At 39.8% G+C, this 57,194-nt stretch overlaps 1 pseudogene; it reads left to right on the top strand.

The window, feature by feature from the left end:
- The first annotated feature begins 1,212 nt into the window (after positions 1-1,212).
- On the top strand, positions 1,213-11,923 carry LOC101433444 (transcription factor 19 pseudogene; annotated as a pseudogene).
- The last annotated feature ends 45,271 nt before the right edge of the window (positions 11,924-57,194 follow it).

Raw genomic sequence — 57,194 nt, forward strand, 5'->3', positions numbered from 1 at the left:
AAGAAACAAGACGCAGCAAAAAGACACAGAAAACAGACAACCGGGGGAGGGGAAGGGAATTAAATAAATAAAAATAAATAAATCTTAAAAAAAAAAAAGATACATACTAAATGTTAATAGTGGTTAATTAGGGAGGAAAATGAGATTTGGGGAAGGGGATGGTAGTTTGAGGACTTTATACTGTTTATTCCGGTATGTTTGAACATTTTTTACAATGAATATATCAACATACTATATAATTTGTAAAGGACAATATCTAAGCTGCTGGTGATATTTAATTTAAAACTTTTAATTATGAAATATTTCAATATTAAAATATAACACACTCATGAACATACCTCCCACATTTGATGGATATTACATTTTGCCATATTTACTTGAAGATCCCTTTTCTGTTAAGTCTAAACTCTTAAAAGCTGAACTCCTTCCCCTCTTCTTTTTCTCCTATCTCTCTCTACAGAAAATTGCTATTTAATAGTTGGTGGATATCATTCCCATATTTGTTTTTTTACTTTTTCCAAATGCATGTGTATTCAAAAACATTATATAGTGTTGTTTTGTGGATTTAAAAGATAAATGAACAGTGTTAATGCTCCATGTATTCTTCTGCAACTTGCTTTTCATCATACAGGTTTTAGAAATTTATCTATATTGTTACATGAAATCTAGTTGATTAACTTTTATTGTTTTATATCATTGTAAAAATAAACCAGTTTGCTTATTCATTCTTCTGTTGATAAATGTTATTTGCAGCTTTTTAAAATATTACAAACCAAGTTGATAAAAATCTCAGTACATGGATTTTTTTTTCTGTTGTTTTGTTTTTATTTACTCAATTCATATTATTCTCTACTTCAGAAATATTGTCATGGATATTACTAAGCAATTAGTGCATAAAAAGCAGTACATGGATTCTTGCACCCATGTAAAAGTACATCTAGATATATACTAAGAAGTGGAACTGTTGATTCATAACGTAACCAGATTTTGTCTTGGTTCTTGACTACGCTGCAGAAATGACTTTCAAAAGCACGTCAGGTTAGTTAGGCCAGTAATTTATTAAGGTAGAGAGGAAAGAGCAGTGGGAGAAATAACAGATCATAAGTCCCAGGAAGGGAGGAAGGGGTTGAAAAGTGTTAAAGCGGACTGATTTACAGACTACAATTTCCCATTATAGATTATAAATGCCCAGGTTTTACTTGTGTGGCCATCATGGCGGGGGAGAAATGGCAAGAGCAGGGTGCCAGAGGGCAGGAACACGCACACAGGGCAGGCACCAGGACAAGGTGAAGGCAAGAGAGAACAAGAGACCTTGGCGCTTGCTTTTTAAACCGTTAAATATTCCACCCCTTTGCTAATGGCACAGTTGGGGTTACAGCTGTTTGCTGTTTTGATTGATTACCCCACCCATCAATCCCCCAGGAGCACCCAATGAGAAGGTCCCTGGAGAATATCCAAGGTTTCTCCTCGCTTCCAAAGAAAACTCTCATTCCGGATGGCAGAATCTCATGAGGGTCTTCCAGCAGCCATCTTGGGGATGTTGATGTCCACATGGACTGTTTGCCAGGTTCCAGATCCGTCTATTGATTTCCTATCTAGCCTGCTTCATAAGGTATTCAAATTTTCCAGTAATTTTTAAATTGCTCTTTAAAATGGTTGTACCGTTTACACACCAACTGTGTGTGAGAGGTCCCATCTTTCCACATCCTCACTGCTATTATTATGACTTTTCTCATTTTTGCCAAACTGATAGGTATGAAATGATATCAGATTGTTTTAAATTTCATTTCCTGATTTCTATTGAGATGGATCATCTTTTCATATATTTTTTGGCTATTATGATTTCTTCCATTATGAATGTGTATTCATATTCTTTACCCACCTTTCTCTGTTGGGTTGTCTGTCTTTTTCTTACTGATCCTTTATGTATTATGGATACTAATCCTTTGTTGCCTATCTGTGCTGCAGATTTCTTCTTCCAATATGCAACTGTTTTATTTATTTATTTTTTTTTAATTTTTCTCCTTTATTTATTTATTTTTTTTAAATATTTATTATTATTATTATTTTTTTAATTACATTTAAAAAAATATATGAGGTCCCATTCAACCCCACCGCCCCCGCCCCCCACTCTCCCCACAGCAACACTCTCTCCCATCATCGTGATACATCCATTGCACCTGGTAAGTTCATCTCTGAGCATCACTGCACCCCATAGTCAATGGTCCACATCATAGCCCAGACTCTCTCACGTTCCATCCAGTGGGCCCTGGGGGGATCTACAGTGTCCCGTAATTGTCCGTGAAGCACTATCCAGGACAACTCCACGTCCCGAAAACGCCTCCACATCTCATCTCTTCCTCCCGTTCCCCACACCCAGCAGCCCCCATGGCTACCGTTCCCACACCCATTCCACATTTTCTCTGTGGACATTGGATTGGTTGTGTCCATTGCACACCTATGTCAAGTGAGGGCTTAGATTCCACATGGGTACTGGATGCACTCTTCCCGCTTCTAGTTGCCACTCTAGGCTCCATGTTGTGGTGGTTGACCTTCTTCAACTCCATGTTAGCTGAGTGGAGTAAGTCCAATAAGTCAAAGTGTAGGAGCTGAAGTCTGTTGAGGCTCTGGGCCTGGGTGTCATATTATCAGTCCAGAGATTCAAATCCCCTACATATATCTTAAACCCAGCACCAACTACAATTCCAATAAAGTAGCATGCAAGTCTTGTGAAAAGAGATCCCCTCTGAGTCCATTTCCATCACGCAGAAACACCAGCTCCAAAGAAGGGCCATCAGTCATGGCAGTGAACCCCTTCTGCCATGACCATAGAACCCGTGGGTCTCTTTATCCCTCAAAAGAACCAATACCTGGGGTTGTATCTACCTTATCTGTCTCTTAGACTCTGTTCAATTGTACATAGGGGTATTCCTTCTGACAACCTCCAGACTCTTTTTTAGAGATTCACAGCCTTATAATCTCATTTCTCTTTTCCATTTCCCCCTTACATTAGGTCAAACCGCTTCCCGAAGTCATGTTATTATATGTAGATAGGTATATTCTGCTGTTCCGCATTGAATCTTTAATTCAAGGTCATTTTCTAGTTGCTTCTTCAGCTGGTATGTGGTAGTGATCCCTCGATGCCAGGGAGGCTCATCCGGGTGTCGTGTCCCACGCTGGGGGGAATGCATCACATCTACACACTGAGTTTGGCTGTGAGAGTGGCCACATTTGAGTAACATGAAGGCTGTCAGGAGGAAACCCCCAGGCACAATGCTACTCTAGGCCTTGTTCTTATTACAGGTGCATAGGCTCAAAAGTGTAGCCATTAGTATCAAGAGCCCACTGTTGGGCCCTCCTTCCTTCCTGGTTCTTGCCGTTGCACCTGGAGGATTGCCGCTGCTCTCCCATGGCCCACAACAGTGACCCCCCGGCCAGGAGCCCAGTACCCCCCCAGCTGTTGTTTTTAATTGTTTCCACTATGAGTATATATAGACATTACCATATACCCTGGGCATATGCCCTGTATAACTCCCTGTCAACCATATATATCCTGTCAATAACATCCCATATCAGTATTCCTCCGCTGCCATTGTTGAACCACTCTGTGATCCAAAACTTCCCGTAAAGTGAATCCCAACATAATGTCAGCTTCAGAAGAGTCTTAGATCACCAAAATTCATATATACAATATACAGTATTTCCCCAGATCCATCATAAAACCTTTTCCCTTCCACAGCAATAATCTTTTAACTTATTCATATCATATTTCCTGGAACTGATGTACAGATTCCGAAACTATAGTTTTCAAACAAGGTAACATTTGTGCTTACTATGTGGTCCATACTTTAGGTTGTATAGTTTTCTAAATTTTTTAGTTATCCTATGTTTTGTCTTATGGTTTTCATTATTAGTCTGTCGTCCCCAATATATTTTTGGTGTAATATTAGCTGTTTTATATTCATCCTCGTGTACTCTCACATAACTCCTCTTTTGCCCCCTTATTTACCTTTGTTCCATCCATTGCACATCCATTTTCCCCTCCCCTTAGGGCCCACAACGCCTGCCAATCTAATGCCCTGGGAGCCGTCCTTTCTCACGAGAGATACAGTTCTCTCTATTCGACGGCATTAGTCTTCCCCAGGATATGGGTCCACCCCACCCAATGGTAGAACCCACCTTGGCAAAATGAGCCTTCAGCTATTCCCTCCGGAGTCCGTCCCGCATCAGACCATACCCCCTGAGCGTCCTAACCAGGTAACCCTCCTACTTATACTTTGATACGTTTTACTCAACATTTAGTTCTCAATGAACTTCTGGCACTCTCCCATTTTTGTATGTTGCCCCTCCCTCCCACCTATTTCTTGGACCATATTACCCCTCTTCCCATCCCCAGCCCCCCTCAAACCCAGAAAACCCCACCCGAAGGTAACCCCTTGCCCCCATTTTGTCCCTTCTTTGTGCTCATACTTCCCCCAGCTCATCACAGATTCCACCCCTACAGACATTAACTCACATCCTTCCTCCACCCCCCGATTTCCAGTAAGCCACTTTTCCAGACTCTAGCTCTCTGAGGCAGTTAACTTATTTCATATCATTGAGGTCATATAGTATTTGTCCTTCAATGCCTGGGTTGCTTCACTCAACATAAGATTCTCAAGGTTCATCCATGTTATCACGTGCGATTGTAGTGTATTGGTTCTTACAGCTGAGTAGTATTCCATTGTGTGTATATACCACATTTTATTGATCCACTCATCTGTTGATGGACTTTTGGATTGATTCCAACTTTTGGCGATGGTGAACAATGCTGCTATGAACATTGGTGTACATATATCGGTTTGTGTCCTTGTTTTCAGATCTGATGGGTATATACCCAGCAGTGGTATTGCTGGGTCATATGGCAAATCTATGGATAATTTTTTGAGAAACTGCCAAACTGTCCTCCAGAATGGTTGGATCCTTCTGCATTCCCACCAGCAATGGATGAGTGTTCCCCTTTCTTCACATCCTCTCCAGCATTTGTATTCTACTGTTTTTTTCATGGCTGCCAATCTTACGGGAGTAAGATGGTATCTCATTGCAGTTTTGATTTGCATTTCCCTGATAGCTAGGGATTTGGAGCATTTTTTCATGTGCTTTTTAGCCATTTGTATTTCTTCTTTGGAGAAGTGTCTGTTTAAATCTTTTTCCCATTTTTTAAATGGGTTGTTTATCTTTTTGTTTTCGAGATCTATGAGTTCTTTATATATGCAAGTTATAAGTCTCTTATCAGATATATGGTTGCCAAATATTTTCTCCCATTGTGTGGGTTCCCTTTTTACTTTCTTGACAAACTCCTTTGAGGTGCAGAAGGCTTTAATTTTGAGGTAGTCCCATTTATCTATTTGTTCTTTTGCTGCTCGTGCTTTTGGTGTGATATTCATGAAGCCATTTCCTATTACAAGGTCCTGTAGATGTTTCCCTACACTGCTTTCTAAGGTCTTTATGGTCTTGGCTCTTATATTTAGGTCTTTGATCCATCTTGAGTTGATCTTTGTATAAGGTGTGAGATGGTAATCCTCTTTCATTCTTCTACATATAGCTATCCAGTTCTCCAGGCACCATTTGTTGAATAGGTCATTCTCTCCCAGTTGAGAGGGTTTGGTGGCTTTATCGAATATTATATGTCTATATACATGAGGTTCTATATCTGAACTTTCAATTCGATTCCATTGGTCTGTGTGTCTCTCCTTATGCCAGTACCATGCTGTTTTCACTACTGTAGCTTTGTAGTATGTTTTGAAGTCAGGAAGTGTGATTCCTCCTATTTCGTTTTTCTTTTTCAATATGTCTTTGGCTATTCGGGGCCTCTTTTTATTCCAAATAAATTTCATAGTTAGTTTTTCTAGTTCCTTAAAGAAGGCTGTGTTGATTTTTATTGGGATTGCATTGAATGTGTAGATCAGTTTTGGTAGGATAGACATCTTAATAATATTCAGTCTTCCTATCCATGAACAGGGAATATTCTTCCATTTATTTAGGTCTTCTTTGATTTCCTTGAACAATCTTGTATAGTTCTCGATGTATAAGTTTTTTACCTCTTTAGTTAAATTTATTCCTAAGTATTTGATTTTTTTATTTACTATTGTGAATGGTATTTGTTTCTTGATTTCCTCCTGATCTTGCTCATTATTGGTGTATAGAAATGCTACTGATTTTTGCGCATTGATCTTATAACCTGCGACTTTGCTAAACTCATTTATGAGTTCTAGGAGCTTTGTTGTAGATCTCTCAGGGTTTTCTATATATAGGATCATGTCATCTGCAAATAATGAAATTTTGACTTCTTCCCTTCCAATTTGAATGCCTTTTATATCTGGTTCTTGTCTCAGTGCTCGAGCCAGTACTTCCAAGACAATGTTAAATAGGAGCGGAGACAATGGGCATCCTTGTCTTGTTCCTGATTTTAGAGGGAAGGATTTCAGGATTTCGCCATTGTAAACAATGTTGGCTTTAGGTTTTTCATATATACTCTTTATCATGTTCAAAAAGTTTCCTTGTATTCCGATCTTTTGGAGTGTTTTTATCAGGAAGGGGTGCTGTATTTTGTCAAATGCCTTTTCTGCATCTATAGATATAATCATGTGGTTTTTTTCTCTCAATCTGTTTATATGGTGTATTACATTGATTGATTTTCTTATGTTGAACCATCCTTGCTACCTGGAATAAATCCCACTTGGTCATGGTGTATAATTCGTTTAATGTGTTGTTGAATACGATTAGCAAGTATTTTGTTAAGTATTTTCGCGTCTAGGTTCATTAGAGAAATTGGTCTGTAATTTTCCTTTCTTGTGGTGTCTTTGTTTGGCTTTGGTACTAGGGTAATGTTAGCATCATAGAAGGAATTAGGCAGTGTTCCTTCTGTTTCGATTTTTCGGAATAGTTTCAACAGGATTGGTGTTAGTTCTTTCCGGAATGTTTTGTAGAATTCACCTGTGAAGCCGTCTGGCCCTGGGCTCTTCTTAGTTGGGAGATTTTTAATGACTGATTCTATCTCTTTGCTTGTGATTGGTTTGTTAAGATCATCAATTTCTTCTTTCGTCAGTATGGGCTGCTTATGTATTTCTAGGAATTTGTCCATTTCCTCTAAATTGTCATTTTTGTTGGAATATAGTTTTTCAAAGTATCCTCTTATGATAGTCTTTATTTCTGTGGGGTCAGTGGTGATTTCACCTTTCTCATTTCTTATTTTGTGTATTTGCATCTTTTCTCTTTTTTCTTTGTCAGTCTCGCTAAAGGTTTGTCAATTTTGTTGATCTTCTCAAAAAACCAGCTCTTGGTCTTGTTTATTTTTTCAAGTGCTTTCTTATTTTCTATTTCATTTAGTTCTGCTCTTATCTTTGTTATTTCCTTCCTTCTTCTTCCTGTTGGGTTACTTTGTTGTTGTTTTTCTAATTCCTTCAAATGTGCAGTTAATTCTTCAATTTCTGCTCTTTCTTCTTTTTTGATATATGAATTTATGGCTATAAATTTCCCTCTCAGTACCGCTTTTGCTGCATCCCATAAATTTTGGTATGTTGTGTTATCATTATCATTTGTTTCAAGGTAGTCATTGATTTCTTTTGAGATTTCCTCTTTGACCCACTGTTTTTCTAAGAGTGTGCTGTTTAATTTCCAAATTGTCGTGTGAAGTCTGGGTCTCTGTCCCTTGCAAATTTCCAGCTTGACTCCACTGTGGTCAGAGATATTGTTTTGTATGATTTCGATCTTTCTGAATTCATTAAGCCTTTCTTTGTGGCCTAGCATATGGTCAATCTTGGAGAATGTTCCATGTGCGCTTGAGAAAAATGTATATCCTGCTGTGTTTGGGTGTAATGATCTATATATGTCTATTAGATCCAGCTCTTCTAATATACTGTTCAAATGTTTTGTTTCTTTAGTGATTCTCTTTTGAGATGTTCTGTCCAGAGTTGATAGTGGTGTATTAAAATCCCCCACTATAATTGTAGATGCATCTATTCTTTCACTTAGTTTTTCCAGCGTTTGCCTCACATATTTAGAGGCGCCCTTGTTAGGAGCATAAATATTTATGATTGTTCGATCTTCTTGACAAATTGTCCCTTTCACTAAAATATAGTATCCTTCGTCTCTCACAATTGTTTCGCATTTAAAGTCTATTTTGTCTGATATTAATATAGCTACTCCTGCCTTTTTTTGGTTGTTGTTTGCTTGTATGATTGTTTTCCAGCCATTCACTTTCAACCTCCTTGAGTCTCTGGGTCTAAGATGTGTCTCTTGTAGGCAGCATATAGATGGGTCGTATTTCCTTATCCAGTGTCCCAGTCTGAATCTTTTGATAGGTGAGTTTAATCCGTTGACATTCAGTGTTATTACGTTTAGAGAGTTATTTATGGTAGCCATATTTTGGTTGGATTTGTGTTTGTTATATTTTGTTTGTATTATTTTATTTTCCCCTTCTATTTTTGTCTTTCTTGTTGCTTTTACACTCTCCTCCATCTCTGACTGTCCTGTTTTTTCCTTTCTTCCTGCAGAATTCCCTTAAGAATTTCTTGAAGGGGAGGTTTCTTGTTGATATACTCTTTCAGTTTCTGTTTATCTGTGAATATTTTGAACTCTCCATCATTTTTGAATGCTAGTTTAGCTGGATAGAGTATTCTTGGTTGGAGATTTTTTTCCTTTAGTACCTTGACTATATCATACCACTGCCTTCTTGCCTCCATCGTTTCAGATGAGAAATCAGCACTTAATCTTATGGAGTTTCCCTTGTATGTGATGGTTTTCTTTTCTCTTGCTGCTTTTAGAATTTTTTCTTTGTCTTGAGCATTGGATAATTTGACAAGTATATGTCTTGGGGTGGGCCTGTTGGGGTTTATGACCAGTGGAGTGTGCTGTGCTTCTTGGATATGTACATCTGTCTCTTTCAGTAGATTTGGGAAGTTTTCATTCATTATTTCCTGCAACACTCCTTCTGACCCCTTTCCCTTCTCTTCTCCTTCTGGAATGCCTATAATACGAACGTTTGAGCGTTTTGCGTTATCATTCAGGTCCCTAAGTCCTATCTGGATTTTTTCTACCTTTTTATTGACCACTTCTACTATCTGTTTGATTTCCAATGCACTGTCTTCCACATCACTAATTCTCTGCTCTGCCTCTTCTAGTCTGCTGATATTTGCTGCAAGTGTATTTTTGATTTCTTGAATTGTGGTGTTCATTTCCATCATATCTGTTATTTTTTTGCGCATGTCTGCAATTTCCCCTCCAAGTGTTGTCTTCACGCTGTTAACCTCTTTCATTACTTCATCAAATTTGTCAGTGATAAATGTTCTGAGATCTTTCATTGCTTGTGCGAAGTCCTGCCCCCCTTCCTGATTTTCAGTTTGTTGATTGGATTCAGCCATGTTTTCCTGATTACTGGTTTGGCTTGTAGATTTTTGTTGCTGTCTTGTCAACATTTTTTCTTGACGGGTTTAATCAGTTCCTTAGCTTCTTTGTCTAGTCTTGGAGATTAATTAGCTGTTGTTTTTGCGTAAGTGTTATATCTTCTCTTTGTCACTTTGTTCTTCTTATTCCAATTTCTTATTGCTAGTTAAGCTCACTTTAAAGGAAAGTATTAGTGCTGGGGAAAGTCAATTGTGTAAGGAAGGAAAAAGTGTGAAGTAGTATTGGTGATATATGTTTACAAAGCAACAATATGAGTTCTGGGAGGATGGAGGTTAGATCATGTAAATTGTGTAGAGTTATAGTAGTAGGAAAGTACCTATAATGAGGTAGACGACTGAATATGGGAGGAATGTGGTACGTACTAAGAGGCTATTGTTTTCGTGAGAGAGGGAAAGAGAAAAGAAAGGTAATAGTTTCAGGGAAGAATACCAGATGGAAAACTAAACAAAGGTATTAGAAATTAAGAGTTAGACACTCTGTGGATCAAAGAAAGGGAGATGGAATATAGGAGAGATAGCAGATGGTGGAGGATATCAAGTTGTAGGGGAAAGGGGATAGTGTAGATAGGCTAAATCTATTCACAGAGAAATGAGGCAGTGGAGGGTGAGGAAACCCAGCAAATGTGAGGTATTTCCTGTAGGACCTATTGTATTGTTAAGGTAAAATAGTATAAGAAGAATATTGGGGACAAGAAAGAGAGTATTGAAAAAAAAAAAAAAGAACAACAAGAACAACAACAACAACAAAAAAAAAACAAAAAAAAAACAAACCAAAGAACAGAAACCCCGCCGCCAGGCTCGGCTGGGCTCAGCTGGGCTCCGGTCCCCCGCCCGCCGCCCGCCGCGGCTCGGCTGGGCTCGGCCGGGCTCAGCTTTCCCGCCCGCCGCCCAGCGCGGCGCAGCGCGGCTCGGCTCTCCCGCTCGCGGCGCGGCGCGGCTGGGCTCGGCTGAGCTCAGCCAGGCTCTGCCCCCCCCCCCCCGCCCGCCCTGGCTCAGCCGGGCTCGACCGGACTCGGCTACCCTGGCCGCCGCCCGCCGGGGCTCCGCGCGGTGCTAGCTGCCTCGGCTCCGCCTACCCAAGGAGGGAATCCTCCACACGTAGCTGGGATCTCCGTGTATATTTCACAGATGGATCCTCTCTGTTACCTTCCCTCCAAATCGATGTCCAGACACCTCCGGACCAGGAAAAATCCCGAAACAGCCAGTCCCAAAGAGTCTCCGACGCCTCCCAGCCAATTCCCCCCAGGAGCTAGTAACCGGGAAGTTCACTCAGCCGCCATCTTGCCTCCCCCTCCTGAAAAGTCCCAATTTATATCTTATAGACCAGTCCTTTCCGTTACCTTCCCACCAAATCGATGTCCAGACACTTCCTGCCCTGAAAAAATCCTGAAAAAGCCTGGTCCCGGAGAACCTCCAGCGGTGCCCAGCTGCCTCTTCCCAGGAGAGACGGCAAGGCAAGCTCACTCAGCCACCATCTTGCCGGAAGTCCTCGCAACTGTTTTAGTTGCCAAAGGACTGACAATGCAAAGTACCAGAAATGTGTTGGCTTTTATACAGGGTATTTATTTGGGGTAAAAGCTTACAGTTCCCAGGTTGTAAAAAGTCCAAATCAGGGCACTACAATCAGAGCACGCGGAGCTGCATGCAGAGCGCCGGGGCGATGGCTGGAGGGTCAGCCTGGAGGACCCGAGCAACCAAGGGACCTTGGTCAACAATGTCCAACTCCCAAGAGGTCACAGGCTGGAGTTGAGCGATGGTGACCTCCTGACCTTTGGCCCCGAGGGGTTGCCAGGAACCAGCCCCTCAAAGTTCTACTTCATGTTCCAGCAAGTCCGAGTCAAGCCTCAGGACTTTGCTGCCATCACCACCCCCCGGGTCGACGGGAGAAGAGGGGGCCAGGGGTGGCTTCCAGCCCATGCTGCCCTCCCGGGGGACCCCACAGAGACCCCTCAGCACCCCAAAGTCCACACTGATTCTCAACTCCATCTGCAGCTTCAACAAGCTCCGGCCCCAGCCCCTCACCTTCTCCAGGAGCGGGGCTGGGGCGGGGCTTGTCCCTGCCCACCCCCCATGGGGAAGAGGGGAGCCCGCCTTCCGCCCCGCCCCTGGTTCCCAGAAGCCGGAGGAAATCGGCCCGCCGAGTGCTGGCGGAGCTGGAAGACGAAAGGGGGTCCCCCGAAAGCCCCCCACCCGAGCACACAGAGCCCAGGAAGAAACTGCGCGGAGAGAAGTCACCGCTGACGCCCAGCGGAAATCGTCATGGCTGTCCTCGGAAGCACCCAGCGAGCACCCCTGCGTTTGGGGACGGGGATCCCTGTGCAGCCCCTCGCTGCCGCCTGCCCCGGGAGGAGCCGGTGGCCTGGCTTCAGTGTGATGGCTGTGACATTTGGTTCCACGTGGCCTGTGTTGGCTGCAGCTTCCAGGCTGCCAGGGAGAAGGACTTCCAGTGCCCGCGCTACCGTGCTGGCTTGCCGACCTGAGGCCTGCCGGCAGAGCTGGGCCTCCAGGCGGGGAACATGGGGGCACACAATGCCTTCCCTTTCCAGGAGGAAAGGACTCCAGGGAAGCAGGATCCACGGCCACAGAACAGGCCATCCCAGCCAACATGACCAGGAAGCTGGTTTCCTGTAAAGCTGTTGCCCACAGGAAGCAGGCCAGTGAGCTGGGAATTCCGCTTGCTTCTGGCTGTGGAGGCTTGTGGCCAGGGACAGGAGAGCATCCATCACCTGCAGAGGCCGTGCCTGAGGACTCAGGATTTGGGCCAGTGGGTTCCTAAATGTCCTTAATGTACCAACCCCCTACAGGACTCTGGGAAAACCTGGGCCATGGTCCCCAAACTTCCTTAGACTGTGGCTAATCCTGCCTGATCATGAAGCAGTTTTTGAGAACTTTGAACTTCCCGCTTCTGTTTCCAAATAAAGAATGAGGCAGCTTCTTTCAAAAAAAAAAAACAATTTTCATGAAACCCCAACTCCCTTTGAGCTTCAGCACCATTTCTCTGCTCTCCTTTATATTTACAAGTGTCTGTACTTACTCTCTCTACCCCTCTGCCTATTCTCTCTTGTATAGACTCCAATCAAGTTTTAATCTCAACCACTCACTTGAAACCTCTCTCATGGTTTCTAGTGACCTCCACTTGCCAAGTCCGAAGGTCAATTCTCAGTCCTTGTTTTGTTCATTCTTTCAGTAACAGTTGACTCAATTGATCATTTCCTCTTTCCTGACTAGAGACCTAGGCTCTCATTTATTGTAAAGTTTACCCTGAGTAGGATACAACCATTTATTTTTTTTTAAGATTTTATTTATTTTTATTTATTTCCCTCCCTCCTCCCGCCCAGTTGTCTGCTCTCTGTGTCCATTCACTGTGTGTTCTTCTGTGTCCACTTGTATTCTTGTCAGCAGCACTGGGAATCTGTGTCTCTTTTTGTTGAATCATCTCTCTGTGTGTGCGGTGTCACTCCTGGGCAGGCTGTACTTTCATCACATGGGGTGGCTCTCCATATGGGGTGCACTCCTTGGGACACCCCTACATGGCACGGCACTCCTTGCGTGCATCAGCATTGCACATGGGCCAGCTCATCACCCAGGTCAGGAGGCCTGGGGTTTGAACCATGGACCTCCCATGTGGTAGGTGGATGCTCTATCAGTTAAGCCAAATCTGCTTCCCAACCATTTAACCATTAAAAAGAAATTCCTGCCGTATCTTCTGTTTGTCATTCTAGACCTACACTCTGCCTGGGAAGGCTGACCCATGGACCAGCTCAGGAGGCTCCTGTGCCCTCTGCCTTTTGGGAGGACCCTGGCAGGACAGCAGAAGGAGAGAGGAGAATGAAGTCAGGTATTCATTTTCCTGGCTACATACTTGAGGCTACCTCAGACTGACAGTGTCCCTCAACCAAAGTTTCTCCCAAGGTAACCTCTATACAGTACATTACTGCAAGTTTGAGAAGGACTTCCCGTCCCTCATTTCTTCAGGCCTGGCAGGTAATAATTCATCTGCTACTGAACCCCCATGTGGTTCCCCTATACCCACAGTTTTGTAAATAGGCCCTTTGTAAGTAAATTTTCTTCAAATTATCATATTTTAAATGTGTCATCTCTTTCCTTTTGGGACCCTTACTAATTCACTGCCCTCCTGGAACTTACTTTCTTGAGATAAGAGACAGACAATACACAAAATCTAAACATAAATTAGGTGATAAGCAATACGGAGAAAGATAAGGCAGGAAAGGGGAATAGGGAAGCTGGGAAGAAGAGTGTTGCAATTTTAATACTATAATCAGAGAAGCCCTCATTTAAAAAGTGAAAGTTGAACAAGATTTGAAGCCATTCAGATATCTAAGGGAAGAGCTTTATAGGCAGAGTAAATGTCGGTAGTACAATGTCCCTGAGACACAATCCTGCCTTTTATATTTGACAGGAAAAGCAGTAGGAGATTACAGAAATGATGTAGTTGAGGGGGTCAGGGAATGGGTGTATTCATGTAAACTTCATTTTTCACTCTGAATAAAATGCAGAGCCCTTAGTTGGTTTTGAGTGGAGGAGTGATATGATCTGAGTTTAAGTTTTAAAGGTTTCACTCTGGTATTGTGTTGAGAATAGACTATGGGGAAAAGGTGAAAGCAGGGATTCCAATTAGAAGGCTCTTGCATTCATCCTGGTAACAGATAATAGTGGCCTGAACCAGAGTGGTAGCAGTGAAGGTGGTGAAAAATGGTTAAGATTCTGCATATATATATTTTTTCTCTCTCTCTCCCCTCCCCCACCCCAGTTGTCTGCTCTCTGTGTCCATTTGCTGTGTGTTCTTCTGTGACCGCTTCTATCCTTATCGGCAGCACCAGGAATTTGTGTTTCTTTTTGTTGCGTCATTTTGTTGTGTCAGCTCTCTGTGTGTGCGGCATCATTCTTGGGCAGGCTGCACTTTCTTTCTCACTGGGTGGCTCTCCTTACAGGGTGCACTCCTTGCACATGGAGCTCCCCTACACGGTGGACACCCCTGCATGGCACAGCACTCCTTGCGTGCATCAGCACTGCACATGGGCCAGCTCCACATGGGTCAAGGAGGCCCAGGGTTTGAATTGCAGACCTCCCATGTGGTAGGTGGACACCCTATCCATTGGGCCGAGTCTGCTTTCCTGCATATATTTTGATAATAGCGTTCACAGGGTTTCCTGATGGATTTAATATGAGGTGAGACAAAAAGAAAGAAGTCAGGGGTGACTCTAAGGTAGGGGCTCTTAACAGTTTCTGTTCCACAGACCTCTTTGCCAGTCAGGTAAAAACCATGGATCCTTACTAAGTCCACACTATATTCTGTATTATTTAATATATCACACCCACACCAACATGTCCCCACAAGAATAACGTTCTTTTTTTATTTCAATTCAATCTCATGAACCCCTTGTTAAGAACCCTATCTCAAAGTGTTTTTGCCTGAGCAACTGAAAGGATATCATTGCCATGGATTGAGATGGTAAAGCTGTAGGTTTGGGAAGAAACATCAGGAGTTCAGTTTGGACACGTATTACTGATGTGCCTACTAGATATCCAAGTGAAGATGTTAACAGGAAGTTGGCTATAACATTTGATAGTCAGGAAGTAGTCTGAGCTAAAGAAATAAAATTGAGAGCCATAGCATAGATAAGGCATTTAAAAATCACAATGTTGGATAAGATCACCAAGAGAGTGATTAAAGATAGAAGGAAAGGTCCAAGGATTGAGTCCTGAGGCACTCCAGTGTTAACAGGTAAAGGAAGTAAGGAGTAACAAGCACAAGCAACAGAGAAATTTCCAGTATGTTAGGATAAAAACAAGGAGAATTTAGAGCAGAGATCAGCAAACTGTGGCTCACTGGATCCAAATCTGACCCACCACCTGTTTTCATAAATAAGATTTTATTGGGACATGTGGTGGTTTGGAGCTGTATATACCTCAGAAAAACATGTTCTTAAACTTAATCCATTCATATGAGTATGAACCCATTTTAAGTTGGACCTTTTGATGAGGATACTTCAATTATGGTGTGGCCCAGGATGGGTCTTAATCATATTACTGGAATCCTTTATAAGCAGAATGAAACTTAGACAGATAGGGAGCCACAGAGGGAGCAGCCAGAAGCTGAACATTAGCAGAACCTGGAAGAAAAGGGAGTGACAAGAGATGCCAACATGTGCCTTGTCATGTTACAAACTTAGGACAGAGCGTCACCAAGAGCCCATGCCACAGTCTTCGGGGAGAAAAGATAGCCTTAATGATGCCTTGATTTGGACTTCTGTCTTAGCCTCAAAACTATGAGCTAGTAAATTTCCACTGTTTGAGCGGAACCATTGCATGGTATTTGCCTGAGCATCCCAGGAAATTAAAACTGAATACTAACAAACTTATCTGTTTACATATTGTCTGTGGCTTGGTTCACACCACAAGAGCAGAGTTGAGTGTTTGCAACAGAAACCATATGGTCCACAAAGCCTAAAGTATTGCTGTCTGGACTGTTACAGAAAAATTTTGCCAACCCCTCATGTAGTCTTAGAAGCCAAGTGAAAAATATTTCATAGAAGAGGAAGTAATCAACTTTGTCTGATGCTGCTAGCAGTTCAAGTAAGATTTAGACTGAGAATTGCCTGTTGGATTTACAGCATGTTAGTGACTTTGGCTAGAAAGTTCCAGTGAAATAATTAGAGAAATAATCTATGCTCATCTTGCTCATGTTGATTTTCCCCCAGTTGATCTGTAAATTCATTGTAATTTCAATAAAAATTCCAGTAGGACTTTTTGAGGAACTGATTTTTAAAAATCTGTTTTAATGAAGTATATCATTCATACATGAACATACATAAATAATAAGTAAAGATTCTGAACTTACAAAATAAACATACATAACATCATACAGGGGTCTCATACATCACCCCTTCATCAACACTTTGCTTTGTTGTAAAGCATTTGTTACAAACTAACCAAACGCATCATCAAAATATGACTACTAACTATAGCCCTTATCTTACATTTGGTGTGTTTTTCCCCCAATCCACCCTATTTTTTAAAGATACATATTTTTATTACAGAGTTTGTGAACTTGCAAAACAACCATTAACATGTGTAGAATTCCCATACAACACTCCTTCACCAACATACCACACTGTGGTGGAACATTTGTTACAGATTATGAGATAATATCAACAGACTATTACTACCAACCATGGTCCATACATACATTTGGCACACTTCCATACACCTCCATTATCAACACAATACATTTTTGGCACTGATGCAAAAAATATTATAGTATTGCTGTTAACCACCGTATATGGTCACAACAATTGTAGTTTTCCCATGCTTCTCCATATTCCCACCACCCTGCAATAGCGATGTACATCTGCTCTAGCTTACAGAAGGACACTCTCACTTTTGTACCCATAATCATAATTCTCCTCCACCTCTGGGTTCACTGTTATTCAGTCCTTAGATTATTCTTTAGCTTTCTTTCAACTGACATCTACTTCCCTTCACTACCCTTTTCAGCCACAATCTCATTTATAAACCAGTTGCTACTAACTATAATGTATTACCATCAACTCTATCTATTTCCACACTTTTACAGTCAAGTTCATTAAAACATCTACACACATTAAGCATCGGTAGTTCTTCTCAATCCTCCTCTTATCTCCTAATAACCTATGCTCTAGGTTTTAATTCCATGTGTTTATTCTTCATATTTAGTTCATATTAATGAGATTGTGCAATATTTATCCTTTTGTAACCCCAAATAAATACCCTTTATAAAATCCAACAGATTTATGGTACCCCTTTGACTGACTAATATAGTGGTTTCCAAATATTTTCTACCATTGAATGAGCTGCCTTTTCACCTTCTTGATGAAGTCCTTTGAATCACAGAAGTGTTTAAGTTTGAGGAGGTCCCATTTATCCATGTTTTCTTTCATTGCTTGTGCTTTTGGTGCAAGGTTTAAGAATGCACCACCGTGTGCAAGGAGTGCCGTGCCATGCAGGGGTGTCCCCCACATAGGGGAGCCCCATGCACAAGGAGTGCACCCTGGAAGGAGAGCAGCCCAGAGTGAAAAATTTGCAGCCTGCCCAGGAATGGCGCCATACACAAGGAGAGCTGACACAACAAGATGATGCAACAAAAAGAAACACAGATTCCCAATGCCACTGATAAGGATAGAAGCAGTCACAGAGGAACACACAGCAAGTGGACACAGAGCAGACAACGGGGCGGGGGGGGGGCAGTTGGGGGAAAGGGGAGAGAAAAAAAAAATACACCACCTACCACCAGGTCTTGAAGATGTTTCCCTATATTCTCTTCTAGTAGCTTTATGGTATTTGCTTTTATATTTTGATCCATTTTGAGTTTAATGATCCATTTTGAGTTTAATTTTTGTATAAGGTGTGGGTTAGAGGTCTTCTTTCTTTTAGCTGTGAGTATCCAGTTCTCCTAGCACCATTTGTTGAATAGACTGTTCTGTCCCAGCTGGGTGGGTTTGACAGGCTTCACAAAAATCACTTCACCATATATGTGAGGGTCTGGTTCTGAACTATAAATTTGATTCCACTGGTCTATGTGTCTATCTTTATGCTGGTACCATCCTGTTATTATCACTTAGCTAGGTAGTATGATTTACAGTCTGGAAGTGAGAGTCCTCCAACTTCACTTTTCCTTTTTAAGCTATTTCTGGCTATTCTAGGCCTCTTACCCTTCCAGATAAATTTAATAATTTTGGTTTCCATTTGTTTTTTAAAATGCTGGTGGAATTTTGGGGGGATTGCATTGAATCTGTATATCAATTTAGGTAGAATTTACATCTGAATGATATTTAGTCTTCTGATCCATGAGCATAGAATGTTCTTCCAATTATTTAGGTTTTTTTAAAATTTCTTTTAGCCAATGCATTATAGTTTTCTGAATACAAGTACTTTACATCCTTGGTTAAGTTTATTCCTAAATATTTGTTTCTTTCAGTTGCTATTCTAAATGGAATTTTTTTCCTGACTTCCTTCTCAAACTGCACATTACAATTGTATAGAAACACCACTGGTTCTTCTGTATTGCTCTTGTATCCTGACACTCTACTGAAATATTTTATTAGCTCTAGCAGTTTTGTTGTAGATTTTTCAGGACTTTCTAGATATAGGATCATATCATCTTTGAATAGTGAAAGTTTTACTTTCTCCTTTCCTATTTGGGTACATTTTATTTCCTTGTCTTGAAGGATTGCTCTAGCTAGAGCCTCCAGCACTATATTGAACAATAGTAGTGACAAAGGGCATCCTTATCTTCTCCCTGATCTCAATGAGAAAGCTTTCAATATTTCACCATTGAGTACAATGTTAGCTGTGGGTTTATCATATATGGCCTTTATCATGTTGAGAAAGCTTCCTGCAATTCCTATTTTTTGTAGTATTTTTATCAAGAAAGGATGCTGTATATTGTACAATTCTTTTTCTGCATCAATTGATAAGATCATGTGATTTTTCTTTTTTGATTTATTAATGTAGTGTATTATGCTGAATGATTTTCTTGTGCTGAACCACCCTTGCATGCCTAGTATAAAACCCGCTTGATCATGATGAATAATTCTTTTAATGTGCTATTTGATTTGATAGCAAGTATTTTACTGAAGATTTTTGCATCTGTGTTCATTAGAGAACTGTGTCTGTAATTTTCTTTTTTCATAATATCTTTATCTGGCTTTGGTATTAGGGTGATATTGGCTTCATAGAATGAGTTTGGTAGCATTCCTTCTTGTTCAATTTTTTTGAAAATCTTGAGTAAGATTGATATTAAATCTCCTTTGAATGCTTGGTAGAAATCACCTGTCAAACTACCTGTCAAAAAGCCTGGTCCTGGGCTTTTCATTTGGGGGAGCTGCTTGATGACTGTTTTAATCTCTTTACTTGTGATTGGTTTGGTGAAGTTTTCTATTTCTTCTAGGGTCAGTGTAGGTTGTTTGTACATTGCTAGGAATTCTTCCGTTTCATCTACATTGTCTAGTTTTTCAGCATAAAGTTGTTATGATCGCTCTTATTTCTGTGGGGTCAGCAGTAATGTTCCCCTTTTCATTTTTTATTTCATTTATTTGAATCTTCTCTTTTTTTCTTAGTCAGTCTAGCTAAGGCTTTGTCAATTTTGTTAAACTTCTCAAAGAACCAACTTTTGGTTTTGTAATTCTATTATTTTTTTGTTCTCACTTTCATTTATTTCAACTTTGATTTTTGTTATTTCATTTCTTCTACTTACTTTGGGATTAGTTTATTGTTCTTTTTCTAGTTCCTCCAACTATATAGTTTGATCACTGATTTTAGCTCTTTCTTCTTTATTAATGTAATCATTGAGAGCTATACATTTTCCTCTCTACACTGCCTTTACTGCATCCCATATGTTCTGATATTTTGTGTTCTCATTGTCATTCATCTTGAGATATTTATTGATTTATCTTGAAATTTCTTCTTTGACCCACTGATTCTTTAAGAGTGTGTTGTTTAATCTACATATATATGTAAATTTTCCCTTTTTCTGCCACTTGTTGATTTCCAACTTTATTTCATTATGACCAGAGAAAGTATTTTGTATAATTTCAATTTTGTTGAATTTATTGAGATCTGCTTTGTTACCCAACATATGGTCTATCCTGGAGAAAGATCCATGAGCACTTAAAAAGAATGTATATCCTGCTGTTTTGGGGTGCAATGTTCTGTATATATTTATTACATTTAGTCCATTTATGATATTATTCAAGCTGTTTTTTTTATTGATCCACTGCCCAGATATTCCATCCAATGCTGAGAGTGGTATATTGAAGTCTCCAACTATTATTATCAAGATGTCTGTCTTTCCCTTCAGTTTTTTCAGTGTTTGCCTCACGTATCTTGGGGTATCCTGGTTAGGTGCATATATATTTATAATTGTTATTTCTTCCTGGCAAATCATCCTGTTTATTAATATGTAAAATCCCTCCTTGTCTCTAATAATAGTTTTGCTTTTAAAGTCTAGTTCATCTGATATAAGTATAGCTACACTACTTTTTCTCTTGGTTACTGCATATGCGGAATATCTTTTTCCACCCTTTCATTTTCAATCTCTTGGTATCCTTGGGTCTAAGGTGAGTCTCTTGCAAACAGCATATAGATGACTTATATTTTCTTATCAATTCATCCAGGCTGTGTCTTTTGATTGGGTAGTTTAATCCATTAATATTCAATGTCATTACTATAAAGGCAATTCTTACTTCATCCTTTGGATCTTTGCATTTTATCTGTTGTATTAGTCAGCCAAAGGGGTGCTGATGCAAAATACCAGAAATTGGTTGGTTTTTATAAAGGGCATTTATTTGTGGTAGACGTTTACAGTTACCAGGCCATAAAGCATAAATTACTTCCCTCACCAAAGTCTTTTGCCATGTGTTGGAGCAAGATGGCTATTGACATCTGCCAGGATTCAGGCTTTCTGGGTTCCTCTCTTCACAGGGCTTGCTTCTCTTTCCTCACAAACAAGCTCCTCTGTGTGATACTTCCTGGGGCTCCACATCAAGAATCCAGCATTAAAACTCCAATATAAAAGCTCCAGCATCAAAGCTCCAAGTATCTTCTTTTGCCATGTCTTTTATCTGTGAGTCCCCACCCACCAAGGGGTAAGTAACTAAACGCCTTACTGATGTAGCCCAATCAAATCCCTAATCATAATTTAATTTAAGTAAATGTGAGACTTCAGACAGACCAGTTTACAAACATAATCTAATATCTACTTTTGGAATTCATAACTACACCAAACTGCTACATCATTTTATTTTGACATTTTTAGTTACTGTTTCTGATACAGTCATCATTTCTAGACTCTCTTCCAAGCCTCTCTCCTTTCTTTTCTTTTCAGGTTATAACATTCCCGTTAGTATTTCCTGCAAAACTGGTCTTTTGTTATAAACTGAGAGCAGTTTCTGTTTATCTGTGAATATTCTAATCTTGCCCTCCTTTTTGAAAGATAATCTTGCCAGATATAAAATTCTTGGCTGGCAGTTTTTCTCTTGCAGTATCTTAAATATATCATACCACTGCCTTCTTGCCTCCATGGTTTCTAGTGAGAAATGAGCATTTAATCTTATTGGGTATCCCTTATATGCTATGCATTGCTTTTCTCTTGTTGCTCTCAGAATTATCTCTTTGTCTTTGGCATTTGACATTCTGATTAGGATGTGTCTTGGAGTTGGTCTATTTGGATGTATTTAGATGGAAGTACGTTGTGCTTCTTGGACAAGGATATCTATGTCCTTCAATAGGGTTGGGAAATTTTCCACCATTATTTCTTCACATATTCCTTCTGCTCCTTTTCCCTTCTCCTTCTGGGACACCTATGACACATAGGTTTGCACATCTCTTGCTGTCATTTAGTTCCCTGAGACCCTGTTAATTCTTTCCGTTCTTTGCTTCATCTGTACTTTTGTATGTTCGCTTTCAGATGCCATGTCCTTGAGTTTAACTGATCCTTTCTTCTGCTTCCTCAAATCTGCTGTTATATGCATCCAGTGTGTTTTTAATTTCATTTGTTGTACCCTTCATTCCCATAAGGTCTGCTATTTTTCTATGTATGCTTTCAAATGTCTTCTTAATATCCTTAATCTCTTTAACAATCTCATTGAATTTATTAAGGAGATTTGTTTTAACACCTGTGATTAGTTGTCTCAATTCCTTTATGTCATCTGGAGAGTTATCTTGCTCCTTTAACTGGGCCATATCTTCCTGTTTCTTGGTATGGATTGTAATTTTTTGTTCATGCCTTGGTGTCTGGCTTATGAGATGTATTTATTCTGGTTTATTCAGTTTCTCTCATTAATTTAGGGCTGTCTAGCCTTTCTCCCTTTCTGGTTGTATAGTAGGAGCTGAAGATATAGTAGATGCTGTAAACTGTGGAAGCTGAAGCTGCCCTCATTGCCCCAGGAGCTGATGAAACTTCTCCCACCATTCTCCCCTACCAGAGGTAAGGACAGAGCTGCAGCCATGTATAATAATCCAAGTTGTGCAGGACACGAGTGTCTGTATTTGCCCAGAGACACTGATGAAGCTTTATACCCCTTCCTTCCCTACCTTGGGCAGGGATGGAGCTATAGTTGTGGGCAGCAATCTATGTCGTGTGAGTCCAAAATGACCACAGTTGCCCAGGTAAACTGACGTAGCACCAGATTCCCTCCCTGCTGTGGATGGGAATGGACCCTCTGGAGTGTCCGACAATCTAATCTATGTGGGCCAAATATGCCTGAAGTTGCCCTGAGAGGCTGAGGGAGTACTGTCCCTTCTGCCCTTTAGGTGTGGAAACGGAACCACCAATGTCCAACAGTTCAGGGCCTGTAGGCTGAAAGTACCCACCCTTGTCCAGAGAGGCTGAGGAAGTACCAGTCCCATCCTGTCCTTGTGGATGATGAGGGTGGTTCTATGAGCACCCAATAGTTCAGTCCCTTTAGGTCAAGAATACCTGCCATCGCTGAGAGGCTGAGGAAATATCAGACCTCTCCTATCCTATTGGGGGTGGGGGTGGCTCCATAGGCATCCAACAGTCCAGTTCATGCAGGCCAAAAATGTCTACCCTTGCCAGAAAGGCTGTGGAAACACCAGTTCCCTCATTTCCTACTGGGGGTGACGGTGGATCTACCAGTCTAGGCTGTGTGGGCCAAAAGCTCCTGCAGTTACCCAGAGAGGCTGAGCAAATACAGTCTGTCTCTTGCCCTATTGGGGATGGGGGTGGAACCACAGATGCTCTATGGTCAGGTTTATGCAGGCCAAAAGTGCCTGCGGTTGCCCTGAGAGGCGGAGGGAACAACAGCCCCCTCCTATCCTATTGGGGGACAGAAGTGAAGATGGACTTGAAGAACTCAACAAACCATTTTGCAGGGGCTGAAAACTCCTGCTGTTGCCCAGAGAGGCCAAGGATACCCAGCACCCTCTCCTATCCTACTGGGGTGTGGAAGTGCAGCCCCAGGTGACCAATAGTGCCTACATAGAGCACTTGCAGTGCCTAGAGAGCCTGGTGAAAGTCAAGCTTCCTCTCTGCAGCTTCCTCTCTGCTGGAGGTAGGGCTGGAGCCTAGGCTAGGGCCACAGGCCAATCTTAGTGTAAAGAAACCAGTCCCTAACTCCACTGAATTTTCAGTGAGCCAGGCTTCCCCTCATGCTGGGGGCAGAGTCAAAATGGCTGCTACTGGACTCTTTCCAACTTGAGCAGGCTCCAACCCTAGCTGTTTCAAGGATTATACTTTAGCTGGCCAAGTCCACTAATCAGTAGCTTAGGTCAGTGAACAACTGTCTCTTCCTCCACCATTTATGGAAAATGGAGCTTCTAACACCAGCCACAGAATAGTTCCTGAGGTGGCTTGTACCCTAGAGTAGGATGGGCACCGGCCTCTGCAGTGTGACTTGCAATTTCCCAGAGAGTTGGTACAGGTCCCCCCAGCTTCCTCCCTGCCGCAGGTGGGGCTGGGGTTTAGGCTAGACCTGCAATCTAACCTGGGTGGAAAGAAAGCGATCCCTATGGCAGCACTGTAATTTTTAATCAGCCCCACTTCCCCTCACGCTGGGGACTGAGTCAAAATGGTGGTTACTGGCCTCCTTCTGACCTGGACAGGCTCAAAGTTTAGCTGTTCATAGGATTATATATCATCAGCCTGCAGAATCTACTAATCAGTAGCTGAAGTCCATGTCACACCACGTCTTCCTCTCCCGTTTTTTTTGGAAATGGAGCTTCCAACTCCAGTCATGGAATAGCTCGCAAGGTGGTTTGCATGAGGGGCACCAACTTCTGCAGCATGGAAAGGGGCAAGACACTCCCCCTTTTCCCAGCTCTCTGCTTTTGTTATGCACCCTCCTGAAGGGAGGAGGAGGAGAAGGTAATGGTGGTGAGTTCTAGGTTGCTAAAAATGGCTTGAAAAGAACCTTTTAGGTTCAGCACTTTCCCAGGGAACCCCCCATCCCCACCCCCCGCAGGGCCATGATTTAAATTATTGGTTTTTTCAGCCATCCTGACTGGGGCCAATTTTAATAAACTTGGGTGTGCAGTGCAGACACAATCCCTGCGCCCTGGCAAATGGGACAGACCCAGATATGAGAAAGCAGAGCATGCACAAACATTCAGACTTTATGATTTTGCCTTATAAACTACAATTATTTTTCTCCTTTGCTAATGGAAAGGGAGGGTTCCAGCTTAACCAAGTTCACCACTTTACATAATTCCACAATTTAACACCAGCACCAGACAGACACAGACAGAAGCACAAAGCCTATTAATCTGACTCACAGTTTCTATTTTCCCGACATGACTGCCCATGCAACCATTACAAACCTTAGAAAGAGAGAACTTTCAATACTAAAATTTAACAGGATTTTCTGTTTACCCTGGCTGTTTACAAAGCAAATTTATCTGCAATTCAGCACCAGAACAAAAGACTCTGGCTAAATCTTTTCACTGTTTACCTTTACACCCAGACCAAGCTTCACTAGAAAGCCAATTCATTTTCCTGTAACTAAGATTTTCTAAATCCAGACCAATTTTTAGGATGTTAGGACTTGAACCTATAAACATCCTTTCCTATTATAATCAAGCCGTCACTACCTCAGTGGAGACAAGACAAGAACTGAATGCTAACATGCAGCTGGCCAAATCCAAACACCAGGCTTTTTTTCTTTTCTTTCAGACCTGGAGGAGATGGCTTCCCCCCAATTTCTGGAGGTAATGGGGTCTCCTGGAAGTTGATCAGACTTCCTTTCCTAACAATTAAAGCTAGGGTTTTCCTTACACTATGCTCCCCTGGGGGAGTCTTACCTTTTTCCCCATTTAGAGTCTTTTCCCAGAATTTTTCTCCAGACCTTCCATTGCCCCCGATTTTCATGTGGAGGATTCTGGCAGAGCCCACATCTTTTCTGGACTAAACACCCAGAAAAGGGGTGCCCAGATTTGGGGTCACCTGAGTCCTCCTGGCTTCCTTGGGGATCCGGAACAGGTAGTGAAGTGCTACCTTCTCTGGCCTTCATTTGCAAATCCCAGGAGAGCCCCCAGATGTTGCAGACACTGAGAGAGGTTCAATTATTTGCGCATGGAAAGGCCAGAACTCAGTAATAACTTTGGAAGGGAAAAGAGAATTTATTTACAACAGGCGGGCTTGGGACCTTTCTGTTTAAAACCCGAGCCCTGAATAAGATTTTTTAGTTTCTTTTATACAGAGGAAGAGTTAAATGGTCCTTTGTTTCAGTGCTTAATAAGTTTGAATTAACACATAACCCCCACATTCTAGGTAAGCTTTTAGCATGAACTTCATACATTCCATGTAAGCTTTTTAACACATTTGGTTTGCATTTTCCCTGAATATTTAAAGTTTATAGAGTTTACATTCTTAATTGTTCTTCTGGGACTGGAGTTGTTGTCATGGTTACCAAGGGCAGGGCTGCAGCTTTCACTGTCTGACACATACAGTTTAGGTTATCTATGAAGAGACAAACAGCCCCCACCCATAGCCTATATCAAAAGTAAATGGGAAAAAAATTAATAATTGGTGATTCTAAGTAAACTGTACATATGGGTGTTCATTGTACCATTTTTTTCAACTTTTTTCTAACTTTGAAATTTTTTTAAGTAAAAAAAAATAAAAATCTTAGCATTTGTATCTTAGCATTTTGTTGTGGGAATGGTTGTACATTACCTTCATATACCGTGTTGCCAAACTTAGAATTCCAGATACTACTCTTTTAGAAGAAAATAAATTTCTAAAACGTCTTTCTGGCAATCTACTGATAGTATCTCTAGGCTTCTGGGGATATGAAATCTTTCATTCAATGAAATGTGATTCAGCCTTTAATTTATTGTTTTTTTTTCCTGCTATAATCTTATTCCTAATTTCAGCTGAATGCAGTCTTTTCATTTGCTCATTCAACAGTAACTGAATACTTGCCCAGGTTCAAGTTCAGAGCTAGGAGCTAGGGATTCAAAAAACAAGACAATCTAGTGGGGAAGACAAGCAAGTAAGCAAGCAATTATAGTGTAGTTAAATCAGGATTACATGTGGGGTTTTAAGAATATAAAAATAATTTACTATAAGTTGATTTCTAAAAATATAGTAATTATATATGATGTAGTTTTCATCTCTTAAAGAAGTAAATAAAGGTATTAATATAAAATAACTTGTACCTAACACCATTAAAAATAAATAAATTGAAATGAGAAAAACAGGATTCATTCATGAGGAGGGAGAACTTTGGTGGAATTTAAGCTTTCTGGCACAAAATGTCCTGTGTAGCTTCTTTTCCTTGTGTAGCTTCTTTTCCTTGCTTATCTTTTATTCTGGCAACAGAATAATGTAAAGACCACTATTTTACATAGGATTCCCAGAGAAAGAGACTCTAAGAGATTTGCATAAAGGAAATTTAAATTAAAGAGTACTCTCAAGAATAACCCCTGTGAGGGAGTGAGGACGCTAGATTGGGCAGAGGGAGTTGTTGAACTGCCAGTGCCAGCTACAGAGGGGGCTTAGAGCTGAAATGGCCTTTGGAATTGTCCTGAATAAAGGCAAAAGGACTTGGCCTTGGGTTAGGCAACTCCCTTCAGTGGGGCAACTTGTAGAAAGAGCCCTCACTATGAGCCTTCAGCAGCCAGCTCTTCAGGAGGTGAGAGAATGAGGGTCTGCCTTTGAAGAGGGCATCTGAGCAATGTATCACCGACTCCACTACACCAAAGAAGACCTTTCCATAATTAGCTAAAGCCGCTTGGGCAGGGAAAGCAGAATTGTTCTCTTCTGGGATGTAAGTACCCCAGAGACAGTTTGTTACCTATTCAGACAAAAGAAGAAGGCAAACCCATTAAGAAATAGGTAATTGCAAGCTGAGATTCAAGTGAGTCATTTGTTCATTCCACAGTTATCTAGCATCACTGGGGCAAAGCCCACTGAAGGGGGAACAAGAGGCTGGGTTCTAGTCACACTTTCGTCACTGAAAACTTTGATGAAATCATTTATTGTCCCTGGGCTTCCATTTCTGTTCCCGTACAATGAGAATGCTGGGTTAGATGCTGCGTCAGTTGGAATTATTTTAGTTGTAATAAAACCCACTGTAGCTAGCTTAAAAGGAAAAAAGAAAAATTGTGGACCCTAATTCACAGTATACTCAAAAATCCTTTCCAAATGATACATAGATCAAAACATGAAAGATAAAAGTTTAAAAGAAAAATATACGAGAGTATCTTCATGATGTTGGAGTAAGCAAAGATTTCTTATATAGGACACAACAAAGCTTTAACCATAAGAAAAAAAAATTAATTGGGCTACAATAAAGCTAAAAATCTCTGTTTGCCAGAAGATGCCATTAGGAAATCTAGGAAGATACCACTTGTGAATGTGCAAGCTACATAGTGGAAGAAGATATTTGCAATGCATATATCTGACTCATATCCAGAATATATAAAGAATTTCTACAAATCAGTATACAAAAGACAGATCATTGGAAAAAAGGGCTTAAGACTTGAATAGACACCTCAAAAAAAAAGGATCTCTAATTGGCTGATAAATCTGTGAAAAGGTGTTCAACATTATCAGTCAACATGGAAATGCAAAACTACAGTGCCCACCAGAGCGAGTAAAATGTAAATGATAGATAAAACCAAGTATTGGCAAGGATGTAGAGCATCTGGAACTTCCAGATGCTGCTAACTGGAATGTAAGTTGGTACAACTTTGGAAACCTTTTTGGCAGTGTCTGCTAAAGGTAGACATATGCATATTCCATGAGCCAGCATTTGCATTCTGAGATATGGGACTATGTTCGCCAAAAGACATGTACAAAACTTTTTATAGCATTACTGTTTGTAATAGCCCAAACTGGAAGCAACTCACATAATCAAAACAGTAGATTGAATAAATAAATTTTGGTATATTCATTCCAGCAATGAGAGTAAAAAGTATTGTTATACACATCATGGGATAATTCTCACAAACAAAATGTTGGGTTGAAAAAGTTAGACACAAAGAAATACATGCTTTATGATTCCATTTACATAAAGATTAAAAATAGATTAATCTATGGTCTTAAAAACTAGGATAGTGGTTACTCTTGAGTTTGGGGGGAATAACTGAAAGAGGACAAAAGGGCCCTTCTGGGATGCTGGTAATACTCTGTTTTTTAATCTGGGTGCTGGTTATATGAGTTTATGAAAATGTATTGGTTGTGAGCTTTTGATTTGTGCACTTTTCTGAATTATGTTATACTCTTATTTAAAGAGTTTTTTTTTTTAAAGGCTAAAAACAGTCTATAACATAGAAGTTGGACAGTGGATAACTTTCAAGAGAAGGTGAATAACAGGGAAAGGAACAAGGGTGCTAGTAATGTTCTATATTATGATCTAGGTGGGGTTTCACTGTCATGTTCACTTTGTGAGCATTCATTGAGCTTATACACTTGTGATTTCTGTTCCTTTCTATATATGTGTGTTTTGTACAGAATTGTATACATTCTGAATTGTATTGTATTTATTATACCCTTGATCTTAGCCAAAAGGCCGAAAAGCAATTGTATAGTATTTGTCATATACAATAAAAAAGGTTATTTTAAAAAGAAAGTGTGGTTTATGTTGGATTGTTAGTGTCTGTGGTCTTGGCATAGTGACAAACACAATGCATTTTATTTTATTCTATTTTATTTTATTGATAATTACATGGATTACACCAATAACTGATAAGCCCAGGATCCTGTTATATTTTGGTATTTTAAAATTATCAGTTACCATTTAACCAAGCCTGGCACTAGGAAGCTTTCTGGGAGCAGCTTATATATAAACCACATCTGTTGTTTATTCTGATTGTACCTCAGTATCCTTTCCAGAAGAATGAAATACTGACTCTTTGCACTAAAAATAAAGGCTGCCTATTTTTTTCTAGCAACTAAAGCAATTATTGCTTCGCTCCATAATAGTGAACAAGTAAGGCTGAAAAACACAATTCAGTAGGATGAGTCAATAGCTATTGTACTCAGAACTGGGTTGCTATAACGTCATTTTCAAAAACATCATGCTGTGGCTTTGATACACACGCAATGGAGGAAAAGAAAAGTTGTGGGTTGCCACAGCAACTATAATGTAGGTATTTATCCAGTTAAAGTTTTGCTTGTTTCTGCTTATGATCACTCTAATTCCTTTATACTTTGTATCAGTGTGGCTGAGTAATACTTGATATGGAATTACTTAGAAGTATTGAATTTCCGTAAATATAAGTTGTCAGTGCATAATGCTCTGGTCATATGCTTGCCTTTAATTATATAATTTGTTTTAAGAATAACCCTGGTTAAAAATACTTTTGATGTTTTTTCTCAGGAAATATTGCTAAGCAAGCAGCAAACAACACATTTCCATCTGGAACAGCACATTTAGCTAATGTGACTTTATGGCACTTTGATAGAATATTCTATTACAGATGTAGAAAATGAGATAGAAGGACAGAAGATAATAAATTATTTAAGATCACAAAGCAAATCAGGGCAGAACTATTCTTAGGATTTTGCTCGGTATAAGCCATTAGTTAGGTCGTGTTTTAGAGAAACGTGTGCTTTGACCTGGTTACTAGAGAGCAATTCTACCATTATAAAACGACTGTTCACATTGACTATACTTTCCCAGTTGTACACACTTACATGTGTGTCTCTAAGACTAAAGTGTCTCCAGGAGTACCGCACAGTTCTGCTTATGTTCTGCTCATCCAATCTGTCTCCCAGGCAAATCAGAATCTATTAACACCTCTATATATACAAAGCATAGCACTAGATTCTATGTGAAATACAAAAGTGAGAAATGTGATCCCGAGTATCAAAGATTACAACGTAATATTCCCTAATATTCCCTTGTTTGAGGCCAGTAGCAGTGGAAAAAAACCAGAGACTACCAGAGACTACTTCTGTTACAAAATGGAGACACTTCATGTCTGACAGAATATTATCTGATTTCTTTGTTTCATTTTCCCCTTTCTGCACACAATTTCTAAAGGAAAGAGGAAAATTTTCCTCCTTAGTTGCAAAATTGAATTCCTCTTTCTCATTTTTTCCCTCTATTTGCAGCCCTCTTTTTTTCCTCTCCCTCTCCCCACTTCCTATCAGCTCTTTTTGTGGTGAATTGTATAAATTTAGTATCTTATTGATTGTTAAATATTGGCATTGAACAGAACATGCCGAGTTACTATTCATTCATATGAACACTTGAAGTCAGAAATCATTTAAATAACTAAACTCTATCTGAAGAATATTCACAATAAAAATTGTATAAAGTTTTAATTTTAGTGCAGTGAGACAATTAGCAATGTGAACAAGGCATCACTCCCCAATCCTTCAAACAGCTCTGACTCACCATTTCTCATATAGATGAGTATTCCCTGAAATAGTTTGAATTTATGAGAAAGGGTAGCTAGGTTTTTCTATTACTTTAATATCTCTGGAAGACTAGAAATTTCTAGTCAGTAAAAACTGGCTAACTTGGGACGGGATATCAAAATGGATTTTTCATAAATACACACAAATAAAGTCAGTAAAGAATTCTTGATAATCCAAAAGTTCCTGGTCCTGAGACAGGCCTTAATCTATAGTGGTTGAAAGTATGGCCTTTAGGCATTAATGGTGTGGGTTGACTCCCAGCCTACCGACAAGCTATGTGTGCAGGGCAGGTTACCTAACCTCTTGGTGCCTCAGTTTCCTCATGTAAAGGGAGAATAACAGTAGTCCCTACTTGAAATTAATTGATACATTTAAACTACGTATGGGAAATGGACGTGGCTCAACAGGTAGAGTGTCTGCCTACCATATGGGAGGGTCCAGGGTTCAATCCCCAGGGCCTCCTGACCCGTGTGGTGAGCTGGCCCATGTGCAGAGCTACCGTGTGCAAGGAGTGTGCCCAGCAAGAGAGCCACCCTGCGTGAAAAAAGTGCAGACCGCCCAGGAGAGGGGCTGCACACAGGGAGAGCTGACACAGCAAGATGACGCAACAAAAAGAGAATCCCCGGGAAACGGACTTTGGCCCAGTGGTTAGGGCGTCCGTCTACCACATGGGAGGTCCGCGGTTCAAGTCCCGGGCCTCCTTGACCCGTGTGGAGCTGGCCCAAGCACAGTGCTGATGCGCGCAAGGAGTGCTGTGCTACACAGGGGTGTCCCCCGCGTAGGGGAGCCCCACGCGCAAGGAGTGCACCCGTAGGAGAGCCGCCCAGTGCGAAGGAGGGAGCAGCCTGCTGAGGAATGGCGCCACCCACACTTCCTGTGCCGCTGACGACAACAGAAGCGGACAAAGAAACAAGATGCAGCAAAAAGACACAGAAAAAAAAAACAGACAACCGGGGGAGGGGAGGGGAATTAAATAAATAAATAAAATTAAAAAAAAAAAAAAAAGAGAACCCCTGTGCTGCCGAGGGTGCAAGTGGACACAGAACACAAAGCGAATGGACACATAGAGCAGACAAGGGTGGGGAGGGGAGAGAAATTTTAAAAATAAATTTAAACTACTTAGAAAAGCACAAAGCTGTTAATATGCTAGCTCTTAGTTGCACTGTTTGAATCAAAGAAACAGAGCTATTGCTAAATGAAATTTAAAATAAAAATGAATAGAGGTGAAGACTCCTGCACATTGTTGCACTTGCTTACATATTTCTCCTGTCTGTGTATTGTTAGACGAGTACACAGCAATCCTGTTTTGACCTCAGATGGCACACTCTCTGTGGCTGGTACAGTTGTTCATCTCAACAGTGCTGTGTGCACTGGCCTAGGGCATAGAGGAGGACCTGAGTGGCAGCTCTCAGAGAGATAAAGATGACAATATCATTTTCCACCTTCATCCTATCTCTTGTTAGTTTTTGCTTCTGACTCTGCAGTTAAGCCTCCAGCTCTGGCCTACATTCAAGTCTTCAGGCCTCACTTTCTGAAAGGTACAATAAGCACTAAGTGGTTTCTTAGCTAATGTAATTAAGTCATTGTCACCCCATCCATTTTCTTAAAATAGCAGATTATTTTCTCTCCTTCCCTTTAGCACTGTTTCTGGGCTAATTTAATTGACTCATCATCACCCTATCCATATACTTAAAATAGAACATTGCTTTCTACCCCTTCTTTCTTCCTTTCTAGTCCTAAATGAAATTAAACTGACTATAAAACATAATTGTTTCTTTCCTTCCTCTATTCCCATCGTTCTTTTGAATCTCATCTGGAGCGGCTTCCAAATGGAATTTGAATGTAAGTGACCAATAGAAGGACCCACTCTTTCAGGCCTTGCCCTAAATATGGGGCATATTTTCAGTGTGTGACTTCTGACCTTCTTGAAGGTTAGCATGCCCTTCAAAAGGCAGAGAATGTTTCTGCAGGACAAGTACTTGGGAAGAATGTCCTTTAGGGCACAGCTGCCACCTTTTTTCTTTTTCTTTTTGGAAAAGTTTATTAAGAAACAAGAAAAGGTTAAGTAATAAATAATATCCTAGACATGGATGCAGGTTGTGCTACAGGTGAGATGTGCACGTGGGGCCCCAGGTTAGGCCTTTTTAAGGCCTTTCCTTCCTCCCCTTTCCTAAGGTTGGGGGAGGAGCCCCAGCTGTTTCCAGTTCTAATTGGCTGTGCCACCTGTTACCTGTCAGGGGTCAAAGGAGAGATCTTTTGTTTGGTGTTATCCTGGACCAATGGGAGACCTGTTGGAGTTATCTGGGGCTTCCCTTTGACCCCAGAAATAGTTCCAAATGGGACCTCATGGCCAGGGTCTCGGCGGTGTCTTTCCAGCTTTGTTCCTAGCAGCAGCCTTCCCTCAAGGGGTTTCTGGGTAGGGTCTAGTGGCCATGTTCTCTGCCGGGTCCCAGCTGTCTTCCCTCGTTCCCCATACTAACCTGCCTCGACTCCCCAGCTGCCACCTTTTGAGCTGACTTTCCACTGACCTGACAAACACTCTTGCTTTCTTATGAATAACATTATAAATTAGATTTTTAAAATGTAATTTTCTACATAAAACAAAAACTCCTTCAAAATGGCTTGTTACCATGGATGGCCTATTTGTGTTCTGTTGTAAAGCCATTTTCCCCACTTATTGCTCCAGTAGCTCCTGTTCTCTTTCCATATCATCAATTTTTTCACTCTCTACTAAATCATTTCCATCAGCCTAGCAAGCATGCTACTATTTCTACCATCTTTAATAAAATGAATAAAAAATTCCTCTTGACCCCACTTCATCCATTTACTGCCCAGTTTCTTTACAGCTAAACTCTTTAAGGGTTTTCTATACATTTCTGCCTCCAGTTTCCCCGTCCTCTTTCTCTTGAACCTATTCCAGTAAGGCTTTTTTTTTTAAAGATTTATTTATTTATTTAATTTCCCCCCCGGGGGTCTGTTCTCTGTGTCTATTTGCTGCATCTTGTTTCTTTGTCCGCTTCTGTTGTCGTCAGCGGCACGGGAAGTGTGGGCGGCGCCATTCCTGGGCAGGCTGCTCTTTCTTTTCACGCTGGGCGACCTTCCTCACGGGCGCACTCCTTGCACGTGGGGCTTCCCCACGCGGGGGACACCCTTGCGTGGCACGGCACTTCGTGCGCGCATCAGCTCTGTGCATGGCCAGCTCCACACGGGTCAAGGAGGCCGGGGGTTTGAACCGCAGACCTCCCATATGGTAGACGGACGCCCTAACCACTGGGCCAAAGTCCGTTTCCCTCCAGTAAGGCTTTTTAACCCATATTGCACCAAAACTGTTCTTATCAAGGCCACCAAGTGACCTCCATGTTGCTAATTCCCCTGGTCAGTTCTCAGCCCTCATCTTACCTGACCTGTTAGGGGCATTTGCCAATATTGATCATTCCCTCCTCCTTGATGTACTTTTTTCACTTGGCTTTCCGCACACCATGCTCTTGGTTTTCCTCCTAGCTCCCTGGTGGCTTCTTTGCAGTCACTGGCTGACTTTGCCTCTTCTCTTTAACCTCTTTTTTTTTTTTTTTTAAGATTTCTTTTGTTTACTTACTTATTTTATTTTCCAGTACCTCCCCTCCCCCTGCCCTGCTGTTTTTGCTGTCTGTATCCATTCGCTGTCTTCTGTCTCTATTTCTCTTTTCGTCTTCTCCTCTCGTCTTTCTCCTCTAGGATTCACCGGGATTCAATCCCGGGGACCTCTGCTGTGGACAGATGTTCCCTGTTGACTGTGCCACCTGAGTTCCTGGTCTCTGCTGGAGTGCCCCAGGCTCAGTCCTGGGCAGAGTCTTCCTCTGTCCACACTCACTCCTGTCCTGATCGCATCGATGCTCTGGGCTATAAATGTCATTTCTAATCCAACAACTCCCAAATGTATCTCTCCAGTTCAGACCTCTCTCTTGAACTCCTGCCACAGCTCCACCTGTATATCTAACGAGCATCTCAGATGGAATTCCAGATCTTACTCTTTAGGTCTGCCCCATCTGCAGACTTCCCATCTTAGTTTGTGGCCGCTCCATCCTTCCATCTGCTCAAGTCAAAAATCTTTTTAGAGTCATCCTTGACTCCTCTCTCTCTCTCTCCTCATATCCAGTCTGTCAGCAAATCATGTTTGGCTCTACCTTCGACATATACCCAGCATCTGAGTCTTTCTCATGACTTCACAGTTATGATCCTGGCCTGAGCTGCCGTCCTCACTGCCCTGAACTAATCCAGTAACCTCCTCACTTATTTCCCTTCCTCTCCCTCCCTCCCCCATAGACTAGTCTCAAAACAGCAGTTTTATGGGCTTTTAAAATGTACAACAGATCATGTCTGTTCAAAATCCTCCAAAACCTTCCCATTTTACTAAAAATCTTACAAAAGGCTCCAGGTAACTTCCTAACCTGGCACTCCATTTCCTCTCTGACCTTAGCTTTTTCTACTCTCCTCTTAATCACTGGCCTCCTTGTTGTTGCTTGCTTACCCCAGAGCACACCTATCTGAAGATTTTTGCTCTATGTCCTCTGCCTCAAATGTTCCTTCCCCAGATATGCCCTTGGCTCTTCGTCTTTTCCTTCAAGCCTTTCCTCAAATGTAAACTTCCCCCTGAGACCCACCCTGGCCCTCTGGTTTACTGCTAACACTGTGTGTGCACACACCCTGCTGATGTTCCTGATCACCCTAACTCTGTTCTACTTGATCTTTTTTTTTCTGTTGCAGTCATCACCTTGTAAGATATAATTTACTTATTTACTATACTTGTTTATTGCCGGTCCTCCCAGCTAAAATGTAAGCTACTTGAGGGCAAAGGCATATTTATTTATTCACAGATGTATTCCAAGCATCTGACACAATATATGCAGTTGATAAAAAAAGCTGTTCATCTATGTACAATAATGAAATCATCTTCTCAGGTAATGCCGAGCGAGATTTTGAAAATCCTGTGGTGAGTAACAGTCCTCAGTATTCTAATGCAGAGTGAGGCCAGTACCCACCACTAGATCTGCTTGTATTCACAGATTGAGCCATGAGTGCAGGCAGCTTCTAGGAAAAAGTATTTCAGCTATGTTCCTAGTAGAAACTCAAACTGAGTGGATGACTTGTTAAAAGAAAAGTGGATTAGACAGCTCCTGAAAAAGAGTTTATCTCAAAGAAGAATTTCAGCACCAAAAAACTGAACTCAATAGGGCCTGAGATTTCAAGAGAATTTTTGACTACAAAGTAATGCTAGAGCTGAACTTGCCTCTGACCCAACCTCCCACAACTTCTATGGCCATTCTAATGACCAGCATAGAGGTATATGGACAGGAAAGTGTGTGGACAAATACCAAAGGCTCTGCCTTCTTAAACTGGGTGATACCTCAGGCCCCAGTGTGGGGATTCTACAAGAGGGCAGAACACAGGGAAGGGGACAGAGTTTTCTGATCCATTTTAGAAAAGAAAAATGGACACTAATAGCATGGGGCAGAGTGGTGGTGACAGCAAAACATGCTGACTGTTAGCAGAGGACAGGGAGACTGTGGCAGGAGCAAGAGCCAAAGCCAGGTTGGCCATGGAGCAGGACAGAGCAGCAGGGCAAGCACAGCAGCATCTGGGTAGAGTGACAGTATCAGGGCAAGCAACAGCCCCAATTCCATTGGTCTGAAAGTGAGGATACACGTAACTGCAAAACTTTGCCCTCTTTCATGGTTCTTTCTTATGGACATATTTCTCGGATTTGTAGAGGTTTTCAGGTAGTGTCATAGATCAGATGATGGGGGCGACACTATTTTGACTTGGCTCTGGGCTCTGCTTGGAGGGGCCTGAGCAGGGTACCAAGGAGCAGCAGCTCAAGCATGAGCAATCACCTGAGGGAGAGGGGATAGGGTCCTGGGGAAGCAGCTATGACGGGACCTTTGGCTTTAAGTGGAGCACTGAGCGGCAGTTCAGAGGAGAGCTGTGATGCCAGCTTTAGCAGCAGCCTGGATGGGGGCCTGGCAAGGGACGGGCAGAGCCAGGCAGAGCCCAGAGCAATGTGAAAGCAGTGTCACACACAGTGGCCTTGCCTGGTTTATGACAGCATATGGCAAACTAAAAAAACAAACCCAGAGATACATCTTTAAATAGAGAACCTCAAAAGAGTTCCAAGGTTTTATGTAAGTGAGAGCTTCAAACTAATGGAATTTGGGCCTAAATATTAAAGTGACTTTATTTGTACCCACATGTCAGACAGTACTAGGGACAATCAGAATTATGGACTCGTTTATGACTGTCCTAAAAGAAATGCTATCTCATACAGTAGCTAAGTAGAGATTCCTGGAAAACAAATGAAAAGGCTAAATCTGTAAGTGACCGAATTACATACAAATTGACTTTCTGTCTCACAGTGTCTCTTTTGTTCAGGTTGGGGTATTAATAGGAAAAAAGTGGGACATTTTTTTTTTACAGTTTTCTTTTTATTTATTTCTCTCCCCTCCCTGCCTCCACCCTCCCCCCCACCCCAGTTGTCTGTTCTCTGTGTCCATTCACTATGTGTTCTTCTGTGTCTGCTCCTATTGTCAGCAGCACGGGAATCTGTGTCTCTTTTTGTTGCTTCATCTTGCTGTGTCAGCTCTCCGTGTGTGTGGCACCACTCCTGGGCAGGCTGAACTTTCTTTCGCGCTGGGCAGCTCTCTTTACAGGACGCATTCCTTGCACATGGGGCTCTCCTTAGCAGAGCACACCTCTGTGTGGCACAGGACTCCTTGCGCGTGGGCCAGCTCCACACGGGTCAAGGAGGCCCTGGGGTTGAACCGCGGACCTTCCATGTGGTAGGTAGACTCTCTATCCATTGAGCAAAGTCTGCTTCCCAAACGCGGGAGTTTGAAAACTGGTATGGGTACTCTATGGACAGATTCCAATGAAGCTTGTTCGATGACCTCCAAATGCTGCTTAGCCTCTTTTGCCAGTAGAAGCACCCCTTTTTCCTTTTGTGACCTATGGGAAGGAAACAGACACACCAAAAAAATAGCACGACTTTGTCCATTTAAATTGATAGAAACATGGAATATGTATGAGATCTTAAGAAGATTAGATCAGAGTGGAGGGATGTAAGGTAGGATCAGACTAACTTTACTGATATGTATGTACAAACAGATATTCTGTATTCAATATGTAAGCTCAAGAAACTGAGCATGGCTTTGACTGAAACTACACCCAAAGGATGATATGATTCCCTGGTGGCAAGGACAAAATGGCTGTGCTTATTCACCAAAAACAGCGTAATTGTGGTTAACAAAACGGACAGCAGAGCTGAAGCAGTAGTCAGAAACTTTTGACACTCAGAGACATTTGATGTTGGCTACTTGGTTGTCGTGTCCTTAGGTCTAAATTAGATGGGAAGTCTAGTGAAGTCTTACTTTAGTATAGTAATTTAGTATAAATTGTGTTTTGTATGATTTGATCAGCTGGAAAGCACTACGTCTGATGAAAAGAAAGAAGTCTAACTCAAATCACACAAGAGTCTTAGACTCTTAACCATTTCCCAGACTTGAGCCCATTCACACACCCAGAGCCCCTTGAATAGAGGAGGCTAGGCTCCCCTGAGGAAGGACCTTGCTACACAGCCACAAATTTATAATGTAAATCTTCCTCCTACCCTTCCCAAAGGGATCTTTAGTCATTGATCAGGGTAACCGTGCATTGGGAAAGGTAGAATAATCACACTTGGTTGAGATTATCAGACACTGGCTCTAAACTGGCACTAATTCCTAGAGGACCAAAGCGCCACCACAGTCCACCAGTTAGAATAGGGACTTATGAAGGTCAAGTGATGACTGCAGTTTTGACTTGGGTCTACTGCACAGTAAGCCATTGGATTCCTGAATTCATTCTGTGGTTATTTCTCCAATTCTGGAATGCATAGTTGTACTAGACATACTCAAAAGCTAGTTATACCCCTACATTTATTTCCTGATTCTTAGAGTGTGGCTATTATGGTAGGAAAGGCCACATGGAAGCAATCAGAGCTTACCAAATAATACTCTTATTGGTTTACTTCCCTGATCAAACCCTGATTGATACATTTACTAACTCCCATTATTTTAAAATTTACACTAACATGATGCCAGCTATATATTGTTAGGGAGAAATATGGAATAAAGAAGACTGATGACTTGGTCTCTTCAGCTTATGCTAGCCAATTCAGAAGGGGTGCCATCACAATCAATAATATACATGGTACTTTTAAAGAAGATCTCTTTACCATATGTGGTCATGTAAATAAGTAGGACTTTTTACTTATGAAACTTAAGTTCTATATTTGGTAGATCATGACTTACTGTCAGGTTGAGTGCATTTGTTTTATAAAATTAAAACTGAATATTAATTTCTAAGATTAATTTTATTTGGGGCCTTTATATTTTAGTCTCCTTTGGCAACTTCTCCTTACCAAGTATAAAAGTGAAAAGTTCTGCTTATTTGGGTTATCAAAATCTGGTGGCTTTCAAATACAGTACAGGTCATTAATTTCCAGAATTCTAGAATTGAATGTGGTATAAAGAAGTTTGGAAAAGGAAATTTTAGAATTAACAATGGCAACCACTATTTTACTGAGATGATAGTAAATGCGTCTGGAGGAGTGGGTCATTTGTTAGGGGTATATAGCCAACTTTGTGGGTAATGACATATAAGACATTACATGCCTGGCCCAACCACAGCACCATATAAAGAACCAACCCTGCAGACTATAAACAGAGAACAGCCTTTGTCCCTAGTGGCTTTTTTTTTTTTAAGATACATAGATCACACAAAATGTTACATTAAAAAATATAAGAGGTTCCCATATAACCCAATCCCCACACCCTCCACTCTTCCCACATCAACAACTTCTTTCATTGTGTGGTACATTCATTGCATTTGAGATAGAGACGTTCTTGTTCCTATGAAGCCCATTTGAATTTTGGCTTTGGTCTTTGGCTTCTGTTTGATTTATATCCTTTACTTCAGCTAGTCAGATAAAGATATTTGATACTAAAAGTAATTAAGAATATCTCAATTTTTCTGAAGTGCAAAAATCAGGAGACTTAGCTCTTCTCTTTCAGAACCTTCTCCTGAAGTCCTTGAGTGGACTCTAAGGGGGCTAAAGTCTATGTGAAGCAAAATCAATTGCATAGACCCCATCTCTCATTCCTAGAATTAACTATCCATTGTATAGAATCATAGTTACCTTTTCTAAATCAGTCTGTGAAATAAATAGTGATACAAAGGAAATAAGGACACATAGTACTATCAAATTTTTGTGATTGATATTATAGTTATTTTTCTTTCATTTAATATTTACTGATTTAATTCCTTATACAATTTCTCCTTGTTGCCTGTAATTTAATTTACTATGTAACATTTTTTTCTTTATTTTACCTTGAGTAACAAAAGCCATATAAGAAAACTTCGAACTCTGACCTAAAATAGCTTTTCTTTAAAAAAAAGGAGAAAAACTATAACAGACACCTACTGTGCTGCTTTGAGTCTTTTGTAGACCCTGGAAAATTATGTTCTTCAGCTAACCCATCCCTGTGCATAGAAGCCTGTTATATGTGGGACTACTTAGTTGGATTCAGTTAAGGGACCTTTTAGTTAGATCACTTTGATAAGATTAGTTTAGTTAGGGGCTTTTGATTAGATCACTGGGCCCAGGGTGGGTCCTAATCCTTTTACTTGAGTCCTACATAAGTGGAGGAAAACACAGGGAGAGCTGCCATTTTACCCTATCATATGAGAGAAGACTCCAGGATCACCTGCAGCTGTAGAAAGACAGAGAAACCCCAAGAGGCTGAGAGAGAGGCCAGATGCTGCTATCAGCAGAGCAGCCAAAGCTAAAGCTACTAAGCCCAGAAGAGTGGGAGAGATGAGCCAGCTGAACTTGGGAAGAAAATGAGCCTGGAGGAGAAAGCAAAAGCCAGCCTCATTTTGCCTTGCCATGTGGCAGGAGTCGATTGCCAGCAGCTGACCTTGGTAAGACCGCATCCCTGATGATGCCTTGATTTGGACATTTTCACAGTATCAGAACTCTAAGATTGTACCCCCGTAAGTTCCCATTATAAAAGCCAGCACATATCTGGTATTTTGCATTGGCAGACTTCAGCAAACTAAAACACCTAATGCAACAGCACCAAAACTTAACATGTTATCATTTTACCAGATTTCTGTTGAATATTCTTCATTTTTAAGAATTGAAAGATATCATTTATAAGTAGGTTATTGAGTTTTGTTTAATGATCTAGTGCCTAGAAGCGTTGGTAAATGTCCTATTTGTTCTAATGACTATTGTTTCCATCTTTTAATTTCTTATAATTCATACTATATTCTGTTACCCAGACTAGAGCTTCCAGCACAGTAAATGTTCATTGGAAAACATTGTGAATAGGTATCTTTGTCTATTTTTTTCCTTCACAGGGAAATCTTCCAAAATTTCACCATTAATAAGAATACTTATTGCTGAGCCTGATAGATAACTGTATCCATTATTAATCAGTCAGAAAAATAGAAACCACTCTAAGTATTTCAAATGGAGGGATTAATGCAGGGGACTAATTACAAAATTGTTAAAAATGTGAAGGAGCAAATAGATGAAAGTGGTGTTACTCAGAGCCCAGGAATGCTGCTGCTGCTGCTGTTAGGACCAGAAGCAGAAGGAAACAAATGACTTCTCTCCCTTTACCACCTTTTAATTCCCCACCAGTGTTTCCCTGCCACTGGCAGACTCTAACCAAACCCCAGCTAGCAAGGGAACATGGGAAATGTAGTTGTCAGACTTCCATCCCCTGTGATAGAGAAGAGAAAATGCAAATGCAGGAAAGGAGCTGACAGCTAAGACAAATAAACTGCATAATATCCTTTCCCAGAGTAGGGACGTTTCTGCCTATTCGTAGCCTCAAAGAGATTTATTATGTCTTCTTTTCTACAACTAATGAGATGATAATATGGTTTTACTTCTTTAATTAATCAATGATGACAATTATGAATGACGGTAAAGATTTTCTCATTGCTAAATCTGCCTTGCATTCTTGCTATAAATCCTACTTGGTCATGATGCATTATAAACATATGTGTGTGTGTATAGATAGATAGATAACATATGTATATAGTTGCTCTATATGTGCGTATACTAGAAGTTATTTGCTAAGATTTTGCTTAGGGCTTTTTTATCTATGTTCATCAGCAAAATTGTCCTTTAATTTTCCTTTCTCCTTGCTGTTCTTGTGCAATTTTGTACTGACATTATACCAGTTATACAAGTTTGTGTCTTTTCCTCATTTTTTTTAAAGATTTCTCTTTTATCTTATTTTCTTTATTTCTGTTCCCTCCCCCACACCCTGCCCCATCCCCCCCCCAGTTGTCTGCTCTCTGTATCCGTTCGCTGTGTTCTCTTCTGTGACCACGTCCATCCTTATCAGTGGCACCAGGAATCTGTGTTTCTTTTTTATTGAGTCATCTTGTGTCAGCTCTCCGTGTGTGCCGCACCATTGTTGGCAAGGCTGCACTTGCTTTCCCGCTGGGCGGCTCTCCTTACAGGGCACACTCCTTGCGCGTGGAGCTCCCCTACACGGGGGACAACCCTGCGTGGCACGGCACTCCTTGCGTGCATCAGCACTGCACATGGACCAGCTCCACACAGGTCAAGGAGGCCCGGGGTTTGAACCGCGGACCTCCCGTGTGGTAAGCGGACACCTATCCATTGGACCAAATCTGCCTCCCTCCTTATTTTTTAATTCTCTGGACGATTATGTGTTTTTTTTAAAGCATGGTTTTAAAAATCACATATGAAATTCTAAACCTGATGCTTTAAATGAGGGTGTTTTAAATTAATGATTTTATATGTATTTTTCTTTTCTTTTCTTTTTTTGGATGTTTCTGGAATGATATTTTCCTAGAAATTTTTCTTTTTTTAAGGTTTTTCAAATGTAATAACTTAAAAACATTTAAAAATATTTTATTGATGTGGTGACAGTGGCCACTGGAGGTTCTGAGGGGAAGAAGAGGGAAAAATAGGTGTAATATGGGCATTTTCAGGACTTGGGAATTGTCCTGAATGATGTTGCAATGACAGATACAGACAATTATATATCTTGTCATAACTTACAAAATTGTGTTGTTCAGGAGAGAGTGTAAACTATAATCCACACTTATATTTGGCAATGCTCCAAAATGTGTTCGTCAATTGTAGCAAATGCACCACACTAATGAAGGATGTTGTTAATGTGGGAAAATGTGTGAGGGATAGGGAAAAGGGCATATAGGAATCCCCCATATTTTTTATGTAATCTTAGTATTTTTTTAAAAAAATTAAAAAGTACATTATTTAAAAATTATGTATTTTATTATAATTTTAAAAATCTCAAATCCATCAGTTAGCTTTTGCCGAATAACAAACCATGCCAAAACATACTGACAAAAACTACAGGCACTTATAATTACGATTCTGTGGGTCAGCTAGAAAACTGTGGGTCTGGTTTCTTCTGGCCTGCGTTAGTTTGGTTGAAGCTAGATGGTGTAGTCTAGCATGACATTTCTCCCATATTTGGTGGATGACAGGTTAGTTGATCTAAGGAGGCCTGTCTGAAATTATCTTGTCCTTTACTTCCGAGCTTAAGGGGTTCAGACTCACTATGATTTCTGATATCTTGGAATTTATTACTACTAATTTTATGGTCTGCTTTTTACCTCCTTTCTTTTGCCTTCTGTTGACATAATGGACTTTTCCTTAGGCTATTCTACTTTAGAGTTATACATTTTATATCTATTCTTGCAGTGGTCACCTTAAATTGCATCCTACATACATGTCTTCAACATTTTCACATTTAAAAATGGGTCTATCCTCTTCGTGACTAATTCTCACCACTACCTCTCTGCCTAACTCCTATCATCTCCCTGAGTATTATTCTCTGGGAGTTTGGTTTATTTTAAAATATTTTCTGTTTTGTCTAGGCTTATATAGTAAAACAAAACCAAACAAACAAAACTCTACTTTAAAGCTGCAAAATGGTGTAGCCATGAAAAGGCACCCCCCTGTTTCTTTCCCTCCAAAGTCTCTCCTCAGAGATCCTTTAGTACCAGTTTCTTGTATACCCATATTGAGACAGTGTGTGCATAAACAGCACACAAGGGTGTGTACATAGTTTTCCTTTCTTGTGTAAATGGTAGCATATGAGTCACTCAGTTCTGCATGTTGATCTTTCATCCAAAAATATTTCTTGGGGATTACTTCATATCGGTACATATAGAGTGTCTTTATTCTATTTAATAGCTTTATAATAGCCGTTTTACATATTCATGATAATATCTTTACCCAATCATCTAGTATGGACATTTAAGTTGTTTCGTGTTTTTGCTACTAAAAACAATGCTGTAGTAAATATTTTTGTATAGACCTCAACCTGCACACATATATGTATATCTGTAAGATAAAATCCTCAAATTTGAAATGCTTTGTCAAATGGCATATATATTCTTATTTCCATAAATTTTTCTCCATATCATTTCGTCTTCCTGTAGCCTGTCTCTTTAAAACTTCCCACATACACTTCTCCACACACTTTCTGCTTTTGCTGGCTGGATATTGATACTCAGAGTAACCTTGGAAGTCATATGTTAAAGGGGACAGAGTCACCATCCACCTAGGTCCTGAGGGACTTCGGTAATCAGACCTTCATCCCTTTACCTTCCTCCTTGCTTCCCTGCTCCTACCACTAGGAAATCCTGCCTGACTTTTACATGCACAAAAAAATATACTTTTGTTATATTAAGTAATTGAAATTGTCGGGTTTATTTGAATCAGCAACTAACATTTCCCTAACTAACGACCTTACAGGTTTATCAAATACATTTTTAACAGTAATGTAAAAAAGAAACTATTTCTTCATATCCTTGCAACAGTGTGCTAGAAACCCTTGTCCACAAATCAGATAGGTAAAGAATATGTCATTTTCAAGTTGCATTTCTCTTATTAGGACTTCAGTCAAAAGTTTTTTATCTGCTTTCATATGTTTAGGAGCAATTGGCATTTCCTTCTCTGTGAACTGTCAGTTCATACCCTCTGCCCATATTTCTGTGGAATTGTTGGTCTTTTCCTTGTGCTCATCATGTAACTTGCAAGTATTTTTTTCCCAGATTGTTATCTGACATTTATTTTTGCATACAGTGCTTTGTGTGTGTGTGTGTGTCCGGCAAGAAGTTTTGAATTTATGTATGTTAAGTTTAGCAGTAATTTTCTTCTTGGATTCTGGGTTTCTTTTTTTCATATATAGAAAGCCCTTCCCCACTTCAAGAATTTTAATACATTTTCTTCTGCATTTTTATTCTTTAATTTTTACATTTAAATCTTTGATCCACCTACATTTTATTTTGGTGTAGGGTTTGAGCTAAATAGAAATGAAGTTACTTTTTTTTCTTCTCCCATATAGCTTCCAGTTTTTCTAACACACTAATTGCTTAATCAGTCTATTTCACAAGATTTGAAGTGCTACCTTTATCAATAATAAATTCCCACATGTTAGAATCATTTCTGTGCTTTCTCTTCTGATCCACTGATTTGTCTGTCTAGTCACATGCCGGTATCACCTTACTCCAATTATTTTAACTTTATAACATTTTAATGTCTTTTGGGAGAGCTCCCATTCGTTTCTCTTTTATTTCATAATTTTCCTGACTATTCTGCCTTATTTTTCATTATAGACTCTAAAATCAACTTACATAATTCTCAAAAAATAAAATCTGCTTTTTTTGGGTGCTAAAATTGGGTTATTGCCTTATTTTAAATACTCGAAGTAGACATACTTCCTGTTGTTTTATTAGGTAAACACTCATTTAGGTTTACCCATGTGTTTACTAGTTATTTGATGAACATTGATTTTTTAAAAAATTAATTTATTGAAGTATATCATTCATACATAAACATACATAAACAATAACTGTATAATAATACTTGTGAACTTACAAAACAAACTTATATAACAACATACAGGACTCTCATAACTCACCCTACCACCAATAACTTGCATTGTTGTTAAGCCTTTCTAACTAAAGATTAAAGAGCATTATCAAAATATTACTACTAACCAAAATATTTTTCCCCCAATCAATCCTATTATTATTATCTTGATATCATTTATATATGAACATACATAAACAAGTGTATAGTAAAAGTTGTGAACTTACAAAGCAAACATGCATGACATCATACAGGAGTCCCATACATCAACCCTCCACCAACACCTTGCATTGTCCTGAGACATTTGTTACAAATTATAAAAGAATATTGTCAAAATCTTACTACTAATCATAGTCCTTACCTTACATTTGATGTGTTTTTTCCCCAACCCACTCTTTTATTATTTTTTAAATATATATTTTTATGACAGAAGTTGTAAACTTATAAAACAATCATGCACATGGGCAGAATTCCCAAGCAACACCACTCCATCAACACACCACACTGAGGTGGAACATTTGCTACAGATGAGATAATATCATATGATTGCTACCATGTCCCATTTGGCTCACATTTTCCATACTGCCTCATTATCAACACAGTACATCTTTCGCATAGATGTAAGAATATTATTACTGCTAACCACAGTCCATAGGTCACTCCAGTTGTATTTTTCCCATGCTTCTCCACATTTGCAACACCCTGCAGTAGTGATGTATATTTGCTCTAGCTCACAAAGAACACTCTTGCATCTGTACCATCAACCACAATTTTCATCCACCTCTTGGATTACTGTGCTATCCAGTTCCTAGATTATTCTCTAGCATTCTGTCAATTGGCATTTATGTACCTAGACTACCATTTTCAGTCACATCCTCATTTATAAACTAGCTGTTACTCACTATGTGTTTACCATCCACTCTATACAATTCCACACTTTTACAGTAAAGCTAATTAAAACTTATACATTCATTAAACATCAGTAGTCCATCTCAGTCCTCCTCTTATCTCCTTTAAGAATCCACCACCTACCACCAGGTCTTGAAGACATTTTACTACAATTTCTTCTAAAAGTTCTATGGTTCTTGCTTTTATTTTTAGGTTTTTGATCCATTTTTAGTTAATTTTTGGATAAGGAGTGAGATAGGGGTCCTCTTTCCTTCTTCTGCCTATGGATATCCAGTTCTTTCAGCATCATTTGTTGAATGGACTGTTCTCCCCAAACTGTGTGGGTTTGACAGGCTAGTCGAAAATCACTTGACCATACATACGGTCTGTTTCTGAACCATAAATTTGGTTTCATTGTTATATATGTCTGTCTTTATTCCAGTACCATGCTGTTTTTACCACTATAACTAGGTAATATGATTTAAAGTCTGGAGATGAGGGTTAGTTTTTCCTTTTTATGATGTTTCTATCTATTCAGGACCCTTACCCTTCCAAATGAATCTGATGATTGGGATTTCAATTTGGTTTTCAATGCTGGTAGAATTTTTATCAGGATTGCATTGAATTTGTATATCAATTTGAGTAGAATTGACATCTTAATGATATTTAGTCTTCCAATCCATGAGCATGGAATGTTCTTCCAGTTATTTAGGACTTTTTAAAATTTATTTTAGCATTGAGTTGCAGTTTCTGAATACAAGTGCTTTACATCATTGGTTGAGTTTATTCCTGACTATTTGAGTTCTGTCATATTTTATTTTCACCACTCTTTGACACTTTTAGTTACTTTTATTGCTATAATCTTCATTTCTAGAGTCTCTTCCAGGCCTCTCTCTCCTGTCTTTTCTTCTCAGGGTCTAGCACATGATTTAGTATATCCTGAAATCTGGTCTCCTGCTTAGAAATTCTTTCAGTTTCTGTTTATCTGTGAATATTCTTTTTTTTTTTAAAGATTTCTTTTAATCACCCCGTCCTGCACCTCCCCCACCCCCAGTTGTCTGTTCTCTCGGTCCATTCACTGTGTGTTCTTCTGTGTCCACTTGTATTCTTGTCAAAGCAGCAGCGGGAATCTGTGTCTCTTTTTATTGCATCATTTTGCTGCATCAGCTCTCCGTGTGTTCAGGGCCACTCCTGGGCAGGCTGCAATTTTTTCATGCTGGGTGGCTCTCCTTAGGGGGCACATTCCTTTTGCATGGAGCTTCCCTATGTGGGGGACACCCCTGTGTGACATGGCACTCCTTGCACACATCAGCACTGCATGTGGGCAAGCTCATCACATGGGTCAGGAGGTCCTGGGTTTGAACCCTGGACTTCCCATGTGGTAGGCAGACTTGCTATCCATTGAGCCAAATCCACTTCCCTATCTGTGACTATTCTAATCTTGCCCTCATTTTTGAAAGACCGTCTTGCTGGATATAAGATTCTTGGAGGGAAGTTTTTCTCTTGTAGTATCTTAAATATATCAGACCACTTCTTCTTGCCTCCATGGTTTCTGGTGAGAAATCAGTGCTTAATCTTATTGGGTATCCTGTACATGCTATACATTGCTTCTCTTTTGCAGCTCTCAGAATTCTGTCTTTGGCCTTTGACATTCTGATGAGTATGTGTCTCAGAGTTGGTCTATTCTGATTTTTTCAGATGGGAGTACATTGTGCTTCTTGGAGAGGAATATCTATGTCCTTCAATAGGGTTGGGAAATTTTCTACCATTATTTCTTCAAATATTCCTTCTGCCCCTTTTCTCTTCTCTTCTCCTTCTGGGACATCCATGACATGTATGTTTGTACACTTTTGCTGTCATTTAGTTCCCTAAGACCGTGTTCAATTTTTTCCATTCTTTTCTTCATCTGTTCTTTTGCATGTTCACTTTCAGAGGCCATTTCTTCAAGCTCACCAATCCTTTCTTCTGCCTCCTCAAATCTGCTATTACATGATTCCAAAGTTTTAAAATTTCATTTGTTATACCTTTCAATCCCATAAGATTTGCTATTTTTCTATGTATGCTTTCAAATTCTTCTTTGTACTCATCCAGTGTCTTCTTAATATCCTTAACCTCTTTAGCCATCTCATTGAATTTATTAAGGAGATGTGTTTGAACATCTTTGATTAGTTGTCCCAACTTCTTTACATCATCTGGAGGCTTATCTTGTTCCTTTAACTGAGCCATATCTTCCTGTTTCTTGGTGTGGATTGTGATTTTTTGTTGGAGTTTTGGCATCTGGGTTACTAGAGTATTTTTTCTGTGTGTAATTTTTCTCCTTAGTTTAGGGCTTCCTGCCCTTTCTACCTTGCTGGTTGTGAAGTAGGAGCCAAGGTTCAAATGGTGCTATAAGCTGTTGAGGTTCAAGCTGCCCTCATTGTACCAGGGGCCAACAAAGCTTCTCCCAACTTTCTTCTTTGCCAGGGGTAGGGACTGAGTCACAGCTGTATAGAATAGTCCAAGTCACGCAGGCCTAGACTGTAGATGCCCAAAGGGACTGATGAGTCTTCATGCCCCTTTCTCCCCTGCCTGGTGTGGGGATGGAGCTGCAGGTGTGTGCAGAAATCTGTGCAGTGTGGGTCAAAGATGACTGCAGTTGCCCCATTAGACTTCTGATTATTCAGTCTGTGCCAGCCAAAGGTACCTGAAGTTACCTGGATAGGCTGGTACAGGGCCCACCAGCCTCCTCCCTGCTAGAGGCAGGGCTGAAGCCTAGGCTAGGGTTGCAGGCTGATCTGGGTGAAAGAAACTGGTTCCTACCATCACTGTGATTTTCGGTCATCCCCACTTTCCCTTAGGCTGGGGGCTGAGTCAAAATGGTGGCCACTAGCCTCTTTCAAACATGGGCAGATTCACACCCCAGCTATTCCCAGGGTTATATCTTAGCCAGCAGAGTCTATCAATCAGTAGCCAAAATCAGTGGCCAACTGTCTCCTCCTCCCCTGTTTTTGGGAAATGGAGCTTCCAATTCCAGCCACAGAATAGCTCCTGGGGTGGCTCGTGCTGCCAGAGTAGGATAATCACTGGACTCCATGTCTTGGCTGCTAATTTCCCAGAGAGTCTGGTGCATATCCCCACAGCTTCCTCCCTGTTGAAGATAGCACTGGGCCTAGGCTAGAGCTGCAATCTATTTGGATGAAAGAAGCCTGTCCCCAACAGCACTGTGATTTTCAGTCTGCCCTGCTTCCCTTCGTCTCAGGTGTGGAGTTAAGGTGGTAGCTACCAGCCTCTTTCTGACTTGGACAGGCTCGAACTTTAGCTGTTCTCAGGATTATACTTTAGCCCATTGAATTTACTCATCAGTAGCTGAAGTTGGTGTCCAACCATCCTTCCTCCCCTGTTTTTGGGAAGTGGAACTTTCAATTCCAATGCTAGCTGCTGATTATCTCCTGAGGCAGCTTGTGCCTCCAGTGGAGGATGGGCACCGGCCTCCATGGCGTGGAGCGCTCTATTTATGAGTCTTCTCTGCAGATGGGCAGCTCCTCCTTACATTCCTTCAAGTGTGTTGCAGGATGCTCTTCTTATCTGCTGGAGCCCCCAAACAGGTGCTTCAGATAGCTCCAGATAGCTCTGCATGTTTGCTAACTGCCCTAGCACAGGAGTTGACTCTAGGAGCTTCTTACTCCACAACCATCTTGCTGATTCTCCACCATTGCTGTTTTGAATCTCAGTCTTCCTTAAATTTTCTTTTTGTTGGGAAAGTTCTTTGCATGAACGTCTGTAAGAGGCAGACTCCCTCAATCTGTTTGTTTGAAAACATTTTAATTTGACTTTCACTATCGAATAATAGTTTCCCTAGAGATAGAATTATATTCTGACAGTTCTTTTCCTTCAGTACTTTGAAAGTATTATTCTTTGTTTTCAGTTTCCTGTAACTATTCCTAACTATTCATATAGTTGCTGTTGCCATGAAATTTTTCTTTTGGAGTTCCTTTCAGATTTTTCTTTGTCTGAGTTATTTTATACTATCAATCTTTTCTTCCAGATTGCCTTAAGAATTATTTTATTTTAAATTCTATGTATTATCACTGTAATGTATCTGGGTGTGAATTTATTTTTATTTCATCTTCTTCAAATTCAGTGTGCTTCTTTAATTTGGGGATTTATTTCTTTCATCATTTCTGGAAAATTCTCAGCCATTGTGTTTTCATATATAACCTCTCCTGCATTATCTCTATTCTCTCGGAAATCACTTTTAGACATATGTTGTGCTTTTAAGTCTGTCCTACATGTTCCTTAGCCTCTCAATTTTATTTTCCATCATTTTCTCATAACAAGATGCATTCTGAATGATTCTCTCAGCTACAACTTCCACTTTACTACTTCTTTCTTCTGCTATATATAATCTTTACTTAAAGAAGTACATTGAACTTTTAAATTCAAATGATTAAGTTTTTCACTTCTAAATTATATATTTTAGTCAAAATTCACTGCTTGCCTTCATAGATATTATCCCATAGTTTTGGTTCCTGTTTTTTCTTTTATCTTTTTAATAATTTGACAGATAATTGTTTTGCAGACATTTTTCTATAACCCAAGTTTTTTTTTCTCATTTTAGAAAAGTTTTATTAAAGTGTATCATTCTTATATGAACAAGCATTATTACTCAATTTCTTAAGGTCGGTTATTCTCCTGTTTATTGTATTTTTTGTGGACTGTTACCTAATATGTTTTTTCATTTCTTTTTTCATTTTTGATCATGAATCTTGAGTACAAAAAAATTCATGTGACCATTGTTGAAGGAGCATCCCTATGGAGCAGTTTGCCTGGCCAGGCACACTAGGAGTTTTTCACTGGAGCCTAGCACCAGTTTTAATAGTAAATGTTTCAACTTGGGGTTCCTTTACCATGAGGGAAGAATAAATTCAGATTCTACATCCAGGAGAGGCTTGGCTTTTTGCTTTTGTTTCCCATGGAAAAGGAGAGGGAGAATCTCTCTCAGAGTTTGACTCTGTGCAAGCTTCCTTGATTCTTCTCTGATTTGACAGAGAAAAGTCCCATTAACCCCAGAGAGAAAATCCTTCCAAATTTCCTTGCTTTTTATAGGAAGGAACAGTTCCATATCCCTGCCTTGAAAGGTCCAAAGTCATATTATGTTTTCCTAGGATTAGTAACCCTAACCTCTGGCTATTAAATTCTACATCTGTGTCAATATTCTGCCTTAGTATCAGTTAATACACCTCCCATTCTGGAGATGAGCTATCTATCATTTCTGGCTCCTGGGACTTTTTCTGTTTTTTATGGGACTTTTTTTTTTTAATTCAAAAACTCATTTTATGAATTTTTAATTTTTATTATGTCTGTCTTAGCTCAGAATCTAAATTACTTTTCTATTCTATTCACTCATTCATCAATGTAGCAGTATTGGGTTTCTCTACCCTAACCTTCCATTGTATGTTTATTTTACATGTATACCTCTTACACTATACATCTAATTCCTACTGGCCATTTAGTTTAGGACCTCATCAAAGCTATTAAGAAAATGCATTTCTATACTGAGGTGCAACAAAGCATAATTACTAGCCTTCTGCTATGAATTCTAGATAAACCTTATTCAGAATTAAGAGTAAGCATCCCTATATTGTGAGATCATCATAAAACAATTGATCTTGACCTTTGTTTACCTGTGATTTGATGTCATGCCCTCTGGTTTATAAAGTTTTCAATAACAATATATGTTTTTAATAAAACCATAAAAATATTGTCTGTTCTGTTATCGAAAGTCCCTTATACATAAAAGGGCTTGTGGTAAGTTTGGCTCTGGAAAAATATGTGCCCATATCAATGATTTTGCATACATCCCTATATCTACTTGCAACTGAAAATTAAAACTCTACTCTTTAACATAATTCATTTTCCCCTTTACTGCCAGAGAACATTAAATTCAAACCAGTGTTTATCAACAATAAATAAATTTCAATTATCCTGACAGATAACTTCTACCCCTTAAATTTCCTTCAGATAATTTGTTTCTCTTAAAATTGTAAAGGCATGTTCTCATTTTGCATGGTGCTTCCTAACTTGGCAAATAGTAATTAAAAAATACTGAATCTTCCTATATATTATTCTAAATAAGCTTTATTCCCCTTTTTCTAGAACTCAGCTCTCAAAGTTAAGTATCCTATACTCTCTTATCTTCTCTTATCTTATTTTTCTCTGCTAATAGCAACACTATTTCTTTAGACTTCATCATGTGCCACATAGCATTCAAAGTTGCTAATATCACCTAAACTTGGTGTAGAAGTCAACAATTTACAATGCCCTTTTACTCTGAATCCATTTTTAAGATGAATTGTCTTTTCCCTTTACAGCACCAGCTCCTTTGCCTAAGCTCACCCCACCATCATCCCCAGATCTTTTTCATCCTTTCTGTCTTCTCCTTTATCTTCAGTCTCTTCCTGTCCACTGAGTCATGATTCTCTGATTACAAACACAATAAAAACTCTTATAATTCTCTCTTCTTCATGTGTTTCCTCAAATGTCATCTACTCAATGAAGTCAACTTTGACCACCCTATTTAAAATGTCATCCCCTCTCTTCCTCTTCCTATTCTTCATTCCTTCTCTGCTTTTTTTTTTTTTTCCTCTTCAGCAGTAATCTCTGAAGAAATAGTTAATATCTCCCCACATGGCATATAGTAGGAATTCAATAAACATTGGTTGTGGGGAGTGGATGTGGCTCAAGTGGTTGACCACCTGCTTCCCACATGGAAGGTCCTGGATTCAGTTCCCAGTACTTCCCAGAAAACAAGATAGTAAACAACAAGCAAAAATGAGGTAACCAATTCAGGGGAGCCAATGTAGCTCCATGGTTGAGAGCTGACTTTCCACATATGAGGTCCGGGGTTCAATCCCTGGTACCCCTAAAAATGTAAACTTTGGTTGAATGAATGGATAATAGTATTGATCTTCATTCATCTAACCTGAGGTGTACACTGTGCTCCTTACTAGATACCTGAATTTTAATTTGGCTTAACCCTCTTCCATGCATATATCACACAACTGTTCTCTCACTGGCATACACTTGTTTCATCTAAATTATAGTTTCTAAGGTGAAATGTAAAGGGTAGATGGTAGCTATGGGAAAATGTTCAGAAAACAGAAGTGAATTTTGTTTTTTTTCCCTCTATTTCAGTACTACTTATCCTAAATGATAATGTTTGACATAAATGCACAAAGTGTGTCCCTTCACCTCTGCTACTTCTGCTTGCTTGTTATAATCAGGGTAAATTGTCTTCTGAAATCAATAGCTAAGAACTGTATAAATTCACTTGCTTATGTATTCTCTCTAGAAAAAGTCTATAAATATTTGTAGGAACTTTATTGATTCTTTCTAAAGTTTCATGACTCATTTCTTGTGACCAGCTTTCTTCTTTGAATTTCACTGTAGCCCTAATGGAACAAATAGCTCCATTCATGCAGGAAAATAATGAATCAGATCAGCAAGCAGAGTCAATCTCAGATAGCACCAGTTTCAGGGCTGTGCAACCTGAAGAGTAGCTGAGGGCCCCATATTCAGAAAAGCCCCGCACTTGAATTAATGTTCTGCTATTACCATTTTGAAGTCCTAAATAATTTTTTATCAAGATGCCCTGCATTTTCATTTTTCAGTGGGCTGCACAAATTATGTAGCCAATCCTAATTTCAGGTCTGGATTATTTTTTTATTAGCACAAACCCCTGTACTTACTAACCAAAGAGATGATCCTAATTAAACCAACACTTTGAAATCATTGGATAAAAAGTATTTGTGATAAATATAGTAGAACACAATAATAATAATAATTTTTAAAAAGCAATATGGAGATTTGCTCATTGAACTGAGCTTTGTTCACTCTCACAGTTAATTCCTGCCCAAGGGTGATGATGACATTTTTATTCCACTTTTTCATAGACCAAGTAGTGGTTACATTGTTCATAATTCATTCCACTACAAATTTCCCATCTTCCAATTTTCTTGTTACTGCTCTTTCCTTCCATTCCCTTCCTGGCGTTTGTAAAAAGTATGGATTTCTCGGCCATCGGCTGTAGTTTCTCCAAACTTCTTTCCCGGGTTATAAGAAAATGGCTGTTTTCAAAATACCCTTAGTTTTTATGGTAAGGGATTTGCTGTCAGAAACGATGACACAATCTGGCTTGACTATTACACTCATTTTTCACAGAGCCATTCCTACTGCTACTTTCTTGATGGATTCATACGCTTTGCTGTCCACCAAGTGCCATCTTCCTACCAGCTTCCTACCACGGTGAGCGTGCGTGAGAGTGGACTGGGAAAGCAGGATCCAGCGCTGGAGCATGGCTTCTCTATTTTTAAAGAAGGATTCTTGGTGAAAATGGAGAGGTACTGATATCAATATAAATTTAAAATTCCTTAATAGATTGAGCCTGTGTTTCTGGTTCAGCCTAGAAGGCTCACAATCTCAGACCTAGGAACGGATTTTCTGGAATTATCTGAGCCAGGTTCCCAGTTGCCCAGGCTCATACCTGCAGTATATATCTAAAAAGAGTCACAGTTAGATCCCAGCAACAACAATGGAACAACAGCAAAACAAAACAAAACAAACAATAACAGCAACAACCAAAAAACAATAGTATCATCGCTTCAATGTGCTAAGAGAAAATAACTGTCAAATTAGAATTCCATAAACTCCCATTGTTTTGTATAGCAATCTTGAAGTGGAAAGGAAAAGGATGGAAAAAGTTTCACCATGTGAATATTAACCAAAGAAAATCTGATGTAGCTTTAATATTATCAGGATTTTAAACAAAAAGCATTCTAGAGATAAAGGAACACTTCATAATGATAAAAGGTCTAGGTCAATTCTTCAGAAAGATGAAAATATTCTAAATATGTATGGGCTTAATAATATGGCCTCAAAATTTAAAAAGCAAATATTGGCATAATTACAAGTAGAATTAGACAAAACAATGATTACAGTAAGGAATTACAACTTGCTTCTTTCAATTTGGACTGAATATGCAGACTCAAAAGATTAGAAAAGATATAGAAGATTTAAACAGCATGATTAGCAAACTTGACTTAAAGGACATATAAAGAACACTGTACCCACAACTCAGAAAACATTCATTCCAAGCACTTAAAGAAAATTTTTGAAAATCAAATGTAGATTGTAATCAAGCAGAGTATTTTATGTCCACAGTGGAATTAAGTCAGATATCAATATTAAAAGATAACCTGAAAATTGCCATACCTTGGAAATTTTACAAGATCATTTCAAAGATCCCATGGATCAAAGAAGAAATCACGATAAAAATTAGAAACTGTTTTAAACTGACTGAAAATAAAAATAGTTCCTATCAAAACTTGTAGAATGGAGTCAAAGCAGTGTTTCAAGAGAAACATATACCTTTAATACATACACTAGAAAATAAGCAAAGCTAAAATTTAATGAGCTAAATCTCAATAATAATAACAGTAAAAAAAACAAATTACTAAGGAAAGTAAAAACACAAAAATAATAAATCTGAGAGCAAAAATTAAATAAAAAGCAAACATTCAGTAGAAAAGATCAAGAAAATCAAAGGTGTGTTTTGTTCTGATTAAAGATTTATTTATTTATTTTATTTCTCTCCCCTTCACCCACCCACCCACCCCAGTTATCTGTTCTCTGTGTCTGTTTGCTGCGTGTGTTTCTTTGTCCACGTCTGTTGTTGTCAGAGGCACGGAAATCTGGGTTTCATTTTCTGTTGCGTCATCTTGCTGCATCAACTCTCCATGTGTGCAGCAGCATTCCTGGGCAGGCTGCACTTTCTTTCACACTGGGCGACTCTCCTTACAGGGCGCATCCTTGTGCGTGGGGCTCCCCTACGCGGGGGACACCGCTGCGTGTCAGGGCACTCCTTGTGTGCATCAGCACTACACATGGGCCAGCTGCACACAGGTCAAGGAGGCCCGGGGTTTGAACCGCAGACCTCCCGTGTGGTAGACGGACGCCCTAACCACTGGGCCAAGTCCGCTTTCCGAAGGTGTATTCTTAAAAAGACTAATAAAAAGAAAGTCCAAATGACTTTGCTAGTTAATTCCAAAGAGCATTTAAAGAAGTAATAATGCCACTCTTAAACAAATTCTTCCAGAGAATAGAAAAATAGGATGCACTCTCCAATTTATTTTAGGAGATTATCAAGGAAATTAGACCAAAATCTGACAAGAAATAAGTAAGAAATCTTGCTTGTGAAAATACATGCAAAAAATTGTAAACAAAACACTAGCAAAGCAAAAACAAAGATATATTACTAGAACAGTCTTATTATATTCCATGAAAACTTCTACAGGCATTTTAATTGAATTAGACTGGTGTTTAGAGCAGTTTTGGGAGAATTGTAAATACATTCACAACAGTAAGTCTTCCTATTCATAAACATAAGTATACCTCCCCATTAATTTAGCTCTTCTTACATATTTCTTTTTTTATGATAAATAATTTTTAATATTTTGTTAGATCTTCAGGT

This window comes from Dasypus novemcinctus, chromosome 2 (genome assembly GCF_030445035.2).
Source record: "Dasypus novemcinctus isolate mDasNov1 chromosome 2, mDasNov1.1.hap2, whole genome shotgun sequence".
NCBI classification, from domain to species: Eukaryota; Metazoa; Chordata; class Mammalia; order Cingulata; family Dasypodidae; genus Dasypus; species Dasypus novemcinctus.